The 72,089-nt window shown below is 37.6% G+C and overlaps 3 protein-coding genes across 5 annotated transcripts; 1 reads left to right on the top strand and 2 right to left on the bottom strand.

Moving 5' to 3' along the window:
* The first annotated feature begins 26,202 nt into the window (after nt 1–26,202).
* LOC122649607 (agamous-like MADS-box protein MADS1) lies at nt 26,203–50,884 on the top strand. 2 transcript variants are annotated; one of them, XM_043842822.1, is made up of 9 exons: nt 26,203–26,408; nt 26,594–26,827; nt 45,373–45,454; nt 48,703–48,764; nt 48,844–48,943; nt 49,062–49,103; nt 49,297–49,338; nt 49,429–49,592; nt 50,590–50,884. In XM_043842822.1, exons 2-9 carry the CDS (start codon nt 26,646–26,648, stop codon nt 50,591–50,593), a joined length of 678 nt encoding a protein of 225 aa, XP_043698757.1. In that variant the 5' UTR covers nt 26,203–26,408; nt 26,594–26,645; the 3' UTR covers nt 50,594–50,884. The 2 variants fall into 2 exon arrangements, with proteins under 2 accessions (XP_043698757.1, XP_043698758.1); XM_043842823.1 differs by lacking the exons at nt 26,203–26,408; nt 26,594–26,827 and adding an exon at nt 28,256–28,404.
* A 3,721-nt stretch (nt 50,885–54,605) lies between these two features.
* Nucleotides 54,606–56,608, bottom strand: LOC122651732 (GDSL esterase/lipase At5g45670-like). Its single transcript, XM_043845243.1, has 5 exons — nt 56,321–56,608; nt 56,062–56,186; nt 55,718–55,951; nt 55,347–55,605; nt 54,606–54,859 (listed from the first exon to the last, which is right to left on the bottom strand). Exons 1-5 carry the CDS (start codon nt 56,565–56,567, stop codon nt 54,636–54,638), a joined length of 1,089 nt encoding a protein of 362 aa, XP_043701178.1. The 5' UTR covers nt 56,568–56,608; the 3' UTR covers nt 54,606–54,635.
* Nucleotides 56,609–61,748: 5,140 nt separating this feature from the next.
* LOC122651731 (GDSL esterase/lipase At5g45670-like) lies at nt 61,749–64,968 on the bottom strand. 2 transcript variants are annotated; one of them, XM_043845242.1, is made up of 6 exons: nt 64,719–64,968; nt 62,963–63,087; nt 62,560–62,805; nt 62,186–62,441; nt 61,837–62,066; nt 61,749–61,803 (listed from the first exon to the last, which is right to left on the bottom strand). In XM_043845242.1, exons 1-5 carry the CDS (start codon nt 64,966–64,968, stop codon nt 61,843–61,845), a joined length of 1,101 nt encoding a protein of 366 aa, XP_043701177.1. In that variant the 3' UTR covers nt 61,749–61,803; nt 61,837–61,842. The 2 variants fall into 2 exon arrangements, with proteins under 2 accessions (XP_043701177.1, XP_043701176.1); XM_043845241.1 differs by having other exon boundaries at nt 61,749–62,066.
* Between the last annotated feature and the right edge of the window lie 7,121 nt (nt 64,969–72,089).

Raw genomic sequence — 72,089 nt, 5'->3', positions numbered from 1 at the left:
TCATTTTTTTTTTCAATAATCTGGATCCTATTAATGGAGTTTCATAGCAGGGTATGTGGGTTCTTCAGTTCAGAATGAACAAAGTTAGTTAGTGGTCCTCTTGTCCAGCCCACTTCCAAGGACTCCGTCCGATATTTTACAAGCCTGTATTGCATTTCCCTATAGCATTTACTGGTTTAACCATTTGTTTTTGTTTTTTTTTTTTAAATTTATGTTTAAATGTTTCATGTATATATATTAATAGAGAACATCAAAGTGCGTTTACAATATAGCTAATACGTTGTAAAACAGAATCACTTGAAGGATTACATCTAGCAGACTCAGTAGCAATAAGACATGGTTTAACTATTTGTTCTTAGATGGATTTTTTTCTTTTTTATCATAACGAAACTGTTGAGGAAGAAAGAGGGTTCTTGCAACTATAAATTGGCTGATCTTAAAATTAGAATTATCAGTTCTGAGCAACGTGGGTTGGTTGTCATTTGTTTATTTCATGTGTGTCTTCTGAGTGTATTTGCTCAGGTATATCACTCTGTTTCCATGTGTTAAAAGACCCCATATTCTTTTAGATTGTGCATGGTTTTTGTCCTAATATTATAGGAAAAGGAATGTTAAATTGTTATCCGGTTGTGTTCTCACGTTTAGACACATAATTGCCTAAGTGCCTTTCTCCATGGGACTTCTGCTTTTCATTGTGGCAAGGAGGTCATTTCCAAGATGGTTACCGTGTCTAGGGAGGCGTAGGAATCACACCTAGAGGGAAAAAAAGGAAACCTACGTACATCTCTGTGACCATTCTAGCTGAATTATGAGCTACTCTGTTCAGAAAGTGTTATCTTTTCTCCACAATAGTTACGGAATCAGTGAATCATTATAACCCATAAAATTAGAAAATATCAAATAATGAAAACAGTTCCTAACTCCAACCTCTTTGATTCCCTTACGTAAGCCATGTTACCAGTTGGATGTTGTCAGTCCAAATTTCGAGTCTTTCCCATCTCTGCTCTGTTCACCGCTGCAAGTACTACAAAATTCCCCTGGCCTTCGAATCTTGAGCGCACCTTGACATACTGTAGTGTATCAATGGTTGCCATAACAAATTGGTAGTTAATCCCTGGAAAAAAAAAAAAAAAAAAAAAAAACAAATCGAGAGTTATAAAAATACAACAAAAGTTCACCCAACTTTGCTAGTTACAGGTTTCAAATGGATCACATATTATAATATGATGATCTATAGATGATAATCTTTGACACTCAAATAACGAAAGATAGTTCTAAGTAATGTACCACATTAGAATCAAAAGCCATTTTAAATAACTTCAATAATATACAAAATGTTGGCTTAGAATTTTAGAAACCAAATTGATAACAAAATAGCCAAATATAAGAGGGCAATTGCTGAAATGGACAAAATGGAATTTTCCTCAGACTTGGACAAAGAGAAATCAAATGGAAAGGACGACGAGTATTGAAGGTAATTAGTGAGTAACTCAAATGGCCCTGCCGCCCAAATCTTCTTAGAGAAAGGAAAAATTATCAATCAGTTTTCAATTCTTTTTGGCAAAACACACCAACTGCATCGAAGTTTAGAAATTTGGTTAATTTTGCTTTAGTTTTAAGGTCATCCATTAATGTTTTCTATAAAAACAATCTAAATTTCGAGTGTATATTAAGCTTTCACACTCACTTCCAAACATTTCTATTAGAAACATAATTATTAACTTCCTTCCATTTGTGAATTATTAAAAAAATTTTTGCTGCTATGCTAGTTGTGAGCTGAAGAGTCTAATAAAAAGACATTTTCTTATTGGCACCCTTTTGTTGGTCCATGTATTACATTTTCTTTTATAGATTAGGTTTTCCTCCACACCTGTTGAGAGAATCTGTCTACCATATGGTGATTGGAGTTCTAGGTTCATCATTAACTCCCATCTCTTATTGTTCATGATCATGGTATGAAAATATTCTCTAATCCAATCAAAGAGCCAGATGGGGTAGATAAAGAAATTCTCTCTTCTCCATGGGTGGAGAGAAACTGGATCATTCTTATATTATCCATGCAATTTCTGTTGGCCCAATAAAAGTTCCTCCATGCTCTCCCGAATGTTGCTTTCAGTAAAGCAAAGGAGTGGGAAATCTTTAGTCCCACATTTTTTAATAGGTAATCTTCAATCCCGCATTACTTGTGGAAGAGAGTAAAATGAGACTTATATTGTTTAATGGGACTTAGAAGGATAGGATTCTATGAAAAGAAGATTCACTATCCTTTCTTGTTTCTTTGGGTTTGATGATTTATTATATTGATACTTATAGCCTCTACTCGCATCCTAGCCCCTGAGAGCTAAATTTACCTCAATTATTTGTCTCTTTTCTAAGCACTCCTAGGAATGTGGAAAATATACCGGATTAGTCCATTCGAATTGAAAAATATCAATTCATCCATAATTGCTTAATCAAGGCATTTTCATACACACTCCACCCTGACGAGGCCTTAAGTGTGTGAAGTTTCTTTTTAGCTTGCTACCGGATTTGTTTCCGAAAATTCCTTAATCTCAGTTAAGATTTTTCCAAAGTTGGTTGTCTTTTTCCCGGCGTTGATTATTGATGATTGAATGTGGGACAGAGCATGTTCCTCCTAGTTGGAGTTGGTTATTGAACCGACCTGCAACACAAAAGTGTTCTATTTATACAACACTTTGACATAGGCTTTCCTTTAAATCTATCCTAGCCTCTTTTGCAACTACAGAACATGAGGGGGAAAAAAAAAAAAGTGATAAAGACAAGAGAGTAGAGGCTCTTCATCTATACCTTACTTTGTGTGACAAAGTCCCTTGTTAGGTAGGTTGCCACTTTCTGACTTGTGGAAGGACCAGCAACAGAGAAGACACAATGTGACATTATTGCTCTCTCACTCTTTCTCTCTCTCTCTCTCGAAAGTTATGGTTCCACTCAATAGACCCTATTGCTTTGCCCACTTAAAACTGCATAGAATTAACTCTCTCTCTCTCTCTCTCTCTCTCTCTCTCTCTTGTGTGTGTGTAATTTCATGCGTTAAGACTTAAGAGGGGCAGTGAGATGTGATTCTCAAAGAAAGACCCCATGCAAGCAGGATCTTTATCCCTTGTGATTCTCTGCCCGGTACAGTTCCTGCAATTCCTCTCATAGGGGTAGAAATGACCACCCTATTCCCCCCCACCCCAAACACATTGTCTGGGTGGGATCCACTCCTTTGTATTAGAGGTACTAAGAAACTGTACCGGACAGAGAATCACAGGAGATATTTTTCCATGCAAAATCAGTGTTTTACTGTAAGGAATGGGCTTCTTAGGTCCGGGGCTGGTCCACTACTCTCTTAGTCTCAGCCCAATACCAAGTTGTATAGTAGTAGTATCCATTGGGCCAATTCTGTGACCCAAAATCCCGTCATTTGGGCCCACGGAAGCAGGCTGAGCCTGAGAGCACAAGACCAACCCAACCAGTGTACACCTCCATGGACCATAATTCTTGCCTATTTCTTTACTAATCCCCTCCCATACCTTATACTTTGTTATGAGCAGGTCAGACCAAAAATTGGACCATTCCATAGTCATTAAGTGCTGGGTCGAATGGCGGGTACCGGTTTCGTAGAAAGTAGAAACCATATGTGTTTAATGAGTAGGCCGGATAACCCTAGTATCATGGTCTTCCCCCTTTCTTCCCAAAAAACCCAAAGCAAAGCTAAAACCAAATTCACAACATTCTTACCCCTCTATCACATAGAGAGTGAAAACTCATTTCATTATATTATGATGTGATGGTCCACCAAAACGGCCTAATCTTGTGGCCTTTGAAGCTTTACAGTACTCATCAATAATACCATATGCTTACTCTTAAATGAGGAAACATACAAATGGGCAATTCTAAGGAGTTCTTTTTGTCAACTTTGGTCTCTCATGCCTCAAATTGACCCTTCACCTATCTTGAAACTAGGGCTACCTCTGTAAAACCTAGGGTTGCCCTAAACAATACCTTCATTAATCCATCATAACAAACTAAGGTTTTGCAGGTTGTATGTGTAGGACCCACACAACATCACACTATGGTGATATACCCTAAAGGGATACCTTCATAACAACATAATAGGGTTTCGCAGGTTAGGTGTAGATGAGTGGGTGAGTGCCTTAAATGATACATTCATCTCCTCTGCTTGTTCCTCATATTGGGGTTTTATAAGTTATATATATAATTGTCAGGTTCTACCAAAGGGTACCTATCTTTATCAATTTCAAAATCTCATATTAGCAAACATGATGTTTACACAATAGGGTAGGGGGTCTACCATTTTCTGGACATGGATATGAGTGGGCCAAAGGCCCAGGTCTACTTAAGGTATTCTTTTACCTTACATTTCATTTGAAAGTGACTTAATCAGCCAGGCTTTTGCCCTAATTGTGGAGTTTATTGGGCCCTCACCACGTTGGGGTTTTCATCGTAGGCTTAGTATGGAACCAAGACTTGTAGTAGAGAGAGTTGTTCAATATCTTCTAGACATTTTGGGCTAAGCTGGGCTGGGTTGGACATGTCCAGGTATCTTCAGACTTTCAGGCTAAGAGCTTATGGGAAAACCTCAGATTGGTCCATTATTGTACCTCTAGGACATTTCTTCATACCAATTCTTGGTTTCCATTAGAATGTAAAACTCTCACTTTTATATCTTTTCTTGATTGAATTTTTCATGATTTGTCATCTCAATAAAAGAGAGAAAAGGGGGGGGGGGGTGGTTAAAAGGTAAAATAGAAAGAAATGGTTCTCTATATGTACTGCAACACTGAATTGATGCCTTGAGTAGTGGATTCTCTTATTTCTAACCCTGAAAACAACATAATTTTTTAGTGTTTATTTGGAGGATTAAAGGAGGAAACTGTTATTAATTTAAAGCTTTTGTTTGCAAGTATATATTTGTCCAAGAGCATTAGGAGTTCAACAGATTCCACTTTTTAGTTGTTTGGCTTGAGATGGGACATGACAAATTCCAATTAGGGAAAGGTTTTCCCACGATGCCAGTGTGTGTGTTTGTGTGGGTAGGTGGGTGTGTGGGAGTGGGCTTGGGGTTGGAGGATTCTCCCATGTCACACCAATGGTGGCACAGAGAATGGTATCATCCACATGGGACCTACATGGTTAGGATACGAAAGAGAACCATATGAGAGGACGATATTAAACTAGCCGGCATCGTTGGAAAATTTTCCCCTTCGAATTATTAGTTGGTAATAGCCGGAAAGGTACGTATAAGAGGGGCCTTTGTCAGGTCGAAATTAATTACCCTAGTAATAAAGTACGATTGCCAGACGGGTCAGCCATTTACTAGGCCAGGCCAACTCCGGCCGGCTTGATCTGACTTCTGCCGGAGCCATTGACATCAATGTTAATCCATTCATATATGTATACCTAGACCCCTGGCCCAATAAATAGTTGATGGTAGTCCAATTATTAATCGGGTCGAAAGTGATGGATCTGGATGAATAATGGGCCTACAGTATTGTGGACAATTTTGGATTCAGGTACCCATTAACTCCATTACTCAAAATAGCAGAAGAGAAGTGTTTTGGATAACTAGTACTATATACAGTGGTTTGGCTAAGGAAGGAAACCCCAGATATTATTAGTTAGGAACAAGGAATGGTAGAGATGACATTTGAATGGGCAAGAAAATCTTAGCTCAATTGCTTCAATATTTGCTTTTCCAAAGGAAAAAAAAAAAAAGACCCAAGTTCACATGGCCTTGTTTTTAAAGGGGGACCAGTGCGCCACCTTTCATTTCCATATCATCCAAATGAGTGAAGTTTCTTCACCAAACGTAACAAAATCAAGAAAAAAAAAAAAAAAAAATTGTCCTTTATTCCCCAACTTTATTTTCTTGATTTTTCCTTTTGCTTATGCATTCTCAATCTTCTTTAATCTTTCCCTAAGGAACACTTTAGACGTTACATGTTAGTGAAGTAAATTAAGGATTTCTGTGGACACCACCAATCCATAATGTCTTGGCTAATAACAGCCCATGCATGTTTAAACCAGAAGCTGTGGCTTTCAATTAGCTTGAATTTTCTTGTTTTTCTAAATGGGTCACCCACAATTAAGCTCACATGGAAGAGATCAATTTAGAGACCTATTAATTATTGGATGGATCCTTTTGACCACTTTGTTTTACACTCCAAAGATGAGTGGTTGGTACTTAGTAAAAGGAAAAGCTTAGATGATAAACCTGATTAATTTGATGGTTTGATTGTGAAATTGGGCATTACATGTTGTCCATATAGATTTAATTAAAAAACAAGACAGATCAGGTGCTCTTCCAATTCAATTAAATTCCTTTTTAACTGAAAGCCAATAGGTTGGCTATGGTTAGGTTCACATTAAAAAAAATTGACCCTTCTCGTTCATATATCATTGTGACACTTGGTTTATACAAGACTGTTATGTGCCTAATGGAGCCTATTTGATCTAGTGTATGAACGCTAGATTGGGCTAATCTAATATAGGATAGGTTAAAGGGCTTGATTTAACGCGTTCCATCAGCTCTGGAACTTTTAGCGTATCGGTCAAATACCTAACAAAAACTTGGGGAGCTTCATGTGTAGAAGTCACCCCAATAACAATCTCCCTTTCCATGTGAGAGCACACATGGTACACATAGAGCTCTGATACCTTTCGTTGGGATTAGATAGAATTATTCTTTAAAACTAACCATTAAGAAGAAAGTGTCTAAGTCCTTATAAGCCTTCACATCAAGCTACTCACATACATCTGATGTGAGATCAGTGCTTTCGTGTGAAACCCAAATAATCATCACGAAAATGGAGAAACATAGATTAGAAGAATACATTTTTTTTTCCTTTTATTTGTTGGGAAGGAGGGGAGGGGGGGTTAGGAGGGATTGGAAAATTTGATATTTTACTTGGTGGTTGGTTGATCCTTAATCAGGTTGCAAATGAATCACATCTGGTTCAAGTCAATATCAATAACAGGATGCCCTCAAAAAAGAAAAAAAAATTGCTTGTGGGGAAAAATCTTGCAAGATTAGGATTTCATGACAAGACCCAATCAGATCTAGTCCAATCTCCAAGCTGACCCAAATTTAGCTCTTATAATTATTAAAAAGAATAAGTTAACAACAACTTAATTTGCCAAATTGTCCAAACAAGGGTGACTAAAAACAAGAAAATAATTAATCTCCTAGAAACAAAACCTTAGCTTTATCCTAATTATTAATTATATTGAATTGATGATCAATATTGGATGACTAATCTTCTACTACTAGATAAAAGGAAGCACCATATTAGATGAATAAGTACCATTTACCCATTACTCATTTTTGGTGTATTAGATAGCAATAAGAACCAAATCTTAAAAGAAGATCCATAATGAATTGTAAGGTTTGAATTGAAAAGCACTTTTGAAATCTGTCACAACAGTTACAAAAATGGAGAAATGAGTGATAAATTACAGTATTCTATGATGGTCCCCTATTTCCATAATTCAGCTAAGAGATGGAACCACAAAGGTTCCCTATCATGTGGTCCAAGTGTACTCCTTCATACAACATTGAATGGAAGTTGCAGAGGAGAAGGCTATTACTAGCTAGTACTTATTGGTAAGATCAAACAAGAGTGTGAGTTGTGACCCAACCCAACTACCTTACCCCAAAAGAAGATTAACAAAAAAAAAACCCTAGTCAAGGATGAACTTTTTTACAGTGTCAGCTATATAGCTAGGGTTTGGCATGTAGATAGAACTGAAATTTCGAGATTCTAGCATCACCAATGTTTTCTTGTGCAAGAAAGAGTAGGGAAGACTATACCTAATAAGAATGAATGTAACTCCTCCATTGACCTAAAGTTTTGGGGTATGAAGAAGAAAGAAAGATAGAAATATTAAGGAAGCAAAAGAATAGACCATCACAAGAGAAAGAATGAAGAAGTTTAACAAACCCAGATACACAAAGGAGAGGGAAAGAGAGAAAAGGTGTTCTCGGATGCTTGTGTGTTTGATTGATTGGTTTGTACGAATTAAGAAGCTAGGAATGTGACAGAAGGATGGATGGATCATCATGGGTATGGAACTTATTCGATCAAAGTTGGGGGGGTTTGGATCTTAAGTTTAATGTACTGTGGTGGTCTCTATTACAACAGAGACAAGATCGATCACAAGAAAGAATAGTTTTTAAGAAAAAAGCAGGGAATGGGAGACAAGAAAGATGGAAAGAAAGAGTGGTTATGGCCATTCTCCGTTGTCCATTGCCCATTGCCCATTGCCCATTGTCGTTGGTTTTCTTTCTTGAGTTTCAAATTTCTCCTTTGGACCAATACTGCAATTCTTCATCCTCAACGAGGCTTTCCTCATATGCACACAGTTACGGTGTGGATGATGCAGTTGTTCATGTGAAAACTACACAATAAGCACACACACACACACACAGAGAGAGAGAGAGAGAGAGAGAGAGAGAGAATTTTTTTTTTACTTTTTCTCTTTCTGTGGGTAAACTGTAGACCTTTGATAGTTGGGGAGTGTCAATTTCCAAGTGTACACATTCTCAGTACCAATAGAGGAAATGGCAATTGAATCAGGATTCTGATGTGGTTATCCATGTTACCCTGGAGAAACTAGTAGAAATTAGAAAACTGCCAGTACTACTCTTAGGTCCAATCTTTGCTTGGATTTCTCTAGGGTCTGTCTGCAAGTCAGACACACATACTCACACATACTAGTAGAAATTAGAAAACTACTCTTAATTGAGTCAATTCTTGGTTGGATTTCTTAAGGTCCCGTTTGTTTAGAAGGGATTTAGGTAGGGTGGGAAAATGCTGATGCATGTGGTACTTCAAAATTCCACCCAACCTTGTTTGGTTTATTTGGGGTGATGAACTTACAAAACTCAAGAGACATCATTAATTGTTTTGTCTGTTGCTGAGGTACTTCAAAATTTCACGTTCATGGGAAAAGTAACTTTACTTCAATTTTACCTCAATATTTTCATCCCAACAAAACCCCACGAACATGTGGGTCCCATCTTCCCAACAATTCTACCCCACCTTCCCCTCTAAACAAACATGCCCTAAGGGTTTGAAAACCAGAGAGAGAGAGACAGCATTAGTATCTCTTATTTCATTACTTCTCTTCCCCTCCCTCCCCAAAGGAACCTTTTATTCTATATGGCCCAATGACTACAGATAAGGGAACTCTAGATTGTTGGCCTTGTGGTTCCCAAGACATTTAACAAAGAAGAAAACGAAGGCGTAAGGTTCTATACATCTTAGTGTATGAACATAGTCAACACTTTATTTTAGTCATTCAGTAGGAATACTCAAAACTTGTGCATCTATCTGACCGTTGAAGTGTTAACGATGTTACATAGATGATCGTGTATATTGACAAAAGTTTGTAAGGTTTTATATCATTGAGAATGTAGAGCAAAGTTACAATACATGGTTGGTCATATGATTGCAATATGACCATATTACTAACAAATGACCACTAGATAATATCCTCTTCCCATCTAATTGTTTGGATTGTCCTACTTGATACCCTAATACCCACTATTTTTTGATTGGGAAAAAAAAGAGAGGAACAAACTTCCTTCACCCAACTAGACCATTGAACCAAACTTATAACCGGTCTTAGGTCTTGTTTCAAGTATGATCTCAGACAGAGCTGATTGGTTGGCTAGAATCCATGTAGCTGACCCCATTTAGTTGGGATAAAATTGTTGTTATTGTTGGGTACATATTATTATTCTACACATGTATCGAAATATATGCATGATAATGACATGGAATCCAGATCCTCTACTGCCGAGCTGCCCGGTAGGACCGTGCTGCCCAGACACGGTGCTACATGCAATGACCGCCTTACCCCCACTCGGGCAAGGCAATTGGGCAGGGGTAAGGCAGACATTGCGCACAACACCGTGTCTAGGCAGCACGGTCCTGCCGGGCAGCTTGATAGTAGAGGATCAAAATTCGACATGACATCTTTTGATATTGAAATAATGATATCACTTCCAAATTATTTTTGAAAAAAAACCGTAAAGAATAAGACAAGGGGAATGAAGTTAAAAGGTGTCAATTTCTAAATACAACTATAGAACTGTCATTCAGACATTATTTAATTTGCTCATCTACCCATCTGAACAAGAAAAATCAGAGCCAAACTAATACAAGGTATGGCAATTCAACAAATTTTTATTTTCAAAGAAGCATATATTTATGCAATTAATTGGCCGGATTCTTTACTCATTACGATAGCAATGGATCAAAAATCCTAAGCTGTTTTGTATCATCAATATTAGGACTATTGGGAAATAAGTAAGATCTAGCCCCATGTCTTGAATTCAAATCAAGAAAAGAGTTCCTCATCGTTAATTAGAAACCGTAATTGCTTTGAAAATTAGTCTATATGTAATATGCCATTAGACAAACTACTCAGTGAAAGGTCTATCTATCTAGATCAAAGTAATTAGAACCAACGTAACTGAAAGAAAAAAAAAAACCTGTTAGGTAAAGAAGATGGAGAGGGGGACACTTTGATTACATCTACAAGAGATTTTTTTAACCACTATAAGGGGAGGAGGAAGGGGGGGGGGGGGAGATGTCTTATGACATAAATGTGAAACAGGAGAATTGATCCTTTGACCTTGTGCAAGCATACACTCTACTGAAAAAATCAGTTGTTGTGTGGAAATTGACTCATACCATTGACTACTAAGTAACACCAACTATGAAAGCATAATGGTATGCTATATAATGATATAATCCAATGGACAAAAGGCCCTGAAGAGACACATTCCATTGAGCCCAATCAATGTGGTTTCACGATCTAATCTAGATCACCAAGTCAATGTTAAATTAATATTTAACTATAAATTATAAATTATAAAGAATAGTTATTGGTGTCACAATAGCTTGTAATATTTTTGGAAGTTTGCAAGATTGATTTGATCCATTTATTTACATGGTTTTTGCTTTCTAAATCGTTCATTTCTGTTAAGATTGGGAGAGTGCACAGTAATATGGTTAGAGTACTAGTACACATATATGGATGACATACACTAGATGCATGCCAATTCATGAGGGTATTTTGTCGAATTTGACTCTTAAATTAGAAACATGGCTAATCTACACCATGTCTTTTCGTCCAGTGGTTGGAATGGGCATATCTTCTATCTATGAGGCAAAATAAGTATCTTGTGAGGTTTAAAATGTAAACAGACCCTTTTGACAATAATATTTCATAAAATGTAAAATAACAAATAATAAAGACACAAATGTAAAGTCACATGGAGAGAGTGAATATGGAGGGACGGGTCGAAAGTATGTACTTGGACTCCGGTGGCTGCTAGCATTTAGGTTGGGGAGGAAGGAAGACTACTATACAGTTTTAGCAATTATAAAGTTAGGGATGGAGATCCCATGCCGATAGTGTGAGGATGCTTTCCCATGGTCTCTCACACCCTGATCATTTGGGTCATGCACCGACATTCTCTCTCACCTTGATCATATGGCCCCCTTATTGATGAAACCCTTCCCCACGTGGTAGATTCCCCCCCCCCCCCAAAACTGGTGGCATGGGAAACCTTTCCCTTAAAATTTTTTTGATGGGTAATAAAAAATTTTGGAGAGGGATAGGTAGCTAGCCACCTTAGCGTGCGGCACCAATGGGGGCATGGAACGTTCGTCATACAGGAGGGCCATGGGTCATTTTAGGGGGGGGGGAGAAAGATAGACACACAGCCTGCTAATGCATGGCAAGCTGGCAGCATGTTTTCCCTAAAAAATTATAATTATTATAGTATAAGGGGAAAAAAAGAGCAAAATTAGGAAGACTTCAATCTCTTATGACTTGAAATGTGAATACAAATTTAAGGAGAATTTTCTAAGCAAACGGTACGTGGGAGCCCATCAATGAGATGCAGCAAACAATATCTCATATATAAGAGGCAAATGAGATCATTTTATATGATGAAAAGAAAGATAGACACAAAAGTACAAGTGTATCCTACTCCAGCGGTTTAGAGAACCTTTCCCATAGATTAAAATTCAAATCCTTGCCAGGTAAGGAAATTGTTGCAAAGACTCTTTAAACCAAATTTTTTTCCCCGAAAACGAGAAACACCTCAAAATGGGTTTCCTGACAAACTTCATTTCATGTGAGAAACAAGGGAAAAAATGGAATATAGAATAGCCCAAAATCCAAACGAAGTCGTTAAGCTTGATTAGAGATAACATAAAAAAAATGTCTATTAATGTGAGATACTTGTATCCGTTCAATGTGACCTATCTTTGGAATAACTTAACAGAAAGAGAAACACTTGCAAGAAATAAAGGGAATGGGAAACATCTCCTAATCGAGTGGTTAAGATTGTTTAGCTGGAAATAAGCTGTTTTTTTTCTTTTCCATTTCTACAATGGAAACCTCTTTACCATTCATATTCTTGGGAAAGACTTTGATTTTCTTAGAAATCTATAAGAAAAGCCTTCCGGGAAAGTACAACCGGTAGAGAATCTTAGACAAGGTTGGAAGAGGGGCTTGAATTCCTAGATGGGTCAGGATCACAACTAACCCTATTCTTCAAATCTCTCAAAGAGAAGTCAGATGAGACTTGGAAAAAGATTGGACGAGAAGGATTGTTTCAACATTTACTGCAAGGGGAGAAAGGAAAACTACATGTGGCAGAGGAAATTGCTTCTTGTTTGTTTCTGAGTCTGTAACTCAGAATTTGAACTTCTTTTCCTTTCCATCCCTATGTGTTTGTTTTGCCAGAAACAACCACATGTGACATGGGCTTTGCTCACTTCACACTTCTCTGGACTGGGGTCCACCTATGTGGGGGACCCATAACTATCCTTATCTTTGGAACCCGGCGAGAGAAAGAAAAGTAAAGAAAGGGAAATTAAAGGTTTTCATTTCTCAAACTGACTGATTCAGTGAATCCCATCAGAGAGAGAGTGTGTGTTCTCCCACAGTGAAGAGAGAATCTTATCATCCATGGGTTCTGGTAGTTAGATGGGATTTCAAAAATAATGTAAGGGCATTTTAGACATCATACTCTAGGGGCAGGCAGAAGAAATAATGACACCTCAATAGTTAGGTTACTTTCCTCGATGGTGAAAAAAAACTTTCACCAATCTTTATGTTATATGATATATTCTCTTTTTGGGAAAGAGAAGACCACCCGGTGGCATAGTGCACGTCGCCCCTGGCCTCTGACATAAGAGCATGTGAAATAACCGTCGCACCACTGAAACCCCAAAAATGATCAGGGTTGCGGTGATCATTTCATACATCCCTGTGTCAAGCACAAGGGTGGTGTGTCATTTTTTATTATTATTATTACTCCGTGTTAGCTCCCTTGCCACAAATGAATGGATCAGGATCGTCTTCACGGAACAGGGAATGCCTAGGGTGCTGCCAACCGTTGGGATGTGATGCACACATCCCTAAGCGTGCGCCAAAATATATGTGGCACAGCTCAACCGTTGGATGCCCCTGGTAGCATCCTGAGCGCACACCTCCCCGAAGACGAGCTAAAATCCAAATGAATTGGACTCACTAGGGTACATGCCACTATGTGATCCATATGTGGCCATGCATCCAAGTACTAGAACCAGAAGGGAAAAAAAGAGTAAGTTTTGTGCCACTCTGCTTTGTATGTCACTAATTCTTGTCATACACGCTATACTGATTCCTTCATTTCAGTCCAAAAAAGTTTCAATTTGTGGGCCCCACAAAAGATCTTCTGAATCAAATATTAGCCCAATAATTAAATAGCCTAATAAACTTCAAAAAATTTAAAAATTTAAAAATTTAAAAAATTAGCCTAAAATATCTTGTTGTCCCAATTAGATAAAACTTATTTGATTTGCCCATAAATTTATCATATGATATGTTAGATGAAGTCCAAATTTTTGTGTATAACCCCAAAGATTCTTGTTTATACGTCCAGTTTTAATCTAAGTAGAGTTTATCAAGTGGCAACATAGATAAGCTAATTATTTGATTAGACATTTGTTTTTATTTGTTGCTGTTTAATTTCATCAATTTGGTTTAAAATTTCTGATAATGTTTGTATAGATTAATCATTAACCTTTGATATTATTAGGGCTTCATAGAAGCAAAATGGTTTAGGTGAACCAGTAATCACGTGTTGTTAGGATTTGGCAGGAGCAAAAGCTGGCACCAAACGCCTACATAACACAACCCATTTAAAGTGAGTCCATACAACACCCAAACACGACCTTGTTGATTGTCCTTGTTAAGCCCTATTTACTGTTTGCTGTACATGTCAGAGTAACTAGTAATTTGGAAAAGGGTGGATCGAGAAAATTTGGAGAAAAAAAAAAATCTCTTACTTTTAAAGACTCTCTCTTTCTCTTAACCCAAACAATAGTTTCACCTTCAATGTATATTTGGTGTTTGTTTACGTGGATTGTCTTGATTGGTTAACTACACGAATATAGTATGACCTTTGCTCTTAACCTAAGTTTTCGGCGGCAATGGAAACAGTAGGAATGGAAAGAAAGAAAAAAAAAAAAGAGAAAATGAAAATGGTGTGAAATGCTTTTTTTTCTGGGAAGCAGTTTTCTGCACGGGAGTGTGGCCTACGCTAGCACTCCCATGTGTCTATCTCTCTCCTCCTTAAAACAAAGGGGCATAAGTGTCTTTTCACATGGAGAGGAGAGAGATAGACTCATGGGAGTGCTGGCGTAGGCCACACTCCCGAACAGAGAACTTTTTCCCAAACTTTTTTTTTACGCCAAGAACTATGAATGCTACTATTTAATCGACGGCGATTTTTTCCAACGTTGGAAATCGATCGTGAAATGCTTCGCAGCTATTTAATTTTCGCGGCGACTATTACTGTTGTTAAGGATATTATTTATTAATAAAATTTTCTAAAGTACTACTTTTTAGTGGTAAATTTTTTATTGTCACTTTCACCAAAAAAAAAAAAAAAATTTATTGTCACCACAATTTTATTTTTATTAATAAATACCTCATTTAGCGTTTATTACAAATTGATTTCTATTAGAAAGTAATTTATTAAAAAAATCCCACCCCAGCTACCCCTACCCTTACCAGCTTCGGCAACACCCCACCCCACCCCCTCCTCTTCCCAACCAGCTTAGCCTCGCCATCCCCACCCCCGTCACTACGCCCCAGCTAGGGGTGTAAGTTTGGCCCTGATAGTCCGTACCCGCCCTGAGCCCGAACAGGGCCTGGACTGAGATACCCTGGCTCTGAGGACAGGCTAGGGTTGAGAATTTTTGGCCCTAACTCAGGGCTGGGCCGGCCAAGGTTGAGGCCTTGGGTTGAGCCCGACCCAGACCATCCCAACCCTGTCTTCTTCTTCCTCATGTTCTTCTTCTTGTTATTAGTATAGTGATAGGGCTCATCGTTATCCATGTAATTCCATTCTGGATCGTCTTAACCATAACCTTTGGCAGCATCTGCATTGTTGCCTTGATTGCAACCATACTGATCACAACCAAAACAAAATTATAGAGGAAGTTGCATAGCTACCATTTTCACTCATAGAGGAAGTACCACTAACACAATTATCACCTCCACCGCCACTGTCACTGCCACTGCCACTGCCACTGCTTGCAACATCATAGCTTCCACCACTGGCGCTACCTCCATACCCAACAACGTTAGCCACTTCCACCATCACCGGTGGCACCATAATTAGGGCCAACTAGGGTCACCTCGGCCTGGCCCTGATTGTGGGTCAGGGTTGGATTTTTCTGGACCTGAGTTAGGGTCAGGTCAGGGCCTGGGCATATCTAAGAGGACTCAAGGTCGGGTTGGGATTTTAAAAAGCCCGGCCCAATCCGACCATGTTTCAGCCCTAGCCCCATCAAGTACCCCACTCCTCTCCTGAACCTCCCCAACCCCGCCCGATTGAACCCCTAAGATTTAGCAAGAATCAACTAAAACCTTGGAGTAAAGAAAAATTACTATTTCGTAATATTAGTAGTAATAGTAGTACTGTTAGAAAACAAATTAATCTCATTAAAAAATAGTACATACCAGCTATACTATAAAATAGGGAGAAAGTTCTCTATCCAGAAGTGTGGCCTTACCAGCACTCCCATGAGTCTATCTCTCTCCTCCCCATATGAAAACACACATCTGCTCCCTTGTTTTGGGGAGGAGAGAGATAGACACATGGGAGTGTTGGTACACATTAATGGTAATATAATACTACTATTCTATATAGTATGCATTGGTTATAAACCCACGGTAATTTTTTACCACTGTCGAAAGGTTTATATAGGAATGATAAAAAAAAAATGCCTGCACTAAAGCTTTTGGGTTTCTATCCCCCAAAGTGCTCATTCTTGTAGTGGCAGCCTAGCTCATTGTGTCTTTCAAACATAAACTAGGGACAATTTGTACTAAATTTGGTAGGATCGAGTTTCCCTCCACCCACGCAGGATAGGGTAGGAATGGATATCAGGAGGGTATTTTAGAACATATTAAAACCCTAGGATGATTGGATGAACCGTCCTCTATGGGGAGAGGAAAACTTTATCCAATTTGGTACCAAAAGATCCTCTGTTGTCCCAAGATGTACCTAGTGCACTTCCAGGTTGTACCATTTAACAAGGTACAAATAATTAGAATAGAGTAATTAATTAAGGTTCAAACCAAAAAACATAAATTGTTTGTGCGTACGCTTTTGACTAATATAGCACTTATGGTCGGATTAGCCAAAAAAATAGAATTATCACCGGAAAAAGAATTTTATAAAGGTGCAAGTGAGGAAAGGAGAAGCCTTCGAAGTGTCCAAACTTGTGAAAAGGCATTGCGAGGGGTCATATCAAGAGTCAATATGAAGAGAAAGCTAGGGGTCAATGCGTTCTTAGCTTACCTAATCTGAAGAGAAACGAAAGCACTTAATAAACCTTAATTAGCCTTTAATGAAACCTATATATATATATATATATGGCTTCTATTAAACATCCACCCACCTCATCATCTAGTCCAGTCAGTGCCTAAAAGAAGACCTAAAGCAAGAAAAAAGTGAGCACAACATCCCAAAGTAATTTGCTTTCTTTGGATTTGATGTATACCACATTTCCTCAACTCTAGCTTCCATCTTGCCTTTGTACCACTCAATTTCATCCCCTAAGAACATATTTATTTGACCTACAATTTAATATAAGGATGTTTAGTTTAGAGTTAGGGTTTGTGGGTTGCCACCAAAAGCACTTCAAAAGCCTCTAATGCTTAAAGAGAAGTTTTCTATGAAACAATCATATAACTTGAGGTTGGATATGGTGAAGGAAAGAACCCTTCGAGTTTTCAAAGATAAAAGCATAAAACATCATTAAGTCAGAATCAAATTTGGGACATTTGTTGATTATTCATCCTTATAAATCTAAGGTAGTGTTTGGTATGTATTCTTGAAATGCATTCTAAGTCAATTTTGAATTCTTAAATGATAAAAATAGTTTTTTTTTTTTTTTAATCTCCAGAGAATGCGAAATCAACTTAAAGCTTCTCAAGGCTTTAAAGTATGTTTGGAGAACGAAATAGGCAAAAGTACATACTTTCAGTCTCAACTATCTATTTTTTACTTTTGCTAGATATGAACTTGGAAGTTGCTTTTATAATCATTTGAGTTTAATTCTACTTAAACTCTACATATCAAGTAACATTTTATATGTAGATGGGTGTTGGTTCTGTCCTGTGACATGATGGATATATCATAGGAAAGATAGAATAGCTCTAGGCTTGTGATGATACACCAGATCCAGCACAATTATTGATAGAACGAAAGATCCGCCATTTCTTGAAATCTCTCTACTGATTCTAAATCGTGTTATAACGTATATCCCCCCCCCCCTCCCACCCCACCTCACCCCACCCCATATTTTTGTCCACCCCATATTTTTGTCCATCTTAAATAGTACATAGACTGAAAATAAGTCTCACCAGTTGATGTGTTACCAATGTAGCTCTGCTTCATCAAGCCTAGTGAAGTGTAGCCCTCCATTACCTGACATGTGACAGTACATGGGTAGGTAGATGAGATAGAGGTTCTCACACTTATCTCATTCATAAAATTTGAGTCTTAAAGGAGTAAAGATAATTTCTCAAAACTGAATTTAATTTGTAAAAGATTACCAAACTTCCATGTAAGGGAAATATACATAATGGGGGAGAATTCCCACCGATGCTCGTGTGCAATTTCAGATGTTGGAAGGGGTATTATAGAAAACACTGAAATAAGGGATATTTAGAACGTTTTAAGGAGGTGCTACACTAATTTGGGCGGAAAGGGAATATCCACGTGCAGTTTTGGATTTTAATTGGCATCGTGACGATCTTTTCCCATATATAATATACGAAAATGACATCCTTGCAATTTTGAGGCACTTCCTCTAATCATTTAAGTTGAATTAAATTATATGAATAAGATGGACGTAGATTTCTCTATCACATTTGTTCACCCATATGCCACTATTTGACAAGCTTTACAATTCACTAGGAATGATGGAGTTCAGTTTCCCATTTGTTGTTACTAGTAGAAAAAATAGTACAATCGCAGCTTGACTTGATAGTATGTTAGAGCAATGCACATTTATTTGCTCTGACAATATTGTACACTCAATCTGATTTTCTTTGTTTCCTTCATTTTCTATTTTGCCTGCACTATTATGCCAAGTTTTATATTGGATTTTGTCAAATTTAAGGTGACTATCAAAAGTGAGGGGGGGGGGGGGAAGTCTGGTAAAAAGTTGCGAAGTCATACTTGTGTAGCTTTTTTGCATAGAATAGTTAGGAACTCTAATTTTATTTTTTTCTTTCTAAAAAAACAGAAAATATTATGAGGAAACTTAGATCCTTGGGTAATGAAGTAAAACATATTTTCATATTATCCTTATTTTCAAAAATTTTCTTTATATCATAGTTGGAAAACTGGGTTTTGATTAGGACGAGTCGCTCGAGTCAAGTCAAAATTTTGGAAAATCTGGTCAAGAGTCGTGTAGATTAGGTTAGAGTAAAAAATGACAAAATTGGGTCATAAATCGTCCGAGTCAAATAAGACTCGATATTTTTTCCTAGGTCTTGGCAAACTCGACGAGTTTAATCATTTTAAAAAAATCATAAAGCCGATTCAATCACTTAGAAACTAAGTTGAGTAAAATAGTAAATTTGTATTCTAAAACAATAAGAAACTCTCAACTCTTCGACTCTCTTCTCTTGTTCAATAGTATAAACTCAAAATACATTGATATGTGATTCCTTATTTTATCTGGGGTTTTCCATATTTTTTTTCTCTATATTTTTCTTATTTTTTATTAATTTATATATATTTATTGTATCAAAAAAATTAAACCTGATTTTCCAATTATGCTGCATATATATAAAATGATTAATACATGCAATTTATCGAAAAAGAAAACAACAAAGCATGTATATGTAAGGACTGTAAGAGGTTTCTAAACACTTATTGTCTCAATACTTTTTCTTGATTCTCTCCTTAGGTGAATCCTTGGACACTGTTGACAATGCAGGTTCCATTGATTGCAACACCAAAAAAATTCCATTTTTGATCACTGCAATATAAATTACTGTTAATATGATCTCTTCTTGTTAATTTTGATGTATATTCTTTTCTTTCGTATGACTCATACATGATCTGGACCTAGTATGTTTGAAATTTTCACCATCTTCCATAATTGATTTGTAGAATTGATTCATGCTTTATATAAAATTGATTTCTAATATTAGAGGTATATATGCTACCGGTGTCTCTCCCTGCTCAATCAAACTTGATGGATAGAGGTATGATCGCGGTGTCTTCATTGCTCAATGTTGGGCTACTATGAAATCTTTAGAGCATTTGTTCTTTGATGTTCATTTTCAAATGGAATCAGCTGGGAACATATTTTATCTCTATTATATTTGTCGTTGTGGGTGTGCGTGATGAAAATCATTGGCCAGCTTGCACACTCTCAGGGGATTGAATGTGAAAAATGGGAGATGTTACCTAGATTGGGGTTTAGGACCCATGAAAAGTGCTCCTCCATAGAAGAGATGTTAAATTAACTCTAAGACTTAATGGTTGGTTTGCCTTAGATCTTTGAGTAAGTATCAAGTTACGGGCTAGGAAGGTGCTAGGTACTTAGCAACCGTTTGGCCAATGGCCGGTCTTCGTAGACCGCATTATTTACTAAAAACACTTGTTGTTTATACATATTATGCATCTAGTTAAACTAATTGTTTGGAAAGTTTAACCTATCTTGATTGGAGATTTATATATGAGCCTAACTAGAGTAATGAGAATTAATGTCTTAATCCTATTTGTTAATTTTAAGTTAGATGATTAAGTATATTATGGATCTTATTTTGATCTAATTTATGAATTTTCCTAAGTTAGAAGTCCTACTATACCTCTATACTCGACATCCTTAGGTCAACTATACAAAATGACTAAAAAACCTAGACTAGGTATAGTATGATGAAGGATGGAACATTGCATGTTAATAAAATTTGAGAAAAATAGCAAAATTATGAAATTGCCCTTGGCCTACTTGCCCTCATTCTGCGCCCATCTTAAGCCCATGTGCCTACTTGCAATTGCAAGACCGTAGGCTGGTAGGGACTTGACTACAGACCAGCGCATCGAATGAGATATCGGTATCGGTATCGGATTGATCGGATCAGCCGGATTGTTTTAGTATCGGTTACTGATACTTGACCGATGTAGGACTGGGTTTCGGTAATGGATCAAGGGTAAAATCATACAAAGCCCAATTTTTAATGAAAAGTATAGGCAAAATTGTCTGATCCGGCCAATCCAAATCGATATCGATAGAGACCGATGGCAATTTCAATACCGATATCTCAATCCCTGGACCGGCAAGGACCTGACTATAGGCTGCGGGACTCGGAGACCTACAAGACAGAAAGAAAGGTCTAAGGAGGAGGAGAGAAGAAGACGAAGGCAAGAAGGGGAAAAAGGAAGGTGGGATTTTTTTCATTAAAATTTCATCTTTAGCTGCGGTAATACATAGTATGCATATCGAATAGTTATAGGGGATCGTAACAAACATGTGTTTTTTCTTATTGTAACAAACATTCAGTAATAGGTAAAAGAAAACTGCCGCGAATTGCCTATATAGTGTAGCGGTTATATTTATCCGTCATTAAATATCTATGTATGGCAACGCTTTTTATAAAATTGTCAATAAATTGACTAAATGGTGGTGATTTTAAAACCGTTAAATGTTTGGATTTTCATCCACTCAAGTGCAGAGCATCGCACTTAAGAATCTAACCGTAAAAATATGGGCAGTGGCATCTTTTTATTCTTTTAAGTATTGGATAGACGGCTGGATTTTTAAGTGTGGTTCACTGGGCAGTGCACCACAGATAAATTAACTTTGGCTTTTCTATTTCTTCTATATTAACCAGTGCCAAAAAAAAATTTAAAAAAAAAAAATCCAAGAAAGTATAGAAAAATCCCTTAAATAATAAAAACAAATATTTGCAAAAAAAAAATTTTTAATTAAATATTTTTTGTGTGAAACATTGCACAAGCTGCAATAAATATTGTTTTTAATGTTTAGTGTTGCATAAAAATATAAAAAAGTTTGTAAAAGTCCTAAAAAAAGCATAAACCCTAAACCCTAAAAAAATACAAAAAAATTTCCAAAAATTAATATTTGTAAAATTATACATTTTTGTCAAAATGTTATACTAAATGCAATATTGATTAAAATAAGTTTGTAAAAATATATATTTAAAAAAAAAAAACTGTAAAAATCTAGAAAAATCCATACACAATAAAAATTGGAAACAAAATATCTCTCTTTTGTGTTAAATATTGCATATATAAAAACAGACGAGGAATGTGACGATCAGTAGTTATTTGTAATGTGTTTTCTCATTTCTAATGTGTGATACAATATCAAAAGACTTACAATGAGTATTTATAATGCGTTTTATCATTTTAAAAGTATATCAATCAACTAAATATTAAATTGATCGATCCTCCGTGAAGCAGGGGGTAAGGCTGTGTACATTATGACCCTCCTCAGACTTTGCAGTGGTGGGAGCCTCGTGCATTGGGTATGCCCTTTTCTAATCAACTGCATATTAAAAGAAAAAAGTTGTAATCTTGCAGTTAGTTGATTCTCTTCCCAGCTCAAGGGATTCTTTCATTCTTTGAGTCCTTGAGAGTATTATCAATAAAGAAATCACTAGTATCTACTACTTAGGGCTATGTTTTGCCAGCAGCATGGTGCAACAAGGAGTCGATATTAAGTATTGCCCAAATCATGTTTTAAAGACTCTCGTGGTTTTGCTTGGCTGATTTAGGACGATGTGCTTTGATCACGAGTTCCCAGGTTCAAGTCCCCACAAGTGAAGCGTTACACGGGATGGGGGGAGGCTTCGTGTAACCTGGGTTTCCCCTTGTGCATGAATCGTAAACCTGGGCAGGTTCAAGGGTTTCCTCGTTAACTAAAAAAAAAAAATTTATTTGAAGAACAAATTAAAATAAAGTTTTAAGGAGGTAGATCAATAAAAATCTTAGCTTAAATGGAAACCTACTCCAAACTCTACAATTCTTGATTTGCATTGGTTCCAAAGAAGTTCCTAGATAATATCATGCAACTAAGAATAGCTTAAATGGTAAAAATGGTTCATTAAAGCCATATTATTTTGTGTTAGAACTTGTTTTGTCTAATTTAATTAATTTCCTTATGGAATAATAAACATTTTCTTACTTTTTAGAAGAAGGTAAGAGTAAAAAACTGAGATTATGACAGGTACATGGCATTTATGGTATTAGGTTTTTGCATTGAAGACCCCATCATTTGACATCCTTTTGAGCACCAAAAGAAATATTATGGAGGATGTGGTCCCTTTACATTGGTACACAAAGAATTATTGGTTTCTGTGGAGGGGTTAGTGGCCCATGTACCTTATTTGCTTTCTTCTCTTCTACCTGAAACGTGAATACAGAAATTTACATTTATATATTTTCTCATTTCCTTTTTTCCCTCACCTTAGTACTGAATATATAGTAATAAACCTTAGTAGATTCAATAAGTCAACTTGACTTGCATTATTATGGACCTGATAAAAATTATTTAAAGTCCATTGTTCAACTAAAATAAAATAATAAAATACCCTTTGTTATAGTAATATGGAACTCTATTTTTTTTTATTTATGAAAGGAGACAAGAGTTAAACATCTAGATAAATATAAAATAATGGTAATAATTTAATAGAATTTTAAAAATGTTTCCAAGATCATAAGTTTTCCATGGGGGACTAGTGGCTCATATACTTATTTTTTGTTTTTTGAGCAATGTCGTTTGGCTATGGTGTTGCTCATTGTGGTCAATATAGCCACCACATTCATGGAGTGATGCATATTTAGTTGGAGTTGGGAGTCATCACTTTACAAACCCTTTTCAGTAGATACATCAATTTGTATATCAATTTCAGGGTCCGTGCATTGACATTGAGTTGAAGGTGATATCATGAGAAATGTAGTCCTTCGAGTCATCTTTACGTCGGTGAAAGAATCAAGTCGATCAGAATTTGGGAGAGAGAGATATGGTCAGCTAAGTAAGTCATTGTTTAACAAGTCCAATTTCTTAAAAAAGGTTAAAAAAAGGGGAATGTCATTTAAAATAAGAATGCTTACCGTTTGCCATTTTTTTCCATATGTTTGGAATATATAAGCAAAACGTGTTTAAAACGATTAAAAATGGGAATGCATTTAAAACTCCGTCTTAAACGCATTTTTGCTAACAGAGTTTGTACCATTGGTAACTCATTGAATCTAACAACAAGGTTGATCTATATGTCGGGGTTCCATGTGAAAGCAATTATCTCACATCCTATGTGAGTAGCCCGAAGTGAAGGCTTACAAGGACTTGGATGCCCTCTCCTTAATAGCTAGCTTTTAAGGATGAGTTCTACCCAAGAACCAATGAGTGGTATCAGAGCTGGGGCAATTATATCGGATGTGAGTAACCCAATGTGAAGGCTTATAGATTTAAACACTCTCACCTTAATGGCTAGCTTTTAAGGATGAATACTACCTAGAACCCAACACTATATACATAAGTGTCTTCATTAGTGCAGCTTGAAACTGATTTTTCCAAATTAGTTACTCCCTAGTATAGACATTAATATTGTTGTTCAAAAATGTATATGGTGGTTGCAAGAGACAGCAAGAAGAGTTGTTTTTTGTTCTTTCCCTCCTTAGTTCTTCTTATGGTAATTGTTTCAATCAAATTTTAAAGAATTATTTATTATATCCATTTCTTTGTTTCGTTCTTTTCTACTCTACCCATGATTGGTTTCGAATTAAGTAAGTTCTAAGGGATTACTGCTTGGTTGATTAGATTACCTAACATTATTATTATGGAAAGAGTGAAGCTATGATACTTGGTACCCTCAATGTGGTCCTCATAATATATGCTAAGAAAAAATTCCTATTGAGAGAAACAGCTTTTACCTCTGTAAAGACATATGAAGCAGTAAGTACATTAAGAGTTATATGAGAAGCTGTGCTTAGAATTCAAGTCATTAATCATGGCTGATATGAAATATCATATGGAGAGGATTGATCATAACTAATGCCGGGGTTATCAACGTCGATCTTAAGAAGTTGTAACAAAAAATTACCAATAAGTTATTTTCCATTCTATGTATGAGATGTTTGATGCAGTTTTTTACATGTATAATATTGTGTTGTATCATCTAAGTATATTCATAGTGACTTATATTTGCTCAGTGTACATTGTTGTAGACCTATTCTGGAAGGTAGACACAAGATAGACAATACAAGACAGACAATGAAGTGCTTGAGTATTTTAGATGAGTGATGAATGTGTGGTGTTCATGTAAATAAGAAAGATAGAGAGAGAGAGAGAGAGGACTGGGGCAATACCCATTAATTAGTGTAGAATTATATGATATACATTGTCCTTTCTGGAGGAGGAAGTGATTGCAATATTTTTTACTTTAGCTAGAGCTAGGTCTCCATTAAAGAGAGGGTGGTTAACTACTGCTTTCAAATGGGTGAATCTGTAATTGTTTGAAGAAGAAGAAGGGTTACATTCATGATATAGACAAGGAATAGGGATAGTAGACTTCAATGTTAATGGGAAACAAGAAGCATCATACACACAACTGTACAATGATCAATCACTTTTCAAAGGCCATCTCAACAAGAAGTGATAGCTTGCTGGGTAATGTGACGTGTCCCCCCATTGAATTGAATGTCCAGGACAACCAAGGTGCATGGTGCAATGGAATGTCACTAATGACCAATTTAGGTTGGTGACCATAGCTGAGAACTTTCTTCAAGGTGGACAAAAGCAATTTCACATGAACAAGGGAAGGGGTCAATGTTAAAGTGTAATATATTGCACACAAAGGAGTGGGAATTTCATATATTACACATAGTCGCAGGGTTGTAGCCTTTTGGAGGATCTCCATTACATTTCATATGGGCTTCACATAAAAGAGGGTAACAAATACAAAACTTTGAATCCCAAATGCTTCTACACTTTTTACTATAAATAAGAAGGAACAGGGAAATATAGGGCTGGACGTCACATAATAGTCACCTATCTTAAGATTCATCATAGTAGACCTAAACAAATAATAGACCAAAAAAAAAAAAAAAGGTAAACAAGAGAGAGAGAGAGAGAGTTAGTGGGCTATCGTGCCATGCTACAAAATACTGTGAGATGGAAAGAGGAGAAGACCGGAGATGTCATATTCTGTAATAAAAAATTTGACCTACGGGTCATGAGAGGAGAGTCAGAAAGCAAATCTTAAACAAAACCCAACTTAAATCAAATGGAAACCCAGTGAGAGAAAGAAAGAGAGGACCCAATTTCTCTAGTTTTTGCTTCCTTTTCCTCAAAACATATAACTATTAATTTTAGGGTGCAACTTAGCCCCAACGTCTTGTTCACCTCATTAAGCCATCGCTTTCTTGAAGTCGCTTTCCTTTCCAGGCTCCAATGCCTTCCATCTCATATAGAGGAGCATTGGCCATGGTTTGTGATGAGTGAAGAACAAGTGCGCTGCTTAGCTTTCTTAGTGCTTCTTCCTTAACACAGATCCATTTACACAGACACTCCCCCAAAAACAGCCACAGAGAGAGAGAGAGAGAGAGAACCAAGTGTGGTTGTTGATGATGATGGATGGGGGTTTAAACCTATAATTATCTCTTTTACAACAACTCCCTTCCATTTTGTGCATCGCTTCAGTGCAGAGCTTTGGCAAAGAAGAAAAAGATAGTAATAAGAGAGAGAAATCCTTGTTTCCATCCTTATCTAGCTACACTACAGACTACACAACCTCTTAGTCTCCTTTACCGGGTAAGTATTCAAGCTAAACAGTGCAAGCTACAAAAACTGTGCCGTTTTTCCTCTCTGGGATGGATTAGTTCTCTTTTAGCATCAAACCCAATTCAGGCCTGAACTGGGTAACAGAAAATTAGTGATACAAAGCCTAATAGATATCATTTAATACTTTTTGATGCTCTTGTTTTTGCTTGTTTCAGCTTCACCACGGATTTCCCAAATCAAGCAACGGAGGACTCTCCCAGAAGGAAAATGGGAAGGGGAAAGATCGAGATCAAGCGTATTGAGAACACCACCAACCGGCAGGTCACCTTCTGCAAGCGCCGCAATGGTTTGCTCAAGAAGGCCTACGAATTGTCTGTCCTCTGCGATGCTGAGGTTGCCCTCATCGTCTTCTCCAGCCGTGGCCGCCTCTATGAATATGCCAACAACAGGTTTATTTACTCTCTCACTCTCTCTCTCTCTCTCTCTCACTCTCTTCATCTCTCTCCTCATCTATTCGACAGATGCTTTTCGCACACACACCCCCTTTGAGGTACTGAAGAATTTTGATTTTCTTCTTTTTTCTTCCGGGTCTTCTGTTTAGAGATCAAGGATTGATTTGGAAAGCAATATTGATGCTTTTATGTACAGAGTGATTCCTGCAATAGATATGAAAGGGGGGTTATTAAGCAATAACAACTTAATTCTTTTGTGCAGCTGAGGGGCGTGAAATCTTAGTTTGTTCTCTCTAGCTAACAAAGATTCACTTGTCTTTCTTCCTTCCCTTTTGTTTTTTTTCCAGTATTAGCTTATCTTCTTTATGCTTCTCTGTTGTGTTTTTCATCTGGGTAGCTAAATAGATCTGTTCTAATTAGATAGAAATAGTATTCTTATGGACATGTAGTTGAAGCAGCAGCAGCAGCAAGCATGGCTAGGAAGGGCTTACAAGTCCTTGCATCTCTCCATTGCTGTTCTCTTCTTTGCCATTTCCTCTCTTTTTCTTTGTTTATTCCTCCTGCACCCACCTCTCTCTCTCTCTCAGCCATCTTTGCATAAGAAAGCATGGTACAGCAAAGCTGTCACGCTCTTATTAGCCCACTTCTCACTCTCTTTGACACTTTCTTTAATTAAACGTCATTTCAGTTAAAGACTTTAATAAACAAACAAAATATAATCTTTGAAGAAAAAAGTGTTCTTTTTCTAATAAAATATGAAAGAACGAAGTAGGGTTCTCTTAAAACACCTCAGTAAAGCTTCTCCCCGCCAAGCGAAACCAGATTAGCATCATCGTTACTCTCTCTCTCCTTATGGGATTTTTTTAGATCATGGGTTTGAATTAGGTTTCAAGGAGATTAGGTTTTTTTTTTTTTTTTTGCGTCTTGTGTCTGTTTCCATAATTAAGAATCTTTGGTCATGTCACTCGATTTTTCAGTTCTTCTGACTAGAGTCATCACGATTCCTATCCTGGGTCTTTTTCCTATTTGTTTTTTGAGCTGAAATTTGATTCCCTATTTAAAAATTTCTTTCTTTGGTGTTTCTTCTTAGATTTCCTTACCCTAATAGCATCTCTCTCTCTCTCTCGGAAAGCTTATGAATCTCTGAAGCTGCTGACCCTAAAACAACAAATAACCTCTGAGAGAGAGAGAGAGTAGATGGGTTATCATTTCTGTAAAGCCGATTGAACTCACAGTCCATATTAGTTTCTTTTCTTTTTTTTTTTTGGTAAAAATATCTCAAATATATATTGGAGTCTTCAGAAACTTCACTCGGGGAAGAGCGTAAATGGGTTTACCCTAATCTATTAGTTCTTGAAGATAAACAATAAAGAAGAAGCAGAGAGAGAGAGAGAGAGAGAGATGAAAACTGAAAAGTAGGGGCTTGCAGGTTGTGGGGATGAGGGTCGACATAGTACGAAGACACGCAGCCAATGGGAATGCGTGGCTTTTTTGTGCATGGGGAGCAAGCAAAGCACAGCATTGGCTGCTGATCGGTCGACTATGATGTTTACAGTGTTGCAGAGATACGGAAGATAAGAACACAGATAGCCATTTAAAATAAAATAAAGAGATCAAAGACTACTGCAACAACCGAGACAGAAAAGGAGCAAACGCTCTCCTGTCCATGGCAGATTGGGGGGTTTGGGTTTTCTCGAGGTGGGTAATAGAGGGTCTTAGGAGACATTACACATCGTGTAATGAGTTGGGTTTACACGTTGCTGATATTTAGATGAGGGAGATCGCACATCCAATCATATTGTGGGATCTTGTGCCAGCTTGGCAGACACAACCAATCACTACTCGAGGAAATTAAGGTAACATTTCGTCTAGGAAAGCGGGTTTCTCCCCCTCCCCAGTAATTATCTTACTATTATTTTATGCAGTCACACTGAAACTGATACCTCTGACCCAATGAAGAACTGAGAACTCAGAACTGAGAAACCTCATTAATTTCATTTTCTTTCTGGTTCATTAATTTCCTATCTCGCTTCAGTATTTTAGTCTCAAAGTCGATACTGGCTAATCAAGTTCAAGTACATTTAACTGTCATTAAAAAAAAAAATGGGAGGGCGAAATATATAAAAGTTGAGTTCACATAAAAGTTCCTCTTCCACACAGAATACTGGGAAGATGTGAGAGATTGTATATCCTGGCCGTTAATCAAACTCCCATCTTTGGCATTGATAATGTTCATAAACTTGTTTTGTTGCAAGTTCATGGCTGTTTATTTTTTGTATTTTCTGTACATCTAGCAGATGTGTCTCTGCCCCCCCCCCCCCCCAAAACCCTAACCCTCCCTCTTAAAGGTAAGACATATAAAACATTCTGAGGGTTGTATTGCTCCTAATTTGGTCTGGGTTGTTTATCAGAAATCATAACATGTCAATCTTTGTTGGTTAAAACCTCAAAAGGTAACTTACTTTTTCAGTTTGGATTGATGACTCCTAACATGAAAATAGAGAAGTGAAAAGGTGGCTATTGGCAGAGTGCAAAAACTATTGGTTACTTTTCACACTTTTCATTTATTGTGTTTTTTTTATGGATAACTGATTTCCTGAAAGCAACCTCAAGGCAGGAAACATACTGTGGAAAATGTACAAACTCCGATGTGAAGGAAAGAAAAAATAAAACATCATATGCATAACAGAAGTAAAGCAAGATAGATCAAATACATGGACCAGGGTAGACTGACTCTCTCTTAACCCCTCTTTGGCTTGGTCATCTGCCAAGCTGTTGGCAGATTTAGATTTCCAATGAAATGAGTACTCCTAGAGGCACAATCAGGGTAGAGGCATTGCAAATTAGTTGTGTTATGCGCCCTCTTTTCTGGACAGCACAAAAGAGTCATATAGATAAACTAAGTGTAGTGGAGATGAGGATGTTGAGATGGATGTATGACAAAACTAGAAAGGACAAAGTAAGGAATGACCACATTAGAGCTGAGTTGGGAATAGCTCCGATTCATGATAAGCTATGAGAAAATCGTTTGATGTGGCATGGTCATATTCAACAGAGGTCTTGAGGTGCTCCGGTTCGGCGAAGTGATTTGATTCAGATTGAAAGATCTAAAAGAGTCAGAGGTAGGCCTAAAATAACCCTGAAGAGGTGGTGTGGAAGACATGCATAGCTTAGGCCTTCTACCATGTATGACTTCGAATAGAGTAGATTGGAGAGCAAGGATCCATGTAGTTGATCCCAAATAGTGATTTAAGAACAAAAATCAATAAACTAATTATACTAGTTCTAATCTAATCTAATAATAATAAATTATTTAATTAATAAAATCATATGTGTTTTAGTTCACAACTGGACTAGTATTGACCCATAAACAATTTAAAATTTACTAATAGTATCCTTTGCTCTCCTTGTAAAATGGGTGACCAACATCTAGTAGAAGCTCACTAGATTATCTTGCATACAAATTTAGCTCCACCATGCAGCTTCAAAAGATCATCATTGGTGAGATAGAGGCTATTTGGTTGGCTCCATATTTATCAGATGTAAAAGATAATAATAATAGCTACAGAGAGTACTGAGTTCCTTTATGGAACATGATACAGTTAGTTATTTATTTAGTAACTTGATTATAATGGTGTGGTAATTAGTTTAGGGGGTAGTCTCCTACTAAAGGTGTAATTCCTAATGTCTATATTAAAGAAATAATGTTGACTTAAGTATCTTTTATTTTAAAGTGGTAAGGATACATAAACTTGGTGACAAAGAAAATGCCTAGTGTTTGTGATGCAATTCATTTTGAGATTCCCTTAGCCTTATGCATGTGAATCAGTAACTTTTACTTCTAATTTTGTAAGGTTAGCTTCCTATTGAGGTGTTCTTGGCTGTTAACTACAAAGAATTGGTATAATGTAATATCTTGGAGTTAAAGGGATGCAGTTGTTAGAAACAAATTGACATAGGTCAATAGTAGTCGTGTTTCGTACACCATACTTCAAATTCTAACATTATTGGGTGCAAATAAAAGAGAGGTTACTTATTGTTTGTCACACTTAACTACATGATTTATTTGTTCATTGTATACCTCAAAGGCTCTCCAAGATATTTAACCCAGTATTAAGATTTGGAGAAGACAAGAAGAAAGGTTGAGAGACAAGAAGAAGAAGGACACAAGGATTTACTTGGTTCGGTGGTGAATCACCTACGTCCAAGGATTCTCTACTTGAGACAAGAATGTATTCACTTACCTTTCTTCACTTCTTACAATATTTAAATCCGTTCTTTCCATAACCGATGGATTTATTTTAGGAATAGGATTTGAATGAAATCCTTGATTTTGGTGAGAATAAAATCTTTGATTATAGAACTGATAATTAGGGGGAGACATAGGAGACATATCTGCTCTCTTTCCTTGGTATTTTGAATTATTTCCATTTAGGAAATTGGCATGTGTTTTGTGTGTAAGCTGAGCATTGGGAGAGGATAAGCCCTGACTTAGCACTGGCTCATTTTGAATCGTGGTTCTTCTTTGCACCACAGTTCCATGGTCTTGATGACCATGGACCGATTTGAAATCTTCCTGTGTCATAACACCCAGTTTGCATCTAGGGGAGTTGTGATTGTTGTTTTCGACTCCCACCTGATAATTTATGGATACCCAACATTTCTAACGTACTGCATACCATAAAACCTTTTCTATTTGTTCAGTCACATCCTTTACCAAACTAAACAAAGAGATGAATTACACTAATTCATATTTTATATATATGTATTGTATTACTCTGGTGTTTTCTGCACCTCATACTCTGGCATAATTTTTTTCCCCAAGTATATTACCGACTTTCTGGTTCTCCCTACTAATAAGCTTGTCATTGGCAGTGTTCATGCATTTCTAAACCATAAAATTTATCCTTGGCAATATTTAGTTTTTTCTCTGAGCACTTTATCCAGCCAAGTGATTGGGAATGCTTCTTCAAACTTTCGACTACTTATATGTGATGTTCAAGGGATTAGAAAATGGATAGAAATTCAAATTAAGCCCCTTTCATTCTCACACAAGCTCTATATATTTTAGGGTTCTGAAACCCAATTACCATAGCAAGCAAATACCACATTAATTAAGGGCAATTATGGAGATTGAATAGTTTAACAAATGTGGTGTAGTCCATAGCTCTAACTGGTTGCGGGTATTCTCTGAAAGAAAATTGTGTAGTTTGGGATACTTCAAATTGAATATTTTCTTGATGAAACAAACCCTCACTATTACAATATCAAAAACCTTGTAACCAATTTATAGAGAGAGAGAGAGAGAGAGAGAGAGAGAGAGAGAGAGAAGAGAAGGAGAAAAAAAACTGTCCAAAGAGGAGAGGACAGCCTACGGCCTACGGCAAGAATAGAATAACTTGCCGCAGGACAGCTCCCTCATATGTATATTATTGAATCATAAGATAAACAAAGTACAAAGGATAGAACTACCCCTGCACCCCACAACATTGTTCACGTGAACAGTGCCACAGGCCATAAGACCAATTTACCCTAAAAACTCAACACTCCACCTCCAGATGAAGCATATATATCACTCATGCTCAGCTTGTTACAACACTGACAAAAATTAGAAGCAAACAAGGATTTAGTGAACACATCAGCAAGCTGATCTGATGAAGAAACAAAAGAAGTCTCAATCAGTTTCTTCAATACTACACTCCGAACAAAGTGGCAATCCACTTTCAAAATGCTTGCTCTGATACCATGTTACAATATCAAAAAACTTGTGACCAGATTAGAGAGAGACAAGAGAAGAAGGAGAAACAAAGCTGTCTAGAGAGGAGAGGACAGCCTGCGACAAGAATATAATAACTTGCCGCATATATATATAGATATTATTGAATCATAAGATATACAAAGTACAAAGGACAGAACTACCTCTGTACCCCCACAACACTGTTCATGTCAACAGTGTCAGAGGCTAAAAGACCAATTTACCCTGGAAACTCAACACTCACAAAAAGCTTGAGTACTAAGGCTGCACAACAAGGGAGGAAGGGAGAAACAAGTTCATTCAGAGGTTTATCCCATAGTAAAAGCAGTGTCTTTCTCAAATGTTCTAATAAATCATCCTTCAAGAAGCTTGGCTCTGAGCCGTTGGAATTGACTCAACTCTAGAGTACAATTTATAGGTGTTAATTCAGATATATGTATCTACCTATGAAAACCTGAAAATGAATTTTGCAGTGTGGATTTAACTATTTTTTGGTGCTGGGGGAGTTGTTAATTGGTAACTTATTTTATGAAAAAGAAGTCAACTTTTTTTTCCTCCCTAGAAAAATATTTTTTTCTGTTCGTTAATTCATTTATAAGCTCAAAGTTTATACCACTTTCTTGCATTACAATTTCGTTCCTTCTTGACTGAACTAATTTCTTACTACAATAGACATAAGTGCATACTTGTACATACAATAAACTATCATGTCTAGTCTTCTGATTGCCTTGGTTAAGTACTTCAGTGACAAAAAGGACTCTTTGAAAGCAACAACTAAGAAATGAATGAACCTAGCTAATGATTATGTGCTTAATCAATAAGTTTTTTAGCTAATTTTCTTCAACATTCTTCTCAAGACTAATCTAATTTTCTTCTTACACTTGTAAAACATTATCAATTTGTTTTTGGTTTTGATTTATGAATGATATATTTTCAAGTCCTTATTCTTGATTGATCTTCAGGGTATTAAATTATGTTTTCACCGTACAAATCAGTCAATCATACCAAGCTTGAGAGTTTTAACTTTTCTTAATAGAGACTCTTCTGTATTCATTTTTTATTACTAATGGTTAAAATTATTGATAAGTTTTCTCAAAATCAGATTTAGAATACTCTCTGTGGCTTGTCATACAAGCATTTGTCATGTGACTATTACCTACGGCTCTTACATTATTACAAAATATGCAATAAAATACTAGTTAAAGATTGCTCTTGTAAGGTCAAAATACTGAAAATCAGAATTTCTGAGAAACATTATGGATGTTTGAATTGAGTAGAAGTAGATTCTCCTAAGAAAACTTAAATGTAATATTCATAAAATATCATAAAGCAATATGCATCAAATGAAAATTCTTAAATGTAACAATAGTAAGGAATTGGATTGACTATAGAGGCAGCTCTATGCTGTCAACAGGTGACTTTTTTTTTTTTTTTTGATAGATCATATCAATTTATTCAAAAGAAGAGAAACTGTACAAATACAAACCTACCCTAAAAGGGCTGGAGACAAACCAATCAAAGGGAGATATATCCTAATGAAGCACCAAGCTATGGAAGTCATAGGTAACATAGAGACTCCATGCCTGTCTGCAGCAGTTTCTCAATTCTATAAAATTGACTGATAATTTTAATGTGCTTGGATTATACATACCTGAGGAAACCTAGAACATGAGCATTTGGAAGGCCCTTAACACCATTTAATCTGTAAATGCAAAGTAATTATGAGCAGGCAGTCACCTAAGCTATGAAACCCTCAACTTCGGTAGTTCATAAAACTTGACTTTCCACCAACAGGACTGAGCTTGGATTCTCCTGTAAAACCTCAGATTATGAATTTGTTGTGGTAATGGTTTATGTTTTTTTTTTTTTTTTTTTTTTTTTGGTGGGGGGGGGGGGTGCGGGGTGGGGGTATTATCTGAAAAGAATTGTAGCTACCAGATGTTTTCTTTATGTTATGCCCTACAGGCCTGTATAGCTTGAAGTGTCTCCCCTCCCACCAACCTCAGAAAGAAATTTCTTTCTAAATAATGCAGTAATTGCACTTTGGTATTTACTTAAATGATTTTTTCACTGTTTTAGTTATTGTCTTATGAGTTAGGTTTTTAGCACATTTGTTAAGAGAGGTTCTAATTCAACTTATAAATAAATTTCAAGCAATTAGAAGGTAAGCATGTGTAAAAACCCTTGGTTCCGTTTGACTAAGTTATCATATTAGAAACATGCCTTACAAGATGTGATTTGAATGATTTATTATTTGTACCATTTTTTAAGGTGAGAGATGTGTTTTAGACATGAGGGTAGGAGACTTAGGGTCTGGTTGTTTAATAATCCTAGTTCAATTGATAGTTCCATTGGGAACTACTCATGAAAAGTTTTTAAAAATAAAAATCCATGGGATTTTTAAGACAATGCACACCAACTCCATCAATCAGTTGTGTAATCATACTAGGGTTTACAAAGTTCAATTAGCCTAAGAATGAAATTATGGAGTTGAAGCCATTTTATTTGCCTATAATTGGTCAAAATGTTGACTGAAGGAACTTCCTGCAGTTACAATGGATATATCTTTGTTGAAGTCTGTTATTTCAGTAAAAAATTCTTGTTGAAAGTGAAATATGTTTTTGAAGCAAAAATAAAAAAAGATAAAAGATAAATTAAGCATAAGTGATGGACAAAATGTTACTTAAGCATCAAGGGAAAATTAATTTAAAATAAGTGCTTTGGACTCGTATGAATGATTAATGTAAGTATAACTAAAAGAATATAACCTAAAAAATTTGTTGTTTCTTTATTTGACTTCCCTTCTTTAATCCTCTAAAGATTATGGGGGTAGAGATTACAAACTACATTGTAAAAAGATGGGAGTTAATTTGTTAAGTCAATTAATCAGTTTCTTGTTTTCTTCTTTGTTATTGATAAGAATAAAGTAAATTGCTTTATTTGCAAATGAGATAATTGTAGCTTTGTACCCTATGATAGGTCTAAATTATATTAGTATCTGAAGGTAATTAAAAGTACATTATGATGTGTTATGTGTATGGGGCTAGTATCTAATAATTTTCTTTTGGTCTTGAAGTTTCTTCAACTGTTGAAATACTATCTTTTTTTCTTCCCAAAAAAAAATTATGCTTTCATTTACCATTCTTAAGATATTGAATGCCTCACTCTATTACTAGCTTTTGAATAATGATTTTGACAGCTTGATTTATAAATCTTTTGTTGGTAACAGAATAAGGTTTTTATTATTAAAAGTACAAGCACGTTGTACAAGCAGGGAAAAGTATTCTCATTGAACAAGTACACACACATTTATGCAAAAGTACACACACATATATGCCAAAGTGTGACTTTATAGAGTTTACAAAAAAAAAAAAAAAAAGTGTGTGACTTTATAGATTCCTTTTTTTTGTGGTGGAAATTAGAGCAGAGAGAGCATTAGGACCCAAATTTGTGGCGTTTTGTTATCTTACTAATAGCACATGTCATCTAGATGACTCATCCAAAGCTATCACACAACGTGAGTGAGAAATCCAATTTAATATTTTACACTTACTTTTATGGGAAAAGATCTATAAGTGGAGGGAAAATGAGCAGAAACCCTGATAAAGTGGATGGACATCATCGTTGTTCCTTAACTGAAGTATATACAACTTCTCATAGAATAACTCATACAATGAGTCACGCCTCTCAATTCAAAACTACATGTGCCGTATCTACTTGTGCTCACAGAGATTCATGTTTCACCATCTGTCCTCTTTTAACTGTTGAATTAATGACTGCTTCACCAAATATTTTATTTCCTTTTGAGGATATATATAACATTCAAAGCTTTATGATAAGATACTGAATAGGAAGTCATTTATAAATTTCACAAAGAAGTTCTGAGGATTTATTTGCATGAAGAAATGTTGCTGATGAATGTTTCTATAACTTAAAATTTGATGAAATTTTTTCAGTTGGTTATTGTCCCTTCCTTTCATATGAAGATGACTAAATAGATGATGATGTAATTGATAACTCAGGTTTCTTGTAGCCCTTTTTATTATTTTTGCATTATGACTAATTTTTTAGGCTTCCTAAACCATTCCAATAGTCTATTGGGCAATTTTCTTAACATTCTGACTAGAAACGGACCCCATAAAAATGCAGGAAAAAAAAACCCCACCATCTTACTATATTGAAGTATAATATTACAAGCCTGCATGCATTTATGCATCAGTTCATGTAGTTGCACTCTTAACACACAAGGGAAGACACTCATCAGTGCATTGTTGTAGTCTTCAAAATCTTACTAGCTACTTTCTTTTTTAGTACTTTTCTTTGTTTTGCCTATTTTCATTGTGGTAAAACAATTATTGTTTGCAGCCGGAAAATGGCCAATTTTCTCTTTCGTTAGGGAATTAGTTTTCTAGGCTAAGACAAATTATATATATTTTTGCATCTTTCCTTTTGTAGCAGTTATACTAACTCAAAATGAAAACAATTGGCAATACAAACTAGAGAACAATACATGACAATGCCATAAAGGCATTTTAATCCACCTACTAACCCTATGGTGAGATAGACCCAACACTCATTGTTGGGGTATGATGGCCATTGAGGGGGGTGAATCAGTGGACTCTAAAAGCCTTCCTTCAACTGGTTCTTTTGCCAAATCACCAGTTGAACCAGTTGATGTCCCTCACACTCGGTCATAGTAAACCACTATTGCGTAGAGCTGCTATGTTACTGCTAGAAGTCCATCATTGTTGCTCAGAGGTGGCTCACTTTATCATTGTGTTGCTGACACTACCTCACACAGGTACTTACTACTGTATGCTAACCCTCAACCAATCACATACAATTGTATGCACATCCGCACTGCAACAACCAAGTGGCCAGGGCTACTACATTGTGCACACCCACTCTACATACATAGTACTTCAATATACAATATAAGCACACACCATAGTACACAGGATATACATGCTTCGACAAATTACTTACGTGCATGGAGTAATGATTACACTGACCTCAACATCTATTCATCACTATTTTCTCACTACATCCATAGCCAAGGGACGTATCCGTAGTTTCTACCCTTGAATACAAAGGCAAGGTCTTCACCGTTTACCTAGAATATTTCTAAGAGGCTGCACCTACGACAAAGTTATTTAGGTAGCAATAACTACGAAGGAACACCTATCTCTGTGTCCAGCACCCACTAAACACAAATTACAAACAAAATGGGCTTATAGATGATGCCCTACAATTTTGCAAATCTAATCTAGGTATTTCAACATAATACAACCTACCTATTATACATGTGGGTGCAAGAATATAAATAAAAGGATTATGTGATAGAGATCCTTATAACCCTTGCATACAAATCAAATCTTGGTACTAAGAGAGACTCCTGTGTGGTTGTGGAATCTCTGTGAAGGCTTCCTTGGTAGTGGAATCCTTCTTTTCCTTCTTTCCTTCTCTTGCTCTCTTTTCTTCTCCTTTCTAGGGTTTTCTCCTTTTTTTTTTTTTTTTTTTTCTTGAGAGACTCCTGTGTGGCTGTGGAATCTCTGTGAAGACTTCTTTGGTAGTGGAATCCTTCTCTTCTTCTCTCCCTCTCTTATATTTTCCCTACTAGGGCTTTCTCCTTCTTCTTTTCTTGCAAGAACTCTTCAATAAAGTCTTTGTTAGATATATGGCCAGAATACCGTGGGGGTATTCTGGACCTCTTTTCTTTGTTATTTTATTAAGTGGTTTAGTCCCACATTGCTCATGTACATAATTTTATTCTTTTATTACTCTTATAAATAAAGATGTGCTTGGGGTGAATAAATCATCCAAGCCTTTCCCTAATTTTAAATCTCTCTACATGGTATCGGCTGATTTCGAATTAGGGACCAACCCCATCAATTTTTTTTTCCCTTCTCTCTCCTCCATCGTTTTCCTCCTTCTCCCTCCTTGTTTCTCCTTTGTTCTCCTTTTTTCCTAAGGGCAGCACTACAAGAGGTGGTCGTATGACTTAGGTGCTGCCCCTCCCAACCTCTTTTATGTTTTTTCCATGATCAATCCCTGTTCGATAGCTGGACTCTACTGCGGTTTGAAGTCTTCAAGTTTTTTAGAAGATCAGCCCCTACCATTATTGCAGGCTGTTCTTCCCTTATTGGAGCTTCTTCACACCCTTTCCAAAGATCTATTCAATATATATTCTCCTTCATTGAAGACCTCCACTCCCAATCAATCTCCATCTTCGTGGTTTTCCAAAACCACGACAATTGTCGACTTTGGGTGTGGGGCGCTTGTTGCTTCTACACTTTGGCTCTACTACTCGCAGGGCTGGTTCTACACTTTCAAGGACACACTTCGCGCAATTTGGGCCTTCACAGTTCAGATTTGAAGACCTCTCTAAGATCGATATATCATCATAGGTGTTTGTTCCAAAACCCCGACATCCATCGATCTTGGGTGCTTCTGCCTATTGGACCTATATTTCTGCGAGTTATTTTCTCCATTATACAGGTCAATCGACTTCATTCTTTGCTATTTACCTGCAGCTTTTATCCCTCTCTTGTCCCTTTATCGATCTCCACAATTCAGGGTTTTTTTCCAAAACCCTGTCAATTTCGATATAGGGTTCTTCATCACATTGTCTACGATTTTTGGGGTTAGTTCACCTTCACTTGAAGACATTATTGGACTTCTTTCGGCAAGATGGGTGACTCTCACGATTCTTGACTACTTGAGATCAGCCACCTACCGATGGTCACCACAAGACCGACTACCACGACTTCACACCAAATCCTATTAAACTTGATGGCTCGAATTACCTTTTATGGTCCAGTGTCGCCTCTTTTGCCATTCTTGGCCGTGGGTCTCACCAGCCATATTAATGGCACTAGTGTTCAACCCATCGCCCCGGGCCCCTGCTCAGACAGGTGGCTTGCTAATAATGGTGTTCTCATGTCCTACTTAATTGGTTCAATGACTACAGATTTGCGGCGATAACTTTCTTCTTCTAGACACATTTGCACGATTTGGGGTCTGCTTGCAAGGAAACCTACGGGCAGCTTGGCAATGATGCCCGTGTATATGAACTTAGCGTAAGGTCCTCCATACCACTCAAGGTGAACTTTCGGTTTCAAGTACTATGCTACTCTCACGCATGCATGGCGCAATTAGACCACTTTTCGACTTCCACCCGTCTACGATTCTTTGATATTGCTTCCTATAAGAAGCATGTGGACAAGATCGGGGTCTATGATTTTTGGTCGCTTGAATGTGCGAAATGATCCAATTCGTGTTCAAGTGTTGGGCCATAAGCCTTTTCCCACACTCGAACAATCTTATGCATTGGTTTCATCTCGAGGAGCACCGTAGGGCTGCCATGTTGCACCCGCCTATTCGATAGATCGCCTCAAGGCCGCCCCGACCCCTTCTCGCACCTAGTGTGCACTTCTTCTTTGGTGATTCTACTACGAGGATCGTTGTTTGTGAGCACCTGTCACAAACCCTATCACACCAAAGAGAAGTGCTGAAACTTCATGGGAAACCGGCTGATTTTGAAGCTAAACGAGCCGCCAAGACAAAGATAAAGACAAAGACCAAGGCCCATCGACCGAGATCACATTACACGCCCTTACTACTACGACACTGGTCTATCCCAGGATGATCTGAGCCCTCCTACGTATGCTCAGACTTCCCATGCCTCTACTACATCGCCCACGCCAATTCCTCGCCTCCTTCAGGTTCACACTTTGCCCTGGTCAGTATTCCATTTGTAGGTCATTGTGCTTCGTGGCTTCCCATCCTTGGATCATAGATTCTGGGGCCACGATCATATGACCGTTCCTCTAGTCTCGTTTCACGATATTCTCCCACTTCTCGGGAAAGATAAGGTCAAAGTGGCCGATGGGTCCCTTTCTTCAATATCCGAAAAGGACTCATCAACTCGCACTTCCTCTCTTCCCTTATCTTCTGTTTTACATATTCCTAATTTTACTACTAACCTTCTTTCCATTAGTAGTATTACTCGTGATCTTAACTGCAAAGTCATTTTTTTCCATCTCATTGTGTGTTTCGGATCCGGACTGCGGAAGACGATTGGATTGGGTAGAGTGCATGGTGGCTTGTACCTTCTTGATGACGGTCGCTTCTCTCCACCACCATTGCCTTCTCCGCTGCATCGGACCTCCTTGGTCTCTTCTGAACTTTACCAGTGGCACTCTCGGTTAGGTCACCCCCTTTAGGAATTTTAGCTCATTTATTTCCTAGTTTGGTCACCCTACATACTAAGGATGACTTTTTTGTGAGGCTTGTGTTCGGCCAAACAGACACGTTCAACATATCCTATTTCAAATAAAAGGAGTTCTTCTTGTTTTAATTTGGTACATTCCGATGTTTGGGGCCCTAGTCGCAAGCCCTCTATTTCGGTCATCATTGGTTTGTCTCTTTTATTGATTGTCATTCTCGAACACTTGGGTATATCTTTTGCACACTAAAAATCGTGGTTTTCTCATGTTTTCAGCATTTTCATAAGATGATTCAAACTCGTTCCAGGCTACTCTCCAAATATTGAGAAGTGATAATGGAACCGAATTTATCAATCCCAATTTCAAAAATATTTGGCTGATCATGGCATTATTCACCAAACTAGTTGTGTTGATACCCCGCCTGCAGAATGGTGTGGCGGAGAGAAAAAATCGCCATTTGTTGGAAATGGCCCGGCTTTGATGTTTGCGAGGAATGTTCCTTCTCAATATTGGGGGATGCGGTTCTCCGCCGCCTATCTCATTAATAGGCTCCTTCTCGGGTTCTTAATTCCCTACCCCCTCCGATATTTCTTCGGGCCATTCCTCCTTTATTGTCCCTCCCAAAGTATTTGGGTGTGTGTGTTATGCTAGGGATACCGGATCTCCAGGCAAGCTTGAGCCTCGTGGGCTCCGTTGTATTTTCTTGGGTTATTCTCCAACCCAAAGGTTATAAGTGTTACCATCCTCCTTCCCGTCGTACCTTGGTGAGTATGGATGTTGTTTTCCATGAGACCCTTTCTTATTATTCTTCACCACCTCTTCAAGGGGAGAGTTCTAGTGAAGATGTGCCCTTTGAGATTCCTCCACTAGAGGTTCCTCTCGGTTTTTGTCCGACCTCCTTTGATGGCACCCACGACTCACGCCTGAGGCTCCTTTGATGATGCCCAACCTCCTTTGGATGATGTCCAACCTCCTCCTTGTTCCTCCCTCACCTAATGGGAATCCTTTACGGGGGAGACCATAGAAAATAGTGTTGTTAATGTTCCTATTCGGGGGAGCTCGACTCCACCAGAGAACTATTGGTGAATTTGAAAGAGAATTGACAATTCCAACATACTCACCTACACAAGGGGCGAACCAACGAGAGGGCGGTTGCAATCCACTTTAGCACCAATACCCATCCAATTGCCGGCTCCGATCCGGATCCTCCATCTCCTGGTAATCCCTCTTCTTCCGACCTACCTATTGCTCACCGCAGGTACTAGGACTTGTACTTTACATCCCATATCTCGTGTTGTTTCTTATAGTTCTCTTTCTCCATCTTTTCGTGCTTTTGTATCTTCTCTTTCTTCCTGTTTCGATTCCTAAAACTTGGCGGGAAGCATCTACGAGATGGAAAGTGGAAGGCGACAATGTTGGAAGAAATGAGAGCACTACATAAAAATAATACATGGGAGCTTGTGACTCTTCCTCAGGAAAGAAACCAGTTGGATGTAGATGGGTCTTCGTGGTCAAACGGAAGGTGATGGTTCCGTGGATCGATATAAGGCACGTCCGGTTGCAAAGGGTTCACTCAAACTTATGGAGTTGACTATCGGAGACCTTTGCACCATGTGGCGAAGCTCAACACTGTCGGTGCTATTATCCTGTCTTGTAAATCTTGGGTGGGATCTTCACGATTAGATGTAAAGAATGCCTTCCTCCATGGGGAGCTTGAGGAGGAGGTATATATGGACATTCCACCAGGCTTCTCGATGACAGACCAAGGGCAAGGTCTCGTAGATCAAGCGTGCACTTTATGGGCAAACAGATCACCTAGGGCATGGTTTGGCGATTTCACAAGGCTATGATTTCAAGCAGGTTATAGGCGAGTAATGCTGATCACACTTTGTTTATCGACGAGTTGGTGACAAGGTAACTCTTCTCATAGTCTATGTGGATGATATTGTGGTCACTGTAATGATGGTGATGCTATCGGGATTTGAAGCTCCTCCTTGGCCGTGAGTTTGAGGTCAAAGATCTTGGTCCTCCGAAATATTTTCTAGGGATAGAAGTTGCTCGCTCTTCAAAGGGCATCTTTCTTTCTCAAAGGAAATATGTTCTTGATCTATTAGATGAAACAGGGCTGCTAGGCTGTCATCCTTCGATACTCCTATGGAAGCTACTACAAAACTTAGGGAGAAAGAGGGTGAGCCTGTTGACAAGGGTGTTTATCGGTTAGTGGGCAAGCTAATCTACCTTTCTCACACACGACCGACATTGCGTTCTTGTGAGTTTGGTGAGCCGTTCATGCATGATCCCTATTCCTCTCATATGGATGCAATCATCGTATTTTGAGGTATTTGAAGTCCTGCTCCAGAAAGGGAATCCTTCTATCTCCCACGGGTCACCTTAAGATTGAAGCCTATACTGATGCCGATTGGGCGGTTCTCTGACAGAAATCTATCTCTGATCTCTTGTTCCTTTGTTGGTGGGAACCTTGTCACCCGGCGTAGCAAGAAGCGAATGTTGTGGCCAGGTCCATCTTGGCCAAGCCGAGTTTCGTGCGATGGCCCAAGGAATTTGTGAACACGTGGCTTAAAGGATTATTACGAGGATATCGGTGTTGTGTCCATCTTCCCATGATGCTTTATTGTGACAATAAAGCAGCCATTAGCATTGCTCATAACCCCGTCGGCATGATCGTACTAAACACGTGGAGGTTGACCGACATTTCATCAAGGAGAAACTTGAGGCCGGCCTCATTTGTGTTCCTTTTGTGAAGTCTCTTGATCAACTGGCTGATGTGTTCACTAAGGGACCGAGTAGCAAGCTGTTTCATCCTATCTTAGTCAAGTTGGGCATGCATGATATATATGCTCCAACCCGAGGGGAGTGTTAGATATATGGCGGAATACCGTGGGGTATTCTGGACCTCTTTTCTTTGTTATTTTATTAAGTGGTTTAGTCCCACATTGCTCATGTACATAATTTTATTCTTTTATTACTCTTATAAATAAAGATGTGCTTGGGGTGAATAAATCATCCAAGCCTTTCCCTAATTTTAAATCTCTCTACAGTCTTGATGCTCACCAACCTATTAATGCCCTTCAATGAATCTTGGCAACAACCAAGAGTAGTGGTTGGAGTTGAGTTGATGCACAAACCCTAGCTTCTCTCTCCTCTTTTTCCCTTTCTTTTCTTCTCTTTTCTCCCCTTAGGGTTTCTCCAATTTGGCTTTGAAGAGAATAATGAAAATGAACCCCAAAAGTCCCTTCCATAACCCCACTCAAACCCTATCATGTGGGTCATTTTACTGGAACTAGTGAGTCGTTGATGATCTGACGAATTAGTTGATGATCCGAATCGTTCCGGTTGCTACCGGGAGGTAAAAGACTGCAATCACTGATAGATCCAGCAAACCAGCTGATGAACCAGCGAGCTGGTTGATGATTCATATCGATCAGTTGGGCATTTGGATGGCCTCTGAAACACACCTTTGGCTACTTAAACTTTTGTATCTCCCTCGTCTGAACTCCAAATGACCCAATTTCAGTGGCGTTGGAAAGAAGACTTGAAGTAATACATTTCATATGAGACATTTAACCTAGGTGGAGTGAAAGGTTCCCAAAAATTGACTTGAAACCTAACTAAAGTGCAACCACTGTTGTCTTCAACTATGGTGTCATGCCTGAAGATCATGCCATAACTTCCCACTCCGAAATAGGATTTATTTATTTGAATTTTCGTGGAAATCTAACTCAGAGATCTTCACATCTCATGTTTTGAGTTCCTCTAGATTATGACTAGAAGACATAAAAAATTCCATGAACCTGTTGCACCACTCCAAATGGTCTAACTGCCATGCCCATGTGGCCTCTTGTGCCTTGGCTGCCATCAAGACATACATGTCGAGTACTGTACTGTACTGTACTGTCTGCACTGCAACTGTACTGTCTGCACTGCCAAGCAACTATATGCCACTACCAACTCTGCTAGAACAACTTGTCGAGTCAACATGGGAAGTTGCATGTGCATTGTCCCCAATACTGCCACATATTTCCAACTACTAAATAACACTGTAGTATATTGCCACTTGCCATCATACACTGCTACATGTGTCCAGAACCCTTTGAATCACTATCATACTGCCTCATGTCCTATACTCACTGCAACTATACTGTCCGCACTGCCAAGAAACTATATGCCACAGCCAGCTCTGCTAGAACAATTGTGATCTTTGTCACTCTAGTACATTGGTTGTACACCTCTATACTCACAACTGCCATCTGTACTACTGCTCTATTGATTGTATTACACTAAGATGCACTGTGTTGACAACAACCAACACACATACACTACAACAATGACAACCATGCACTAACACTCATGACATCCCTCTCCATATACTTCTCACCATGATGCTCATGGAATAACAAATTTCTCATTTTATCTTAGTCTTCCAATGTTTTTCTCTACATGTTTAAGCGTGTCTCGGTTCTACATTGTCTTGAGTTTGATTGTTGTAATTTTTCAATTGTTGCAAAAATTTATGAGGTTACATGCCATGATGGATGCAGTGTCAAAACAACAATCGAAAGGTACAAAAAGGCTTGTGCAGCTTCATCCAACTCTGGTTCTACTTCAGAAGCTGATGCTCAGGTAAAATTCTTTTATAAAACTTTCCAATAAATCCTTGCAATGATCAGCTGAGTGTATCATAATATTTGCAATCAAGAGGAAAATGGAATACATTTTTGTGTGCTCTTGTAGCAGTCAAAAGACTTCATGTTGAGAAACTTAAATTTTTAAAAAAAAAATTGTACTTGAAAGCACCATGACAAATGCTGTTGATTTCGTTTTGCTTTGCTCTCTTGGCTTTGGTTTTGTGATTATCCTCTGACAAAATGGAATGTGAGATAAAGAGTTTCATAGAAAGATATTTGATGGTTTGTTTTGTATTAGTACCTAAGCTCTAAGGCTGATCAGCTCTCTCTTTCTCTCTCTCTCTCTCTCTCTCCCCATACAGACACACACTCACAAACGCATGCACGCAGGCCAGAGGTTGAACAGATGCACTTTAGATATTACTCCCGTAGTGTTCCTCTATCAATAATAAGCAACATGATAAGAACATATCAACAAACTTACGCTGGATGGGAATTATTGGCACTGGGAAAATGGTGAGAAATATTTAAATGCTAATATTGTTGAAATAAACTCAGTTATTACACATAAACCCATTACAGATCTCAAGGAGTTTTAGAAATGAATTGAAATGAAATAAGACCATGACTATTATTATATATGATCATAGAAACACAAATTTCATTCATTTATATTTGTTGAAATGTACAACTGTAATTGATTCTTTACAATTCACCAAAAAATATTTTGCTTCTTTACAAGAAGCCCCAAGATCAAACATGAACTCAAATTGGAAGCAAAAGACTCACTTGAAATTCCGAAAAAAAAAAATCCTTGGTTTCCAAAGCCAAATAAGGTTGAGAAATAATGTCAACAAAGATTCTGGGCAAAGATCACAAGTAGTCTTCAAAAGTCTTTTTGTTCGTTTGCTTTCACAAAACCAAGAAAACATCATATCAATATCTCTCCTTATGTACTATTCATAGTCAGTGTCCACTTAATCAATGATTCAATTTCTCTCTTCAAAAGATCCTGCTTCTCTCTCTCTCTCTCTCTCTCTCTCTGGATCACCATTTAGCCATCATTGGCTTCTTTCACCCTAGGAAAAAATAAGTATTCCACTAAGTTTAAAGGTTTTGCTCAAAATTTTGGCTGTTTCACGAATTTAATCAGATTTAAAGCCTAGAGAAACAGAAATATTTTGACAATTGTGATAGATTTTGATAGGAATTTCAAACATCTTCAGACAATATGTTGCCAAAGCAATATACTTTCTTAGGATAATTTTTGACAAATAGTTCTACAAAAAGATCAATTCATTTTCACAATTGATTAAATTCAAATTCCTTTATTGACCTACACATAAGGTCCTATGTTCTGCCCAAACACCATAGACAAGAGCTGATATTAGAAAGCATCCATTTATCTTAAAATATCCTAAGTTAATGGTTCATTAGTGTTTTTCTTTTCTATTTCTGAAGTCTTTGAGAATAAAAATTTGTTGTTGATACAGAACCACGTAAAAAACCAACGAGAAAAAATAGAAGATAATATGGCTTCAGATAAGCAGAACTATCAAAATTCACTTTTATTCCTATCTTTATATCAACATTCTTCTTTCTCCCCACCTCTTCTATGGTGGTGTATTGTTATTTCACTTCAACCATGGACCTTTTTCTGCTTTTCTGTTCCAAAAAATCCATTATATAAATATTAAGGTTATTTCTTTAATTAATCGGATCCCTTCTCTGACCTGACCCATTATTGGCATTTAGAAAAATTTCTTCTTTGTTCTGCACATTTCATAGTATTTTGTTTTTATTTTAAATTTACTTCCCTACAAGGATCCAAAACTGCAGTTTATGTTTTTTGTTATGGCACTCTTTAAAATGTTACCATGTATTATATGCAAAGGAAACTTTTTATTAAAAGCCCCTACATTAGTCTGAGTTGATGTTGATGGAAGTGTCCATTCTTGTTAGAATTCTACCTGATTTTCATTCTATTTTTGGTTGGTTTATCCTACCATTTCTATGTAGACTATTTGCTATTTTTCGAATTGTTCAGATACACCCCATTGTCATGAGGAAGGGCTTCGCTAACATCATAGAATATGTGAGGCAGAACACTTACAACCCAATAGGAATATGTCATATGGGATTCTTTTGCATTGGGAAGCATGTAAAATGGAGAGGATAAAAAATAAATACTATTTTTCTGACTGATGATTGAGCTGTAAGGCTTTTGAGGCTCACATAATCTGTGAGATTAGTGTTTTCAGGTGGGGAATCCAAATCCTAGAGAGGGAGACTTTGTAGTTGAAAGAAACCCTGTACAGTGCCCATTCTTCCCCACTTCAAATACGTTGACGTGTATTTACAAGTCCAAAAGACAAAAAAAAAATATATCTATCTATCTATTTATCTATATATATATATAGTTTTACCTGAATGTACTTCTGCTAAGACATTAAAGATCAGGTTGATTTGGGTATCACATCTGGTTATTTCCTTTGTAAGTATGCTAAACTGAAACTATTTAACTTCCTCATAAAAGGGATCAGTTGGTTCAACCAATGTCTAATGGATGGGGGTCTTATTCTTCATAAAACTGCCCCGCAGTTCTATGGAATCATGCATTTCCCCTCCTGAATACCTCATATGCCTAGATTCTTAATTACAGCAATGTGTTTTATCAGCTAGAATACTGACCTCAATCCCATATCAATCCAGAACCATATAACTTCACAATTGATCACCTGATTGCCCCTAGAATCCCCTTCCACGTTCAAGTTAGCTCCTTTTCAATATGGTTTCACCCATTTAGCCTTAGGGCATGCATTTAGCTGGAAGATATCTATTGTAAAGCAGCACCCTTTTTTTTTGCCTGAAATTGCTTTTTCATTTGGAAAGTTTTACCTCTCAATTGCTCCTGCATCCACATGGTAGTTCTTATTATAACTCTATACGCCCCAGATATGATTATCAGGCGTGGTGGATCTCATGTTCAATGCCTACATGGTGCATCATACTTTTCACACTTCTTGAAGAAATAAAATGCAACATACCTAATAATGCATTTTTTTGGCTCTATATCTATTACAACTGTTTATCCCAAAAGCTCAAACTGATGTAAAAGCCACAACAAGATACGTAATTTGGAGTATCTTTGTACTGATTCTTATCCTACCTGCAAATTTTCTTTTTTAAATGATGTACATCTGATATCACTGTTTATCACTGTTTTATTCACATTATTTTCAGTTCTACCAGCAAGAAGCCTCCAAACTACGCCAACAGATCGTATATCTACAGAACAATCAAAGGTAATTTTATTTGTTCTATTAAAAAGATAATTCTCTGATGCTTGAAAGGTCAGAGATCTGGTTAACAATATCATTTCAGGCAATTGATGGGAGAAGCTCTTAGCTCTATGAGTGTTAAGGAGCTCAAGCAGCTGGAGACCAGACTTGAAAAAGGCATTAACAGAATCCGATCAAAGAAGGTATTGCTTTGTGATAACCATATTGAGATCTCTTTCAGATTTTATTCATGAAAAACATTTTTTTTAATATTTCTTCCTTAGATCATATGTCTTAACTAGCTTGTTTGATATCTGCCAGAACGAGTTGTTGTTTGCAGAAATCGAGTACATGCAGAAAAGGGTAAAGTTATCCTATTTCACATACTTGAATCCATGCTTCTCTTTAAAGTTAATAAAAATATGTTAAGACTACATGACCAAAACCCAATTGATTTAGATTTCCTACAGGAACATTTTTCAACTGGTCATATTCAGATTTACTTTCTTTAATATTTTACTTTGAAAGATAAGTTGTTGATCATGTATTTATGCAGGAGATTGACTTGCAAAATGATAACATGTATCTTCGAGCTAAGGTCACTATTGTTTTCTTCCATTAAAGCAACAATATATATATTTCTTGAAGTTTGTGATTGTAACATAATAGGAGCTTTTTGGATGGTTAGATAGCTGAGAACGAGAGAGCTCAACAAATGGGTGTGATGCCAACATCTGAATATGAAAGCATGCCTCCCCAACTGGCATTTGATAACAGAAACTTCCTCCAAGTAAACCTAATGCAGCCCACCCACCATTACTCCCGTCAGGAGCCAACTGCCCTCCAGCTAGGGTAACATTCTCTACCAACTTCTTGATGGATCTTTCGTTTTAGACTTTAACTTTCCTGTAGTGTTCTTGACAATATCTGTGCTCATTTAACTGTGCATGAGTATGAACTCATCACTGTGCAAGAAAGTTGGAAGATGATATTCAATTTGCAGAGTGAACACCACCAAAAAAATATGTTATTTATGTTAAGTAATAAGTATATAAAAACAACGCTACCTGGGCGCATGCGGTGCGCTGCCCCTGAGCCCAGACACAGGGGCATGTGAAATGACCGCCACGCTCCCACAAAGACAGAAAACCCCAGGGGTGTGACAGTCATTTTGTGAGCCACTGTCTGGGCGTAGGAGCAGCAACCCGCACGGCGCCCAGGTAGTGTCAGATAAAAGTCACTGTAGTTTTCTACATTTGCAAAGCATGTAAATAAACTCCATATACACAGACATGAAACACATAATCACTTTTTAAGCCAATTAAAACACATAATCAGGCCTTAGACAGACAACTCTAGATCTCAAGGTCAGATCTTGGACTCCGTCACTTCTGATGTGTGCTCCAAAGTCTCCATCAGGCCGTGTATCTCCTCCGCAAGGAATCATCATGTAGTGTCTGCTTGGAACTTATTTTTAGAACTTAGTCTGATGCCTAGATCTTCTCTTTGAATTGGGTTGTGCATCTTTCCCTGTATTTCAGCTATTGCTTGTATTTCCCCCGGTCCCCCACTACCCACCCACCCAATTCTATTCTTTTCCCCTTTGGGACTGGATGTTCTTCGCGTTTCTTGCATATATGCCAATTCATCCCAAAAAAAAAGACTATTTGAGTAGGAAATCTAATAAGAGTGTTAATTACCATCAAATCAAGTTTGAAAAGATCAAGATGTTTGACCACAAATTCTGGTAAATCAAACCATGTTACTGAAAAACCTTTAGACTAAAGGTTTGGGTACATGTTAACTTGCATTTCTCTGATCATTCTATTTCTTTCTACTCTGTATGCAGTTAAAATGCTTGAAGACAAATATTTCTGGTGCTGGATCCTTAGCTCCTTTCTTCCTTTCTTTCATGTTAGGAGAATCAGTGAAGCTACAGGTATCTGAAAATGCCAAGAACCGGGTGGCCCAAATGGGGGTCTTAGCATTTTCTATGTAGGTGGTCATAAGACTTATAATCCTGTAATGTTAGAGAAGGATTTATTTTGAACTTAAGTGTATTTGTTGTACCAAAAATTCCCTAATACCTCTTGGATACTTAATTTCTTGCTCTGGTATTATCTCCCTTTTTCTTTTGCTTATAATTTCTGTAATGTGTTTGCATTTGCCACATCTCTTTTCGTTATACAGTAGGTTTTGTCATACATTACTCGAAGCTACCTTCAATAGTTTAGGTAAATAATTCTGTTTTCAAGTGCTCCCAAGCAAGGCTAGGAAATTAAAAAAAAAAAAAAGAGATTTAAAATGATTCATCAGTAAGAAAAATAGAATCAAGTAAAGCTTGGAAGAGGCTAAAGGTTATAAAATAAAATGAACTATTGAGAAATATTCATAACAGTTCACCATCTGGATCGTGATAGTCTTTAAGAATACTGAATTTTAATGTAGATTAAGATTCATCATTAATTCTAAGAAATCTTACCATTAACAAGTCAAGTTTTCTTATTTTCTATCTTTTCATAGTTTAGTATCGTACTGATTAAGTGAGGAAGGGCAAATCTCAATGCCTCTCTCTGCCTTCCCAAGACCCTTGTTTATCGTCTCTCAAATATTCCCCCTCTCAACGGTCTCTTTCCCTTCCCAAAACCCCCCCCCCCAACATCTCTCTCTTCCTCATGTCCTAATTATTTGAACTTTAGTTTGAAATGGAGATAGTCTGATTTTCACATACTTTGGTTGCGCTTGTAAGCCCCATTGATAGTTTGAGGTCCTCTAGTTGTGAGTGTGAGTCCCTCACTTGGCTGAATAACTCCCCAAGAAATCCCAAAGTTAATTGATCCTCACTTAACTTTGAATTAAGTGATCCTACTTGACCATTGTTATCATGTACTATTCTTTATTTTTTTGAGTTTATTTTTAATCCTCCCCTTTTGAGCTATATCAAATGGGTATCATCAACAAATTCTAATTCTTGTGTATGATCTAAAAATGGACCCAAAAAAATCAAGAAACCACAAAGACCCCAAATTTCCTTGAGTTAAGTGGTCCTCTTTAACCATTGTTATTATGTATTTTTCTTTAGGGAGAATGTTTTTTGTGCCGTCGCGCAGGCTGCGCCCAGGCACATGGACCTGCCACTCAGGGGCAGGGTGGTCATTGCACCCACCCCCATGTGCCTGGGCGCAGCCTGCGGCATAGAGAATAGCGCCCCTTTTATTTATTTCCTAGTTTATTTTCATTATTTTCCTTTTAAACTATATCCATTTGGTATCATATCAACAAAAGTTGGAAAAAAAAAAAAATTCAACCCACAAGTTCTGGTTCTTATGGTAAGTTAAACGTACTCTGACAATGGAGAGAGAAGGCTTTCAGAGTGGTCGAACTTTACGTCACTATTAATATCGTTATGAGAATCACCTTTTATCAATCACATGTTAGGCACCATCACATAAGGTTGCAACGCATCAGATTGGGCCTGGCTTTATAGAATCCTAGTCTAACCCTAAGTCCCTTTAGTTGGGCTCAAGCCCGACCCGATCCTGACTCAAGACCAGAAAAATCCACCCTAACCCGCCCTCAGGGTTGGGCCGGACTGGCCCTGATTGACCCTGATCTTGGGGAGGGGGAAGGAAATACATGGACTGGAATGGATCGGGGAGGAAATTATCAATTTTACGTAAAATAACACTGTAATAAAATGTATTATATCACTTATTGTCTTTATATATAATACATTATATAACAAAATGTGGGTGACGTTAAAAGTTTATAATATATATATTATATCAATATATATTTTATAGTATAACTTAAAACAGGATCGGGCCGGCCAAGCTTAGCCCGAGGCCCCAACCCTGGCCCAACCCAACCTTGACTCATGGCCAGAAATTTCCAACCCTAACCCGTCCTCAGGGCCAAATATCTCAGCCCAAGCCCTGTTCAAACTCAGGGCGGGTTCAGGCCGACAGGATCAAACTTGCACCCCTAGGCATCACATGGATGTCTTCGAGAGGAGCAATGGTGGTGGGGTTGACATGATTTCAGTAGCGAAAGAAGTAACAAAATAAGGGTTGCAGCCTTTTTGGACCACGAAGCCACGATGACTTGGGCGACACCGATATTGCTAGAAGTTGGGGAGTGGAATTGAGGATCAAAGAAGAAAAACCCCAAGAGAAGAAGGGAGAGGAAGCCCTGATTTTCCATGGATGAGAAGGGAGCAGGTCTTGAACTTGGCAGAAGAATAAAAGGAGGGCATTTAAAAGCGAGGAGGGTTGCTGGAGAAAAGGGGATCAGAGCTACAATCAAAAGAAGGAAAAATTTGGGATTAGGGTTTTAAAATGGGAAGGATGAACGAGGAAAGGATGCAAAGTGGATTTTTTTTTTTTTTAAATTATCCGGAAATGCAGTTCATTTTGATCAAAATTGAAACGAGTTCGGATTAAATCCAATGACATGTACCGTCCTAGAGACCTAATCCGAACTCATTTGGAATCATTGGGCCCCATATCCCAAGGATGGTACATATTAATGGACTTGAACCGAACTCAATAACTAAAACTAAATCTGTTTATTTTCAGTTTCGGGCTTATTTTGTCGGGTTTAATCAGGTTTTGCTGATGTGGGCCTACTTTGACACCCTGTGTTTTCATTTTGTTTTTCCCACTCATCAAGATCCAGATCCATATAAAGAAGATCCCAAGCCTTCACATGGAAACAGGGTTTTAGGTATTAGAATTGGATATGGGATTGGACTTGATCAATGTCGATCAGTATCACACTGATCTAGATCGGACAGATTTACTTTTGATTTTCATTTAAAAAAAAAATTTCTTTTACTCTCTTACCTTTGATCCGTATCGATTTTGTATCGATATAGGATCGACCCAGAATCGATATTACATTTTATCAATACCAATCTAATCCAGGTGATTCCTATGATCCACTATAGATCCCTAGAACCGTGCTTAGAATGGAAGACTTGTTTGAATAGAAGTGAACCGACATAAAATCACAATAAAAACAAAATATCGGTGTATGGTCGTACAAGCCTAAAGGAAGTGGTTCCTTCAGGCATTAATCATGCATTATTGAGCATACATTATGGGTAGCATTAATTTATTTGGAAGAAAGTGTTTTTGTGGGAGGGTGTGCGCCCAGACGCGTGAAATGACCACTCTGCTCTCCCTCACGATCGCCTTGGCTCCTGTGCATGCGCAAGAACCACAATCCCCTACGATCCCTTTGGTCTACTCTTTGCGGTCCTCATCACAGTGGAGTTGTTTACCCAAAACAAAAACAAAAAATCAAAGCAGAGTTGTTTACCTAAAAAAAAGATCACAACAGAGTTTTTTTTTCTTGTGTTTTTCACTCAGGGTTAATGGGAATGCGTGGAAGCATAATTAACAAGACAGACATCTCTGTTTTTCATGGGGGTAGGGTGGTCATTTTGCCTCTTTTGTGTTTTTCACTCGGGATTAATGGAAATACGTGAAAGCATAATTAACAAGACAAGCATTTCTGCCTTTCATTGGGGTAGGGTGGTCATTTCACCTCTGTGTTTGAGCACAATGTACACATTCTCCCATAGAGTTCTTTTTCCCTTGTTTTTTTAAGAATATGAAGAAGATTTATCAAACAAAGAAAGATGAAGTGTTAAAGGACTCCCTCAACCAACAAAAGAAATTATCATACATTAAACAAGATCAGCTTAGTACAATATTTTTCCGTACTTCCAGTTTAGTGATAATTCAAACACCTCACATCTTAAGGACCTCAGATCTGAACGGAACATTTATTTCCAGCAACAACAACCTCCAATATTTATACATATATGTAGTGGTATAATGGGTGAACTAGGTTGGCCATATATATATATATATAATCTTTGTAGCTAATTTAGAGCTGAGCAAGGCCATGGATGTCAATCGGATATGCATCAAGAGGAGATTCAGCCTTGTAATACCTCCTTCCAGCGATCAAATTTACAGCTTCTGTTGGATGAAAAGAATCAAAGAAGCTATATTGGGTCCTATTTTCGCATGGCTTTTGAAAAGGAATGCATGCATATTGAGAATTTTTACGCGCCTTCTGACAGCATGAACTATCTGTCACCCTAATTCCTAAAATCACCGAATCAAAACAGTGTACTGTTAATAAAACCAGAATTATAAATTTATTTACCAAAAATAAAAACAAAAACAAAAACAAAAAAGAATTTATAAATTTTTCACATAAAAATCTCTAAATTTCTTTATTAATGCCTCAAGATGTCAGGCATAAGTCTTAGAAACATGGAATCTTTGTACATAAAATAGACTTTCACCCTAAAAGTAATAATTAATTAACACAAAGAAGGGAGGTAAGGAATCTACACACTAAAATCAATGAGAGGTTAAAAATGGTATCATACCCATATGAATATCATAATTAGAATAGAAAAGAGAAGTGTCGGTGTGAATCCCATTATTATTTATTATTGATAAATGATAAATAACGGTAATATAGCAATCTTTTCTCACATATTTATTATTGAAGAGGTTATAATTAAAAGAATCTATACAAGGGCAGTGTAGCAATCTCTTTTTTCTTATCTAGTAAGATGCATACCATAAGATGAAGGATTGTTGGAAACATCATGAAGGATATTAAATGCGTTCAAGTAGGTAAATCTTGCCGCCGGTAGATTCTTGTTGAGGCTGTCGACAAGGGCCTTAACCCTGTCGTTGAAAAGCTGAGTTGCATTGTTTAGTTTGTCCACACAACTCCAACCAGTGCGACCCTTACATGCAGTAATCGCAAAGGGAGAGTAACCTACAGGACCAACTCCCACTATTGCCACCTTCCTTGCTCCAAAACTGTACAATGTCTATTATCCACCAAAAAAAAAAAAAAAAAAAAAAAAACAATTATTAAATCAATTAAGCTGTGAAAGAAATTAATTAGAGCTGTTAATTAATTCCTGCGTCCTCGTAGCTAACCTTTAGTTGTTCAGAATAGCGTTGGATAAGAGTATCAGCGTATTGTTCCGGTGTGTATTGGCTGCTCCTTCGCAGATCTAAGTAACCAAGGTAATCGTTACTACCCATTCCGACCGAGTAGATACACCGGCCGAGGTGACCGGCTGCGGCATCATAGTCCCCAAGCATGCTTACCATTTGTAAAACGGTGTTCATGTGATTATCTAACTGTCTATTCAAACCACTCACGGGACCCTGTGAAATAGTGATCGAGAACTCTTATAATTAAGCTCATCAAAATTAAGGATATACATATAATGATATAAGAAATGAAATGAAATTCATCAAATGTGAAAGATAATTACAAATTCTTGTCCAATATCCTCCATAATTCCAGAGGCTGAAGAGCCATAGTTCACTCCTCTTACTAGTTCTGGGCCACTTGTAGCTGCATAGGGTGGAATAAAATCTTCGAAACCCAAGAGTTGAGCTGCAACCCAGATGAATTAAGTTAATTATGATCCAATTAAGTTAAACTCTATTTAATAAGAATGTATCACTTAATAGCTTAAGAATTACAGAAAATGCATTAATATGAATGATGGTGAGAGAGAGTAGACTTACTGACAACATCCGCAACTGTTCTTCCATTAGTAAACCTTCCTGTTGGTCCTCTGGGAAAATCAATCCCATAGGGAAGGGTGAGTGCCTTAGCCAGTGTAGGGAGGAGCATGTTGTTTCCATTGTCAACCAGAGAATCACCAAAGATGAAGTAACAAGGAACTTGAGGTTTAGCTTGGACCCTTAAATTCCAATTCCACACCAAAAGAAGCACAGACAATGCCCGTATGGTTATGGACACAGGCGCCATAAAGTGAAAACTTAGAAAATCAGTTGCTGCAATTAAGAGAGAGTTGTTTGCGAAAATGCACAGAGTGCGGTTGAGAAATTAAGCTTTGGCCTTATAAAGGAACCAGACCCGTGTAGAAGTTACCATACCTCCATACATATTTGTACGCGTGTCACCAAAGATATCATAAAGGCCAAAAAAAAAAGGTAAATTATATGTTACCCCTTGGTTTTCAAAAGAAACTCAGATCACACCACCTGGTTTAGACTCCAATATAACAAACTAGTCCCTACCCTTAGTTTTATGTTGTTAAGTGATGATGTCAACCAGTTAAATAAATTTAAATCCTTAAACTATCCTTGACCAATGTTGAAGATGAAGGAAGGGTAATATTATAAATTTAATTCTAATGTTTTAGTACAAGGGTAAAATAGTCCTTTCACACCAATAACTAACAGCAGACTAACACCGTTACTATAGAGAGAGTGATTTGAGTTTTTTCAAAAACTAAGGGATGATCTGAGTTTTGTTTCGGAACCCAGGTGACATGTAATTTACCCAAAAAAAAAAAAATGTATGTGCATATCTGTCTTCCCTAATTAAAAAAAAAAAAAAGTTTTTTCTTGGACCAAGGTCATGACATGAAGGAAAAGTACACTCATCTAGAGTCATTATTACATTCCTAACTATACAATATCTATAGCGCCCTCTTCACTATTTTCGATGCCCTCCACTCATCTGCCAAGAAATTTTTTTTTGGTCGTGGGTGAAAGGAAACTGCCTCCTACAAAAAAAAATGAGAGAAAATGAATTCTGACTGGGAGTGTGGCCCCTATGCTAACATCCTAACCAATAGAAGCATGTGTGCATGCATCAACAAGGAGGCACATGGTGATCATTTTGCACCCCTTGTGTCTAGGTGCAAGGGCATGCTCCCATACAAAAAAACATGTTGCTAAAAAATAAAATGAAGGGCTTGACATACTCCCAATAGAGGGGGAAAAATGCATAAGGATTACAATGTCTGGAATAACTAGGATCCAATTTATCTTCACCCATGATGAAGAGAGAATCTCCTCACCATGGAGATCTGAACCCAGGAAAAGGTATTTTTAAACTTGTACACTAGAGATGGGAATTAATGGCGCAAGATTTCAATCATAAGGTCACATCACTGGTGAGGAGGAAATTTTTTCTTCTCCACTGATAAAGGAAAATTTAAGCTTAGTGTTGGATTGGAGTGGGAGAAGTACTTGGCACCACATACAGTAGCGGTGGAAGTTAACAGAAACTATCTCCCATTTTAGAATAGTTTAAAATTAATTTCGTATACTCACTTCTCTACCAACGACTGATGTTGACTAATGGTTTACCAAAAAAAAAAGACTAATGTTGACTAATGAGAACTACTAATTAATGCAACCAAACTGAGCCAACTAAAAGTAATATGGATCCATCTATGCTGGTTTCTCAGGAGCCACAGAAACTAGAGAGGGAAAGTGATTTGATTTGTGCAGTTCGAACTAAATTGATGTCTACTACCTGTAGGAGCCCATGGAGACTTAATTACTCACCTAATTTGGAGGTCAAGAGTTATTAATACTGCATTTATGAACATCTCATTTCACACACCATTGTCCTACAAAATGAGAGCCACTTCAATTTTTTCCCCCTCTTTTCTTAGATCAATTTAGTATTTTGTTCCTCTTTTTAGGGAAATGTTTACTTTAGGGTACCCCGCAAGGTCCAAAATCTGATTGATTCACATCCCATTAGGAGAGAAATCACTTGTAAAAATTGATAGAAACCTAACCCATGTAGCGCAATAAATTCAATTTGAATTTTGCTACCATGTTCCAAAACTCAAAGTAATTAACTTGAGATATACAATGAAGAAAAAGAAGGCCATATACCATATGGTATGAACTTTCTTCACCTAAATTACTCAGTTGTGAAATTATATCCTTCTCTAAAAAGGATCTTTTGTGAAGGTGTGGCTTCTAAGGGACAAAGTTGAATCGTTCTTATAAAGAGTGCCAATATTTCGATGCAGTTTCGTAGGGTCGGTTCAGTCAGATTTCAATCAAGTTAAATTGGTTTCGAACTGTTAATGAGCTGAACTGAAATCAAACCATTAAACCGAAGTTTGGTTTTAGTCGGTTTCGATTTGAATTTGGTTCAGTTCAGTCTTTTATTAGGATGTTTAAGGGGTTTTTATTGGGCTTATCGGTTTTGTTTCGATTTCAAGAAACCTCAAAATAAAAGTAAACTGACAAGGATTCAACTCGATCTGAACTAAATTGATCGATTTTATTTGATCCAACCGATTTGGGCAGGAAATTGAGACCCCTAGGGTTTCGGTATTTTTATGTGCATTCTCCATAATCAAATGAGGAAACCGCTACTTACTCTATTCACTCTAACAAGTAGCCTCTTCTCCGTCTTCATGCAAGTTGGGCTTGGTGGCCCACTTTATTTCACACTCGGGCTACAAAAGTGTAGGGGCCTGCTTTCTTGATATTGGGACCATTTATGAGATTGGCCTACATTCGCTGATTAGGAAGATTAAAGCTGCAATATTACCCCATCATCATGGTTCTCAGTATCGAAATTGTATCGCCCGTATACATAACGATTTTGTAAGTAATTGATCCAATACTGTATCGATACCATATCAATGCCACAGTACGGATAAGGGGTAAAATGATTTAAAAAAAAAAACATTTTTAAAAGAGATTTAGAGGTAAATTTGTCCAATACGATCAATTCGTTCAATACCGTATCGATATCATATCAATTTTACAGGTGACTGATACCTAATCCGATACCATGCACTAAAACCATGCCTATCATGTTCAATTTAATGACCCACCATTGTTAATCTACGATGGTCAAAATTGGCAAAAGATTTTCTTCGGTTGGTGAAGAGAATCTTGCTACTACGGTTATCATTATTCATTCTACCTTTATTATATAAAAAATCTTTTACCAAAAAAAAAATTATATAGAAAATCTAAAATTTCCTTGGAGCTATTTCACATTTTTCATCTAACCATCAAAATCAATGGATTGGATTAAGAGATTTTCTCGTCACTCTAAAACTCGACATGCTAAAAATATTTACAAAGAATTTAATTTTTTAAACAATATAAAGCAATTAAATAAGATCAAAATTATTAACCAAAAAAAAAAGATCAAAATTAAAAAAAAATGGCGAAAGTTTTTCTTTGGTGTTTTTTTTTATTTTCGACAAGGTTATTTCTTCTGGAACTTCATAAACATAGAATCCATATCATCAAAATCATAAATGTTTTCCAATAGTGAAATGAACAATCAGGTTTCTCTCCCCGCAGATAACCACTAAGGTTGTCCCCACACCCTATGGATGATGTCAGATGAGATGGGGTGATTACCGCAAGGGAGGGGATCGGGACTCGAAATGAATAACACAGCCAAGAAAGTTCTACATCTGGATTTGGGAGTCACTTGTGATGAATTGATTAGTCTTTTAAATGGTTTGAATATAAAAAATAAAACTTAAATGCATGTAAAATCCTTTTTTGATTGTTTTAGCCATTAGATAGGGTCCCAATCCCATAGTAGTCCTACATTCAACAACTCTCTTTGTAATCCACTTTTTTCTTAATTAATTTTTCATTCACCTAAAAAAATATCAAATGCAATTGTTGGAACCTATGGAGACGTGGCATCAAATAAGTGAAAAATGAGAAGCTAACCAAATTGGTTGGTTATGTATATTAATGAACATATGACCAATAGCTATACACTACCAATCGAGAAATGTGATATGATCACGAGAAAGTAATGTATTTGTGCATCCCCCATCACTTATTAGATCACTGGCGTTTATTGTAGGTTACATCTTGTGAGGGGTGTGAGAACCTACCCTACACCGGAGGGAAGGGTTTTCTTCTTCATATATTTCCTCCTCACCGACTATCCATTAAATTCTTGTCGGGTTTAAAAACTTGGATCGAAATCAATTGAAATTGGCTGCAATCCTAGAAAATGAAACAACAGTACTGGTAGATCTCTCATTTGTGTAAAGTCTTTAATTCAAAATTCTTTGGCTAAGTTGGTCATTTTTTCTTACATTTCCCCTAAGAAGCCCAATTATCATATACATCCTCCAAATAAAAAGCCTTGAGTACTGTTGTGCTACAAGAGTGTTTTAGACCTTCATACTTTAGGGGAGAAGTAATTATGACGATCATAGTGGTGGGTGAAGAGATATCTCGATTTACCGTGGTTGAACGAAAACTTTTTCCCTACAAAGTGTATATAAACTTTTTCTCTCTCTACAGTGGAGGACATAGGAAGCCAGCTCTCATCATTGTTTTCAACATTTGATTTTTCCGGTTCATCCTGGACCTGGAGAAGGTGGACGAAGCCTAACCCAAAGTCTAGGAAATAAAATCCCAACCCAACCAAAATTATTTTAGTCTGCAGCAGCTGGGCTCAGTTGTTTTCAAGTTGGGTTGGGTTTGGATCAGTTTCTCAATTCTTATACAATTAAAAAGGGTCGGCCGTGTTCTCTTTGGGGGAGCGTGATGTCTGCGCATGTGTGGTGGCCTAGGAGAACACACACGTTGTCATTATGAGACAAGATTTCCACCTTTCGTGGGGGTGTGATGGTTATTTGCCTCCTCCGTGTGTCTGGGTTAGGATGGTACACTCTCTCATAAAGAGCTTTTCTCCTTTGAAAAAGACATTATGGACTGTGGCAATGATAGAGAGTGATAAGAACACCATCACCTAACCCATATGCAAATGTTAGAAGTACGGATTTTAGTCTTTCAAGATGTGGTCAAGAAGCAGAATGAGGTGAACCACGTATATATTCTCTACTTTGTGCCAGACACAGATAAAAATGTGATGGGCTTATGGCATTGCCCATAGTCTGGACAAGATGGGTCATGTACACATCAATTAGGCAATTTGAGCCTTGGTGACCCTGGGTTGGGCCTGGGTTTTCAAAATCCGGCCCAACCCAGACCTGTTGCACCCCATACTGGTGATCCTCTTAACAACAATGACATTTCAGCCCCCCTTCTTTTTATGGGTTTCGAGCTACTTGTACACAGGTCACAGGCCAAATTAAGTCACCTCCTCAACAAAAATAACAATTCTTTTTAAGGTAAACTTCCCAATTCAAACTGATTACAATAATACTCTTAAGAAAAATAATGGTATAGAAGATGAATAAATTTAAAACTCTCATGAAATAGTGCAATTTGGTCCATAGCCATCATATATATCGTCTCTCCGGCCATATCTAGGCCTGAGCTAATCTGCTGATATCCATCGGATAAGCATCAGAAGGAGATGCAGCACTGTATGACCTTCTTCCAATGATCACGTTCGCAGCTTCGGTTGGATGAAATGCATCCCAGAAAATATACTCATTCCTGTTTGGGCATGGAGTTTGCAGAGGAAGACATGTAATTTGACCATTGTTTCTCCCCGTTCCACAGCAACCTTTGTTTGTAACAGTAAACCCTGAATTCTCAATCAAAACCACCCCCCCCAAAAAAAAAAAAAATCCCAATTCTGTGAGCAATGTGGTTAATTGATTCACCATTAGAAAATAGAAAAGAAGTAGGTTAATTATAAGTTACCATAAGATGAAGGGCTCCTCAAAATATCATCGAAAATTCCGTAAGCATTTACGTAGATAAATTTGGCGCCTTGTAAATTGTTGTTGAAATCATCAACAAGAGATATAAGCCTGTCATTGAACATCCGATTTGCACTATTGATTCTCTCCACACATGTTTGGCCATTAGGACTATTTTGTGCAAGTTCATTTGGGCTACATCCTATTTGACCTACTCCTATCACAGCTACCTTCCTTGCTCCATAATTGTATAAAGTCTGAAAGGAAAAAGAAAAAAAGCATTATTAATTAATTAATTAGTTAAGAGTAAATTTGTGGAAATTAATTAAAACAAATTAAATAAGTAGTGTTTGTAGTAGTACTGAGTACCCTTACCCTTAATTGTTGAGAGTATTGTTGGATAAGAACATCAGCAAATTGTTGAGGTGTGTATTGACGGCTTGAAGAGTAAAACAAGGGCATGAAGTAGTTGTTAAGGTAGTCATTGCTACCCATTCCAACTGAGTATATACATCTGCTCAAGTGGTCTGCTGCTGTATTCTCATCTCCAAGTAAGTTTACCACTCTATTTACTGCTGCTTGGTAATTATTTATCTGTCCATTCATAGTGATTCGACCACCCTGCATTATTTCAAAAAACCCAAAACAAAAATCTAACATTATATAGAGAATTATAAATTTTGAGAGATAAAAATGAAATAATAATCACTGGTTTTGTAGCTAATTTTGGATGTGATTATAAGATATTAATTAATAAGCGTAATCGAAATTCATTTACCAATTGTTGTCCAGTCTCATCTCTTATTCCAGCAGCTGCAGATGCAAAATTCACTCCTCTCAGTAGATCTTCGTCTCTTGCATTTGCGTAGGGTGGAATATAGTCATCGAAACCCAAGAGTTGAGCTGCACGTTTGAACAATGTATATCTAATTAGAGAGATGTCTATAAATGTGTCAAAAAAACCCGGCCCTAACCCGCCCAGAGCCCGGACAGGGCTGGTCGGGCCTGTGTTCCTGCCAGGGTCAGGCTGGGTTTAGTATTTTCCAGGCCCTCACAGGGTCAAGCCGGGCGGGTCTAGGTTGAGGCCTTGGCCCTATATGCATTTAATGACCCTCTAGTGCATTTTAAGGCAAATGCACTTAATAAATATGGGCTTTGTAAACTGGGCTGGGGCTTTATGAATAGAACCCGCCAGGGTTAGGTTGGGTTGAAGGTATGCTTGGCCCTGACAATGTCAGACTGGGCTTGGGTTTAGGTTAAGGCTGCCAGGGTTGGACTAGGATTAAGGCCAAGTCTGGCCTGTTGACACCCCTAGATATCAAGGAGTATTAAGTTTTCCTCCACCTAAGGTGAACAAAGATATCTCTTCACCAATGGTGATGTGATGTTATGATTGGACTGTGGATTCCATCATTAACTCTCGCACCCTTATTGTTCAAGATCTAAACTATTCTTCCTTCTCTAGTCCAATCAGAGAATCTGATCGGGTGAATGATGAGATTCTCTCTTCACCCATGGTGGAGAGATACTGGATCCTAAAAATAATGAAGTGCTGACCGCTAGTATTACTGAATATGATATGCCCTCTCCATGAAGGTTATGTTTGTTTTGCAAATGTTCTTTTCGTGGAGCACATAAGCATTGAGACTGGCAACCAAACACAACCTAAGGTACTCTTGTTGATGGCCATGGCCAATGACCCATGAACTCCAATTCTATGGATTTCTAAAAGGCAAAAAACGGAAAACATTTGAAAAGTATTCTTGAACAATGAATTCACTAATCAATTAATGGGCATGTCTCCTGGTCAGAGATGGCCCGGGATTCCCATGGTTTCGGTTTTGGTCCGATTTTTTATTCGGCTGTAAGTTAAATTGGTTTCAATTTTGATTTAATTTGGTTTCAGATTTGCAATCAACCAATCCCCAATCCCCAATCCCCAATCCCCAAGGGTCGGTTCAGGCCAGTTCTACCGGTTCGGTTTGATTTTGACCCCTAGATGGGATGGGGAAGGGTAATACTTAAATTCAAAACGTTACGTTTCCATGACACTTGTGATCTGTCATTAATAATTGGAATTTTGAATTGGAACACCCCTTTCCCTGGACGGACCCATGATCCAATTTCCACTCATTAACTCCCCATGCCGCACCTTAATTCAACACTCATGCACCAAGAGCGGAGGAGATAAGGATTATTTGCTTACAAGCAAATCAGTTGTGACTGAAACAATTATGGAACTCTCTTAAACCCAGATCTTGATGCTAGGCCCCATAAAATCCCTGATCCAAATTAAATAAAACCCATCACCCAAAATCTGCAAAAAAATAAGCCTGGTTCATACCTAGCTAGCCCAAGCTGGGAATTGGCTTCCCCTGCAATTAACATGATAAACTGTTTTGATGGGTTTCCACAGAATATATATATAAATAGGTTTCATAGCTTTAATGAGTAATGAAACAGCTCTCAAGTGTCTTAATTGAATGAAATACATGAAACACTATAAAGAAAGTGAATTAATAATAGGCGCTCACCAATGATGTCTGTGGTGGTTTTACCATTACAGAACCTTCCAGTTGGTCCACCAGCGAAGTCGATTCCATAGGGTAAGTAATTGGCTCTAGCAAGCGAAGCCATAGCATTGTTGTTGCCATTGTCGACTAGAGAATCCCCAAAGATGAAGTAACATGGAACTTGTGGCTCTGCACGGACAACTCTTTTTGCCAAATTCGATACTACTACCCATAGCAACAACACACAGTACAGCAACCATCTTTTACTCATCATCACAAAGAAAGGTGGAATGAAGAAGATAGCTAGCTAGCTACCTATCTGGACTAAAATAAAGAAGAAATTAATTGGTTATCGGCAAAAGGGTGTGATGTGTGTTTGAATAGTTCAGCTTAGAAGAACCTCATGTATATATAGGGATTGGGTAGACCCAGTAACTCCTGTCACTCTGTCAGCGTGTGTAGAGAGAGAGAGAGAAGTGGGGCCGGCCATATGTTATCTCTCTGACAGTTGAGGGAGTAGGTCTCTGCAATAACTTCACGCGGACATAACATGTAGGAAATTGTGATTGGAGGAGTGAGTTTGGTTCCATTTACCAGGTTTGAAGCTTTCCAAGTCTCAATGCTTGGAAACTTAGATTAAAAATAGGTCTAGCTAGTTGAAGTGTCAAACCCATAACATACACTGGAGACCCTGACAAATATAAGATCATGATATTGAATTTAGATTTTTTTTTTTAAGGACAAAGAGAAACAAAAAAAGAAAGAGCATAAATTGGTACTTATAAGGTTTTGCAGTTACAGTATTTCCTTCTTTCTTGTTTGATCTGAACTTCCTGTGAATACAGTAACTGTGACTGAATAATTGGGGAATCTTAGGAGGTTCTGAGTTATTATGACCCTAAACATGTACATGTGGGTCATAAATGTGGCGGCATCATCATCTTCATTCTTGAAGTGAGAGCCACTTGGTTATGGATCTCTTCTGTCTTCACACCCGTTTTAATATATAAGCTATTTCTCTTCTCTTTTTTTTTCTTTTTCTTCTTTTCTTTTGGTAAAATATATATAAGGTTATTTAATAGTAGGGTAACAAGGGCCAAGAGATTGTTCTGTGGTCGTGTAATGTCTGCATCCGTATAGAGGCCAATAAGAGAGTATGTAAAGACATCAACATAGATACAATTTTTTATTTCAAGAGAAGTAGGATGGTATTTAATTTCACACACTCATATATCTAAACGCAGGAACCACATGACCAGATAACATTCTTTTTCCTTAATAGTAATAATATAAAATATTAGATTTGGGTCCTCTGTAACGCGACATGGTGTGTAGGGCATCATTCGATGGCCTGCAGTGCTTGGACATGCAACCCAACACACAAGCAGGGTGTTGGGCTACGTGCCCAAATACTGTGAGCTGTTAAATGTGCACTACACACCACGTCACGCTACGAAAGAGTCCAACATTAAAATATTCTTTTGGGTTTGATTTATTTCCATTGAAGTGCTCAAAATACCTAGTCAAAGTTGGCTGCTTAACCATTTCACCTAATATTTTAGTTCGTAAGCAGATTCTCATTTAGTTGATCAAAGGTACCCGTACATGCATACACCTATCCTCGTCTACAATCTGATTCCCCTGCCAAATTAAATACTCTCTTATGGTTTTCACCTATCCATTCAATTTGGCCAAGACTAAGAGACCATCAATTTTGAATAAGTCAAAAGACCCAAAGGTCGTGGGTTTTAAAGTATTAGTAATTTCATGAAGATTATGAAAAAGAAAAAAGTAACTTCATGAAGATTTAAAAAGAGTAGTTGCAGTTGTTGCTAGAAACAATCATGGAATGCTCATTACTGCTGTTCAACGTTCCAGTCACTCCACTCCACTGGTTAATTATTCAATGACTAATGAAATCCCTCAAAGAAGACTTTATTTTAACTATAAGGAGGGCTGATGTGGCTAACTCCAATCATCAAAAACGAAAGAGAATTACAAACACACAGAACACAAAGATTTACGTGATTCACTTAAGATGGATTATTATATTCACGACAAATCGATAATCAGAGCTTCCACTATTCTGATGAAAAAATTATAAAACCTTCATAACTACCTCCTTACAAGATAATCTCTATATATAACTATCTCATGCAATACAATATAAAGAAACCCTAATTATCTTACTTTTTATCGAGCAAAAGAATAAACATGCATGTCAATGCTTCTAGAAACTCAGGTCCAAGTTCGGAACTCCATTAGGTTGAGAAAATGCATACGATCGACATGAATTGAACACAAGTTAACATGATTTGGGAACAACTCATTCACAGGTTGGACACGATTTGTGTCGCAGGTTGGCCCGAACATGGCCCTTCTATAGAGAAACCATGTGAGAGTTGCAGATAAAATTTAACATGACTATAAATAATGGATCCAGTACATGTCCAGGAAATTCAATTTTGCAAGGGCCCACCATGATCCATTCACTATTGGTTCACTCCTAGTTTATGGCTGTTTTCTTCCATCTATCCTTATTTTCCTTGTCCTTCCACCTCACTCCAACCAAAAAAAAAAATATTCTAACTTTTTTTGCTTATATGATATTTTTCTTTTCTTCTATATGATTTTGGATTGTGTGAGCATGGTTGGTTACATTGAGAAGAGGAAGTATTTTTCATTCTATAAAGGAGTAGCGATGGTATTACATGTAGAAAATGAAACCTATAAAAATGCATAAAAGAATGGAAATCGCAAATAAACAATCACACAATGAACAAAGCTTTTACATGGTCCGGCAAGATTACTTACATTCACGGTAAGATGAGATCTATTTCATATATAATCAATGGAGAATAGGGTTACACCGCTCGTTCTCACACCTCTCTCGGATTGCATATAGAGAAAAAAAAACCCTCGCTACAAATATAGAGTGAAACCCTATACATAAAATTTACCGAAATACCCATATAGTTGTAAAAAAAAATCAAGGGACTACCATTCCTGAACCCCTATATGAACCCCTATATAGACCCGCTTGTTCATCGAAACCCCACCAGTAACGTACATTAAGTCATTAATCGATTCCTCCAAGGCTCTGGATCTTTGGCCCTTCGACCCTTTGGAATCAAACCACTAAAGCCAGCCACGGAATGCAAGACATTGAAGCCCCAACATTACACACCATAATTAAAAGATTTTATAGTACTCCAATTCAGAGATGATTATAACTCCCTATGCTTGGTTAGATAGAAAGAATATCCATTGTATTAATGGTATGGTTAAACCGAGCCATCAGGGCTTTGAGGATCGATAAGTCAAATCCAGCAATTGATCAAGTTGTCCCAGCTGTGTGCCCACAGAGCAGGCTGTGTGATAAATATGTTCAAATGAGAAGGTCATCAAGTCATCATCTTCCACAATATGGTCTATAGATCAAAGAGCTGACTATAAGGGATATGTTAGTGTTTCTAGGCACCTTTAGTCACACAGCCATCACTGTATGTAAGGATATATCAAGTTTAGTTAACAGGGAACCATCAGCACTCACTGTATCTGTATGTAAGGATAATAGGAGTGAGGGCCGACACATCAACAGCAAGACTTGCTTTAAATGGCGTTTCTTTTATTCATTAATGGCTTTTTTAAGATCGATTCGTTGCTATCTTTTGAAGACACGGTTCAAAACAATAAATGTTAGTAGCTAAGCAGCCGTGTATGCCAAGTTGTCATTTATTAGGTTCTGGAGCGACAAAGTTTCATCTACCACCACGTTACTATTAGGTGTAGTTGTTAGTAATGTCTCTACAAACCCATACATGCATCATGCATTGCCTGTCGCCACCGAGGGCAGATTTCCAAGTACTGCTTAGTTGTCTCCAATGTCAAGCACTGTTTAAAATTTCGGAATTGGATTGGTAGAATCGACCGATTTGAATTGGAATCAGTCGTGATCAATCTCAATTCTAGATGTTCTGTGTGCCGATTTTAAGGTTTTTCTCATACGATAGTTGGGTTTTCAGATCTAAAGGACCACGCCTAGAGTTTCCGGGACAGATTCTAGCTGATTCTGATCCAAATCTTAGGGCCGCACCGATTGCAGTCGACTCCCATCTAGCACTGACCGATTCCATCCGCCCCCCCCCCCTCCTCCTCCTCCTCCTCCTCCTCCTCCTCCTCCTCCCACACACCAATTCTGATTTTCATAGCCTTTCTATCATGCAAGGTTTTAAAGAGTGGACTTGGTGTCCAAGTCAGATCCGTTTGATTTTCAATCGGGCCAGTCAGGGAATCAGTCAAGAATCAAATGAAATCTATCGTAACCCTAGTCTTTCAAGTGGTTTCTATCAAACTGGATCGGTCAGAAACGGGATCAGCCTCAGATGATTCCAATATGAATTGGCCAACTTGACCTATCCAGACGCGAATCTTGAATCCATGCACTCAAGTCAATTGCAAGGTTATAGCTATAGGTTTTTCTTCCAACCTCAACCCTAGATCAATAACTAAAAACCGGTCAAACTCAGACAGGAGCAGTCCAAAGCCCCATAAGACCTAACATTTTTTATTTTTTTTTGGTGAGGATGACAGGATGGATCTTAGACTAGATGAAGAACAGGAGAGCTCGAATTGGAAACCTTGAGACCTCTGGCTATTAGGCTCTACCACACTAGCCTCAAACCAGCTACGGTAACAGATGTCCTCACACCTAACCCTAATTGATCGAATAATAATTTTTAAAATTGTCCCAAAAAGGTCAATAAGAACTAGGACATTGTTTTTACTTTTTAAGGATCACCATCCTTTTAATCATCAACATGTTGAGCCAGGAATGTCCACCTTGACGAAGACCGTTTGATCAGGTCTTTTTCATCCTGGCCCAATGAATGTTATCACCTTTTAAGTTTCGATACAGTATGCCATGACTTATTAATTGAAAATCCTTAATTTGAACGTAAAACATTGCTTTCTGATGCGATATTTGAACAAGGCAATTTTAAGTTTATTGGCTGGCCCACTTGGATCATAAGGCCCAAGCCCAAGCTGACCCAGGCTGACCCAGACTTGCCTGTTTCTGAACTCGTGGAAGAAAAAATTACTGTCTTTTATTTTTCTTTTTTGAAGATGTCATAATTCTATAGAAGACTCACTAAGCCGGATCTGGCTCTCATCCAGCCGTAGTGGGAGCAGGAGTATCCAGCACAGCAAAAAATATAGGATGTTTTGATCATTTCATAGGGGGACCAATCTGTAAAATGACCCAAACACCTCTTGTTTAGTTGTGGTGGATCCTCCAACTCCAGCCACGGCTGGAGGAGGGAAAGCCGAATTACGCTAAGTCAATGCATTCACAGCTCTGAAATAATCTCCTGTAGGAACTCTACTAAATGAAGTCGTTCAAGGAGCCAAACCTACAAAAGCAAATTAGAAATAAAGAAGTAATAATGATATTTGAAAGAAAATGGAAAAGAGTCATATCTAAAGTAGAAAAGGACTACGTGTGAGTCCTCTCCATGGAAGGTTGGGCCAGTTTTTAAGATAAGTGTCTTCAATGTCTCCACAAGAATGGTAGGGACGATATCGATCACAACCTTTCTCAAGTTGTTTACGACATCATTGATGTGATGACGGGAAAAGCACCTCTAGTCCCCCGTCCCCGACTGCAATAAAAAATGGGCCACAACGCACAAAAAATAAATAAATAAACATGTTGTCATTGTGGGTGATGAGTTTCTTATCTCCCACTTTGCGTCCAGCAAAAGAGCAGATGGTAGTGAGGATATTAATACTGGGATTGTAGACACCTTACTTTTTCTCTGGCAGCTCTAAGGATGATGAGTTTCCCTTGGGATCTGAGACCTTGGAGTGTAGATTTGGGAAATTTCACATATGTTTAAACACATTTACAAATCATCCGTGTAAAATTATCAAAATACCTCTGAAAAACAAAATATGATGAATAATAGCAAATTATCCTATAAACTTGTTGGTATGTCTGAATGATGGATTATTTTGCCATACTAAATTTGATATAATAATGAGTTCATTTGCCATTTTATTGGGAGAAGATTCTATTTTTTATAAGTGGGACCCATACTAGAGACAATCCATAGTATCTAGTATTGTTTCCGATTTTCATATCAAAGCAAAGTATGTGAAATAAAGAGAAAGGTGACTTTCAAATTTTTTGATACAAACATATGGAACCTAGGATATGGACATCCCAACATTCTAGATCAACTTTGGATGGACCTGGCCCAACCCAATTTTGATTGGAACTAACCCGGTTCAGAAGTGATAGAACTAAAGTGGCAAAATATTGACATTTGACACTCTAATACGGGCGGGCTCACATTTAAAGGACCCGAGTCGCTACCAACAAACTGTCAATCGATTGATCCTTTTAAAACATTGAGCAGAATCTTTGAAATGTTGATGTTATCAAAATCACATGTTGGCATGCACCAGCCTTTGGTCGACGCTAAGGCCTTGACTCAATACCAAATGATGTTCTTCGACAGCTCTTCGTTGTCGCACTGATCCCTTTCAATGTCGAATTCTATAAATCCGCAAAATATTGTGATTTCCTAATTTGGGAGATTTTGATTGCTTAGTGCATATTGAGCTCAATTGGTAGGCCATAACTTCGTATATGGACATTTCTTGGACATTAATGACATGGATTTATGTGATTGGCCAAGTGTGTTGGCACATTAATTTTACACCATTGGTTACATAACCACTTCGGAAAATTCTCAATATGATTTGGAAGAGGTCTAGTAATCCTAAAATATGTAAGGAGTGTGTGACCCTCCCTAAATCTATAAATATACTGCTTCTCACATTGACGGGGAGCTTTTAGAGCGACTCTTTTGTTGTCAAGAGTTCCTTGTGTGCTTCTTTAGCCAAGAGTGTTAGAGAGAGAGTTTGTAAAACCCTAAATGGTGGGTGCTTCAATTCGAAGAATTGGCTTCTCTCCAGAGTTAAGAACAGCCTCCAATCTTATTTTTATATTGTTCATCTTCAAAATAGGTGAGCTTCTTAACCTCCTTTTACATGTTTCATCTCTTGCTTGTGTTCTTCATCCTTACGTGACCCTACCTCTATAAGTAGTGTTTGGACACACCTATATTGTTGTGAGATCCTACCTCTATAAGTAGAAATCACATGCACCTTTTATTGTTATTTTTCTTTGTATTGTTTTGACGACTTCCTTGTACTAGTCAACCAAATTGGTACTTCGGTTGACAGTTTTATAGCACATGTCCCTTCCTAGGTTGAACTAACATAGGTAATCCACATGGCCCTTCCTTGGTGGGGCCTGCAAGAAAATATTGATCCTTTGATTTGTACACTTCCAATTTTGATTTTGTTGCCCAAAACCAATAT

The sequence above is a fragment of the Telopea speciosissima genome, chromosome 2 (assembly GCF_018873765.1).
Source record: "Telopea speciosissima isolate NSW1024214 ecotype Mountain lineage chromosome 2, Tspe_v1, whole genome shotgun sequence".
Classification (NCBI taxonomy): domain Eukaryota; kingdom Viridiplantae; phylum Streptophyta; class Magnoliopsida; order Proteales; family Proteaceae; genus Telopea; species Telopea speciosissima.
The sequence above is the reverse complement of the archived record's forward strand: the minus strand, read 5'-3'. Positions and strand labels throughout refer to the sequence as shown.

Bases quoted from the DNA above. Each gene is read 5' to 3' on its own strand.
- LOC122649607 (XM_043842822.1), top strand. From the start codon at position 26,646: ATGGGAAGGGGAAAGATCGAGATCAAGCGTATTGAGAACACCACCAAC. The intron at 49,104-49,296 runs GTAAAGTTATCC...GTATTTATGCAG, and splicing joins TCGAGTACATGCAGAAAAGG to GAGATTGACTTGCAAAATGA. The intron at 49,339-49,428 runs GTCACTATTGTT...TTGGATGGTTAG, and splicing joins ACATGTATCTTCGAGCTAAG to ATAGCTGAGAACGAGAGAGC.
- LOC122651732 (XM_043845243.1), bottom strand. From the start codon at position 56,567: ATGGCGCCTGTGTCCATAACCATACGGGCATTGTCTGTGCTTCTTTTG. The intron at 55,606-55,717 runs GTTAGCTACGAG...GGTGGATAATAG, and splicing joins GCTATTCTGAACAACTAAAG to ACATTGTACAGTTTTGGAGC. The intron at 54,860-55,346 runs GTATGCATCTTA...CGGTGATTTTAG, and splicing joins CAACAATCCTTCATCTTATG to GAATTAGGGTGACAGATAGT.
- LOC122651731 (XM_043845241.1), bottom strand. From the start codon at position 64,968: ATGAGTAAAAGATGGTTGCTGTACTGTGTGTTGTTGCTATGGGTAGTA. The intron at 62,442-62,559 runs GTAAGGGTACTC...TTTTCCTTTCAG, and splicing joins AATACTCTCAACAATTAAGG to ACTTTATACAATTATGGAGC. The intron at 62,067-62,185 runs GTAACTTATAAT...TTGAGAATTCAG, and splicing joins GAGGAGCCCTTCATCTTATG to GGTTTACTGTTACAAACAAA.